Raw genomic sequence first — 72,089 nt, 5'->3', positions numbered from 1 at the left:
TTTCTAGTAATTTTTGACTTTGTGATATTGGACACTGTGGATATGTTTTAGAGACAGTGGATTATGTTGGCCTTTGCTACAGAGTGTTAAATTTTGTTCTGGGATGTAGTTAATTTATTAGCAGATTCCTTTGATCTTGCTAAGACCTTTGTTGTGATTCAGTTTTGCCCTTAGCACAAAGGCATAGTCTTTACTCTTAGTGTATGACTTTTCAGGGATCTCACTTAATGTCTGGTTTGCTGAACAAGGTCTCTCCATTTTCAGTAAGTCAGAATTCTAATTTTTATCAGGCGCTGTGGATCCTCTGTGATCTCTGTTCAGTTCTTAGACCCCCAGCAACTGTTGTCTCCTAAGCCAGTAGAATCTTGCCCTACACATATAAAATTTAGGATTCAGCCAAGAACTTAAGGGAGTCCTTTGTGTAGGTACCTAAGGATCCTTTTTTTTTTTTTTTTTTGCAATGTCTTTGAACTTTTTAGTGGTCTTAATCTGTAAGATGACGGCAAATAATAGTTCTGTGGATCTATCAGTTCCTGGCATTGGAAATGCTTGGGAAGATTTAAAAAACATAGCCACCATGTCCATATCTATGGAGATTCTGATTCCAAACATGTGACTGGAGCCCAGCATTTCCTTTTAATGAATATTCTAGGTAATTGTGATAACCAGCTAGGTTTGGGAAACACTGAATGAGATACTCTCTCAAGTCTTTTCAGGTCTAAAATTTTCTGAGTTTGTGGGTTTGACGTTAAAGAAAATAAATAAGTATCTTAGAGACAGAGACATAGGATAGACAATTTTAATCCAGGCAGAGGTTGGAGGTATGGAGTAAAAGAAAAAGACAAATGCAAACCAAAGAGGAAGAACAAATGTGGATGTATTCCTGCAGTGGGAACTGGGTCTACTAGGACTCAGTTTGAGGGCACTGAACAGATGGAAAGTCAGTTGGGAGAAGTGCTCAAAGAAAAGTGGGTGGAAGGCAGGGACAGCCAAAGGGAATTTTGACTAGTTATTAATTTAGAAAAAGGCTGGTCTTGGCAGACGTTGAGAGCAGTTACCTGATAGGGATTCTTGTTACCATTAAACATACACTCCATGAGAGGACAGGGGAGGGGAATGAGAGAAGTCTTTTCTTGTCTGAGCTGGGAGTAGAGTAGTGCAATTAATTCCTGAGATGAGTGGAATATGAATAAATTATTGAATATCCTATTCTAAATTACAATAGCCCTTTGTGTTAACCTTTCCAGGCTCTACCTGCTTCCTTTTAAAAATTAAATTCATTGAATATTTACTTGTTATTTGTCGAGAGACTGTCAGATCCAAGAAGGCAAGGGCTCTGCTTTATGGATTTCAGTAGCTGTCCTTGGAAGGTAGTTTAGTCTAGCAGCCACATAAGGGTTGTGGAGTCAGACAGACCTAAGCATACCTGTGGACTCTGGCACATCTTGTCTCTGTGAGCAACTTACCTGTAAAATAGGTATTGTGAGAAATTAATGAATATATGTTTGTATATGCATACATTGGATCTTGGCAGCCAGAATAAGGGTACTATGTCAGGTACTAAATTATTGGGTATTCAAGAAATGGTAATGATAATCATTTTTTTTCACAATGATTTTCTCTTAATAGTACTGGATACATGTTAGTAGAAAGCCAAATCAAGCAATTCCAAGAGATAAACAAACATTTCTTCTTCCCTAGGGAAAGTAATCGCTAAGGAAGTGGTCTTGAGGGAGTCTCTATCTTAATAGTCAGTCACTGAAGTCTGTAATCCAGAATAAAACTCTTTAGTCTTTTGTTATTCACTGGTCAGGAAAAAGCTTTGTGTCCTTCCTGGAAGCTGGAGAGGCCTTTGGGCAAATGAACAATTGGAAGTCATGTCCTTCAGTGCAGGAAGTGTTATGAGATACATTAGAGGTTCTGATCCTTTGACCTGTACTGAGAAGAGAGGGCTTTGAGCTTTCAAATCTGTCATCTTCTCTTCACTAGGGTCATCTTCCTCCCCAGAATGTGGAAAAGAGGCAGTAGAGTATAGCATTTACAGCTCTAAAGGGAAGGAAGGTGAGTGCCTGCCCTGATGCTGGTCACTTAGGTAACATGGTGATTTCAAGTGCAAACCATTTGAGCCATACCGCTGAAATTCACCTTCTGGCTGCAACTCGGTGGTTTGGGGACTTTTGTCTAGTTGTGCCACCTTACTTGTTTCATCTGTAAAATGAAGATAATAATATTGCTACATGGCTTTTCAAACAGAACCTCTTATAGTAACCACTCAATAAGCGTCACCTTTAAAAAGTTATTAAATGTACAGCCACTTGAGCTAAGAGATCTTGGAAAAGCATGAGCCCACCTACTTAATCTGACAGCGTGGACCAGAGGTGGAAGCTCTGAGCAGAGCCACTGCGGCTTCTGCATCTCAGGATTCCCTTCAGGGAAGAGGTCCAGGTTTTACCAAGTGAAGCAGAGACAGGAGAGGGAAAGTATAGAAAAGAGACTGACTTAAGGATCTAAAAGACATTTAGCTTATTTTTGGTACCCCTTTCTTCAGCAGAACCAGCTCTCATTCTGCAGTTACAGTTTAGTCTCATATTACACTTTGGGAGTTATAATCACTTGGACTGTGAAGACAGACCCTTAGTGAGTGGTGAAAACCTTCCTACCGAAGTTCAAATCTCTCTCCTTGGATTCCTTTTCCAAGAATGGGAGATAGAGACTAAGAATGTGGTGGTGATGTTTCTTTCTAAATGGTCCTCTTCTCTTGTCCCCTCAGACTTTCCTGCCTGACCAAAAAGAATGGCAGCCAAAAATTCTTCCGTGACAGAGTTTATCCTCGAAGGCTTAACCGACCAGCTGGGACTCCGGATCCCCCTCTTCTTCCTGTTTCTGGGTTTCTACATGGTCACTGTGGTGGGGAACCTGGGCTTGATAACCCTGATTGGGCTGAACTCTCACCTGCACATTCCCATGTACTTCTTCCTCTTTAACCTCTCTTTAATAGATTTTTGTTTCTCCACTACCATCACTCCCAAAATGCTGATAAATTTTGTCTCAAGGAAGAACATCATTTCCTTCACAGGGTGTATGACTCAGTTCTTTTTCTTCTGCTTCTTTGTCATCTCTGAGTCCTTCATCCTGTCAGCAATGGCATATGACCGCTACGTGGCCATCTGTAACCCACTGTTGTACACGGTCACCATGTCTCCCCAGGTGTGTTTACTCCTTTTGTTGGGTGCCTATGGGATGGGGTTTGCTGGGGCCATGGCCCACACAGTAAGCATAATGAACCTGACCTTCTGTGCTGACAATCTTGTCAATCATTTCATGTGTGACATCCTTCCTCTCCTTCAGCTCTCCTGCAACAGCTCTTACATGAATGAGCTGGTGCTCTTTATTCTTGTGGCTGTTGACATTGGATTGCCCATTGTCAGTGTCTTTATTTCTTATGCCCTCATCCTCTCCAGCATTCTTCACATCAGTTCTACAGAAGGCAGGTCCAAAGCTTTTAGTACTTGCAGTTCCCACATAATTGTAGTTTTGCTTTTCTTTGGTTCTGGTGCTTTCATGTATCTGAAACCCCCTTCCATCCTGCCCCTTGAGCAAGGAAAAGTGTCCTCCCTGTTCTATACCATCATAGTCCCCATGTTAAACCCATTAATCTATAGCTTGAGGAACAAGGATGTCAAAGTTGCCTTGAGGAGAACTTTGGGCAGAAAAATCTTTTCTTAAAGGAGTAGTATTGGAGGAAGGAAATACAATGCTTTGCTTATTAGCATGTGTTTTCAGTGAGATTCAAGTTCCATTTTTTTTTCCTGTCTTGTACAGAAAGAGAATTTTAAATCTTTACATTTGGATGAATGTTAAATGCAGACATATTCTCCCTGTCTGCTCCACTGCTCTACCTCAGTTATTCCAAGATTTCATTTTATGCAAATTTTTCTATAATCATAGGTCATTTAATTGTGAATTGGCCTTACACATTATTTAATCTAGCCTCCTCAATTAACACATGTTGGAGACTCAGAAATATATATGTTGCTCAAGGACACACAACTACTTGGTGGCACAACTGGGACTGGTATCCAGGTCCTTGAATTCCAAGCTGCTTTTTTTTTTTTTATGTTATTTTTTCATGCTTCGTTGATGCCCTTGCAGATTTCCTTTTAAAAGTATGAAAACTTAACACATTAAAACCTAATTCTATTCATAGTAATTTAATGTGACCTGTCAATAAATAATTTTTTAAATATTTCATTTTTTTTTCAAGAGGATAGATGGAACATTTTCTTGAGTTGGTCTTGGCCAAATGAGAAGAGAATTGTGTTAAGTTTGTAGTACGTGAGTGACCTTGAGTTAAGATTGAGGTTGTGTGGAACCCTAGGAACCCAGTCTAGGGAATTAGGACTTCCGTAGGATTAAGGGTTATAAAGATGCTGAGAAGAAAGTCGTACATTCATTTGAAGACTTAAAGAATCAGAATGTAGAGCTTTTTCAAGGGTTAGTTTGGGTGTTTGAGCTGTGATGGAGAAATCTGTGGCTTAGGATAATCAACCAAGGGTCTGCAAGTTTTAGAGGTGCAGTAAACAATGTTGAGAATCTAGGTAGCTATTAAAACACCACTAAGTAGCTGATTATCAGAAGAGGCAATTTCCATTGAATTTTAAGGTACTGCAGACAGCACTCATACAAGCATATGTGGTAAAAGATAATTCATCCAAGACTGGGTTGTAAACCCACAACATATAATGACAGCTATATAACACATCAGATCAATACACTTTGATCTAAATAATTTATTAGTAGCAAAGGGAGGTTCCTTTGGATTAGGATTAATATGTTAAGTGTTGGGGAGACACTTTGATTTCCGAGCTTTTCCTTGGGAGTATTCTCTTCTTTAGGAAAAAGAGAAGTTTAGATGAGGGTGTAGTTTTGTTCTTTGGTATGACATGAAGGGCTTGAAGTCATAAGACTGAGTATGTGTGTGTGTATGTGTGTGTGTGTGTGTGTGTGTGTGGTGGGAAAGATTTTTCTTTAGTCAGCATGGAATAGGAAAGAGAAGTGAGTTCAGGAGACTTGTGGGTGGGCGTCTGGTGGGTGAGGTGAATAGGCTATTTGAGGTAGGGAGCAGATGAAAACAGCGATTCGTGAGGCACATGATGGAGTTGGTTTTGTATCCTGGCTCAGTTGCTTAGTAATTGTGTGACTTTGGGCAAATTACTTAAGGTCTCTAAATATTAATTTTTTTATTTTTGAAAGTGAGATAATGTTTCTGACTTCGTGGGGTCTTTGAAGAATTAAATGCAAGGCACTTACTACATTTTAGTTATCACCCTGCAATAATTCTTTTATGTAATTATCAGCACTTCCTTGAGTTTTTCCATGAGCTGAGACAAGTCACTTCATCTTTCTGGAACTCTGCTTAGTCTTGAAAAAAATGAACTCTAAATATCGTTTAAAAAGTCACATATTTTGACTAATATTTGCATATAGTACAGCATTAAACAATATAAATGAGGGTTATACAGAGAAAACATGTCTTCCTCTTATCTTGTCATTCCATTCCTAAAATCTCCTTCCTAAAAACAACAGTTGTTGCTGATTTCTTGTGAGTCTTCTCATATTCAAGCATATCTAGCTATCTATGTATCTTTCTATCTATGCATGTATCTATGTATGTACATATCTATCTATCTAATTTATCTAATCTATCTATCTGCCTATCTATTCATCCACCTATCTTGTTTTAAAGTTGTATAAAAAGGCATTTTCCAATGGAAACAACTTAGAAGAGGATGGGATAAGAGAACAAGGCAGGGGTAAAAAGAAGAGCAGCCAATCATAGAAGAGATCTGGGAAGGGATGCGGCTGAGGAAGGAGAGAAAGAACAGAGGCACCCTTGACCCTTCACCCTTAACCCTGGATGCATCACTGTGGGCCCCAACCCTGCAGCCACAGGGTAACATTTTGGTTCCCTGATCTTCTGTCCTCACCTTGTGGTTGCACCACCCCCATCACTATTTGGTTGATGTTGTGGTGAGGTCAGAGCCTCTGATAGTTAAGAATATCAGGATGGCAAGTATTTTTAATCCATCACAAATTTCTCTACGTGCTTATCTATTTTAACTAACGAGGCACATGGTTTTTCTTTTTCTGATTCTTGGAGCAACTCGTATATTATTGTTGAAAGTTGGGAATGTGAAATATGTATGAAGAAAATGATTACCTATCTCAATGTGGTAGTTTGTGTTACTGGTCAAAATTCATCATTCATCTAGTAGTATTATAGTTCCATTCCCTTGCCATGGTCTCATAGAGGTAGGGTATATTTCCTTGCCCGTGACTGTTGGCTTGGCCAGGTGACCTATTTTGGCTAATAGGATATTAGTAGATGTGATGTTGGCAGGAGCTTGGAATATCTTTGCATGGTATTTGCCCTCTTTTGCTTCTGCCATTGCCTTGAGAAGTGTCCCTCCTGGGTAATTGCTGCCTCTCCCAACTAATTCTCAATATGAACACACGAGGAGCAGTGTTCACTGTGCAGAGCAAGCAGTGCAGCCCAGCTGAGCCCAGACAAAATGAACCAGCACAATCAATTTGTAGACATGTGAGAAACAAATGTTCCTTGTTGTATGCCAATGAGATTGTGTTTGGTTGTTATATAACAATAGCTGACTGGTCTACTCCACCATTCACAGAACAGGAAAGGAGAATATCATCTGGAATACGAAAGTCTCTTCCAGTAGGCTCATCCTCTATGTGCTGTGTTACAAAATGTTGTTTAACTCATCATTATAATGTGATCTTTAATCCTTATCAATATTTTTTTGAATTGTAATTTTCCATGGACTTAATCATGTAGCTATGTCATATTTTATTTCAGCTTTTTCCTGTTGCTAAACATTAACTTTGTGTCAGTCTCTCCAACATTTAATTGGTGTAAATAATACTATAACTATAACTTTTGTGTTAAAATTTTTTAAAAAATTAAGCAATCTCCTACTAAAAGAATGTGTTAAAATTTTTATCTAGGGCCAGGTGCGGTGGCTAACGCCTGTAATCCCAGCACTTTGGGAGGCTGAGGCGGGCAGATCACAAGGTCAGGAGATTGAGACCATCCTGGCTAACACAGTGAAACCTGTCTCTACTAAAACTACAAAAAATTAGCCGGGCATGGTGGCAGACACCTGTAGTCCCAGCTACTCGGGAGGCTGAGGCAGGAGAATGGTGTGAACCCAGGAGGTGGAGCTTGCAGTGAGCCAAGATCACACCACTGCACTCCAGCCTGGGTGACAGAGTGAAACTCCATCTAAAACAACAACAACAACAACAACAACAACAACAACGACAAAAAATTATCTAGATTTCTGATTATTTTCTCAGGAGAGATTCCTGTTGTGTCTTTCCTATTTTTCTGTTCAAAATATTTTTCAGTTTTTCCTGTGATTTCCTCTTCCTTGATCCATGTGTTGTTTAGTCATTCTTTTCTCAGATATATTTTTGCTAAGTTGACAGGTGAGTTAGAGCTTCAACCCTCTCTCTACTCTGTGTTTTGGTCACCCTAACTGGGTGAACACTGCCACACCTCCGTGTACCTTTATATCTTTAGCTTTTCCTTCATAGGTTTCTTCTATTCCTCTGTCATTTCTCCCCAAATGACGATAAGCTTTGTGACAGAAAAGAACATCATCACCTTGTGACATCAAACACTCAGCCTTTTTCTTTGGCTTCTTTGTCGTTAGTGATTACTCCACATTTATCCCACTGGCCTTGGATCACTATGAGGCCATGACCCTGCAGGTCTATTTCGTAAGTTTCATTTCTGTAGATGGTTCATAAGTTATAGAATTTGCTGATGTTGTGGTCCCTCAGGGGACAGGGACCAAATCCTCTTTTGTGATCACAATTGCATGAGCCTTAACTTGTAAACATAGGGCTGCTAAAGGATGCCGAATCAGTACCTATGTCAGAAGCAGGTGGATGTGTATTCATGAGAACCAGCATTGTACTATGCTGTGTTATCATTTTTCATATTTTATTTTCATTCCTTTCATCATTTTTCATTAACCTAGTGGTCCAAATCTTCAGCCAGATTCCATAAATCTGGATTTATGGAATTTTGGATTAGGAACATTCATTTACCTCAGATCTCCAGGAGCTATGGGTTAGTGTAAATTACACAGTCTCCTTCACCAAGATGGGGCCAGTGATGAACTGTCTGTTCAACATCTTGAGGAACAAGACTGTCTAACTTGCTGCAATGAAACCTTTGTCATTTTCTTCTTGATTTTGAGCAGTGATGGTTACTAGGACTCATTCTGAATGCTTCCCAAAGAGTATTTTTCCTCTTAATGTTTTCCTTGTAAGTGTAGGCCGTATTTAACCTTTCTACCAATGGCTAGAGTCATACATGGTCTTGGGATAGTCCAATTCTGTCACACTGGCAGCGGAATATCACATGCACCTCCACAGCTGGTGGCTGGGAGACACTGTCTTTGTCTTGCTTTTGTGAACTCCGTATGGCCCTGGTTTCTTCGTAACATTTGTTTTGGAAGCCAAGACCTACGCAGAGCATCTGATTAGCTGAAATGGGGTGGTGTAGTTGGGCTGTGGATTCCAGGAGTCTGGGAGCTAGTGTCTGGTCATACTAGTGGGGAGATTTCAACTAAGATTCACACAAGGGCCGATTCCCCAGTGAGAGCAGGGTTCTGATACTGAGAAGCCAAATATCTCCTGATCTTAGCCAAATAGCAGAGAAGCAATGAGAAGCCAGACAGTGACTGCACTTCCTTATCCTTCAGGTATCTGAATTTCTCTTCTTCAGAGAGGCTGTACCTTAACTTAGAAAGTCAGTTCAGTTTCCCCAGGTAATGAGTCCATAGGAGCCTCAACTTACCTTTGGAGCACTTAACCCACTTCTAATTAATTATAAACAGTGACATCTAGGACCTCTTTCTAATAGATGTTTGGCTTGGGATTTTACATGTCATGTAGAGGTAATGTAAATTCCAGGTCTATGCACATGTGTGTGCTGGCGTGGTAAGGAATTCTTAGAGCAGAGGCTTTTCCTTTCTCTCTGTTTTCCTTTTCCATCCAGAGTCAAAGTTAAGACCAGCCTGCACCCTCACCATCTCCCTGAGGGCACACTTCTTTTCTGGTTCATTCACTCAGGCTTTACGTACTTTGGGCGTGGGTTTATGCGGATGGTGGGGAGGTAAGGTGGCCTCTAATTCCACATCCATTCTGTCTGGGCTCCAGGTTTTATCTCTCGCCCTTCATGGGACAAAATCCAGGCTGCAGGCCTCCTAAGACTGGCAGATACTTCCAAGGGAAACAATGGCTCCAGCCTTATCTATACTGTTAGATGCTGTGATCCTGTCTTTATTTTTTACTTCTAAAATCTCTCTATTTTTAGACCAGCTAAGCCAATTAGTGGGTTAGTATGTTTGTTATTAACATTTTCGTTCAGCATTTTTCTCTGTTTTAGAGGGAGGACATTTTTTTTTCTTTTTTTTCTTTTTTCTTTTTTTTTTTTTTTGAGACGGAGTCTCGCTCTGTCGCCCAGGCTGGAGTGCAGTGGCCAGATCTCAGCTCACTGCAAGCTCCGCCTCCCGGGTTCCCGCCATTCTCCTGCCTCAGCCTCCAGAGTAGCTGGGACTACAGGCGCCGCCACCTCGCCCGGCTAATTTTTTGTGTTTTTAGTAGAGACGGGGTTTCGCCGTGTTAGCCAGGATGGTCTCGATTTCCTGACCTTGTGATCCGCCCGTCTCGGCCTCCCAAAGTGCTGGGATTACAGGCTTGAGCCACCGCGCCCGGCCGACATTTTTTTTTTTTCTGAACATTCAAACTGCTAAGTGGTTAGAAATAACAATTCAGAAAATTAATAAATAGACTTGTTTTTTGTTTTAATAAACACAAAATAATTCCTTCTGTCTTATGCTTTCTTTGAGTATTTCTTTGTATTGGGTGAAACTCATGGGAGAAGAAATAATGGGGGAAAAAGTCACATTTCCTAAAATAAAGTCAGAAATCAATTAAAGTTTAGAGCTGGAAGTTGGCTTACAGACTCTTGGACAGAGTTTGGGTCACTAGGCCCAGTCATCTCTCCTATGACAGTTTTACCCAGATTAAAGAAATATCTGTTTTACAGATTAATGAATGTTAGGTGGTAGTTGCTCTTTCACTTTGCTCAGTGAGGTGGCCTCTATGTGCTGTAATGTGGGAAGTCAGAGGGTGCCGTGTTTTGTCAGCCTGGCTCATCTTGGTTGCAGTGGCCAAGGCGAACCGACAGGAGCTGTCTGCGTAGGCAGCCTGCTTGGAGCGGATGTTGCAAGAGTAGATGCTGGGACAGCAATGTGGCTTTAACCCCGAGCTAGCACAGAGGAGGAGGAGGAGGACTTGGAGAGCCACCATCTAGGAGTCCTTAGAGGCCACTTCTTTATCTATTTTTCCACTCTTCCAGTTTTCTTCCCCTGCCTCCTGCCATGCTCCTGTTTTCTGGGTTGGTACCTGCTGGGCCACAGTAGTACAGAGTGTGACAGGGGACAGCACCTGCTGTTTGCCCCAGTTCAGCCAGATATTCTGACTCAGAATATAGGGGTTGTGGAGTTCAGTTCAGCCAGATATTCTGACTCAGAATATAGGGGTTGTGGAGTTGCTGAGTTGGAACCTAAAAAGACAGATATGTGTGTTTGCTTATATTTGTGTGTCTTGAGTTTGTAGAGAGAAACACAGGGAAGTAGAGAAAGAAGGGAAAGGAAGTGACGATTACTTACCACCTATCAAGTGGCAGGCATTTTGTCACTTAGGTGATGCAATCAGTCTCCTGGGAGGTGAGGATAAAGAGGTTTTGGAGAGGATACATAACTTGCTAAAGCATGACCTGATTCAGACCTTTAGAGGCCACCCACTGGAAATTCAAAATTAAAAAGTTTTAATTCAACTTTACATATTTGCAGAAATTAAAGCAGTTTCTCTTTAGAGTTTCGCTGTGGTTGCTGTTTTCATTATACAATTTTAGAAATGCTTTTCAAAGTCACTCGCTGTGCTGGTGTCCAAAGCATACAGTTGATCTGCCTGTTGGGTAACTCAACCCAGCCCAAGATTAAGAAATCTAGTCACTGAGGGATTCTTACTTGGAGCTGTGTTGCTCCAAAACCTATGGATAGAGTAGTAGAAGGTGGCGAGATGCTTTGCTGCTCTGAGACAATTCACCAGATAATTCCGGGTCAAATGTCAGGGACTTCAACAGGGGAAGGTTGCAGCTACAAACGACCATTTGGTGGTGGTGATGGGGGATATACCTATAAACTTGACCATTTGGTTGGGTTGTGTGGTCGGGGGAGGTGAATCCAAGCCTAGTCCCTTGAGGCAGGGTCACTAGTGAGGCAACAGGGCATCTGACAGCAGGTCCTCTGTAGCTGTGTGAGTAAATGACATGGTCCTGCTGAGCTTGGGGTGCAGAGGTGGCTAGATGGGATCCTAGGATAGGGTGACAACATGCTAACTGCAGGAAGCTGGCTCTGAGCAGACAGAGTCTGCAGCTGCAGTCTTGTATTTATTTGTGCTGGGAGCAGAGATGATTCTCTATATAAAATGCTAGGCGCTTGTCCAAGCATCCTGGTAATTAGAGAGAGGCATAACTTGAGTGGATCTTTTCTGGAGGAGGGTCAGACTTTATCCGGGGCTGCTGCAAGCTGCATCTCGGAACAGATAGAGCCCAGTGGCTTTCTATTGTCCTTTCATTAATGAAGTATTTTCATTGGGGTGGTATGAAGATTGAGGGCTTGAGAACATGTCCTCCAAGTAGCTGGTGTGGAATTTGGTTAGCATTTGTTTAAGTGCATTAAAGACCCCCATTTTGTGTTTTGGGATGAGAATGGAGCATTAAGACCTTGCCAGAGATTGCTGGCCTTGTGTTTTATTCTTTCTGCCATAATGGTTTTAGATCTGAGCTCTGACAGGTTTTTTTTATACCCTCTCTGCATTTAGTGATAAAATCCTCCGCCCCAAACTTTTTGAAGCTTTTTAAAGACCAGATTAGATCCTCCTGCAAAGCTGGGAGATGCATGGCAAGGCTGAGTAGTAGAATTTCGCATGAATTTTGAAATTTATAGTTTAAAAAGCCTGAATCTTTGAAAGCTATAGTTTAAAAAAGTATGAATTTTGAAATCTATAGTTAAAAGATATGGGGTCGGGATGTCAATTTCTCACTTGCGCCTTTGGGCAAGTTGCTTAACCTGTGTTCTTATCTGTAAAATGGGATAATGTTATGAGATCATAAGAATGTAAGATTAATTGATATTGAGTGTTAATGTGCTTTATAAATTGTAGTGTGAAGGACAAATGTTACTTTTAATTTCAATTGTGGGCTTAGCTAGTTTGGAGGTAGGAGGAGAGGTAGAGAAACAGTGATATGTCAAATACTAGCGGTAAGAGAGTGCATCTGTGGACCTTCTTAGCCTTGCTGAGAGGGCCTCTTTTCCTGGGCTCTGCTCTGGCCATCCACTGACCACATCTTCCAAATTAGTCTGCAGAACCAAAGGGAAAGCATCTAGCTGGAGCCTGTGCTCCCATTTCTAAGACAGACACAAACTGAAAGTGACAAGGAAGCCTTTATTCGCTTACTTATAGTGTAAGCAAGAGGCAAAAAGAGAAAGAAGGTGGTGCCCTCTCCCCCTGCCTAACCGCACAGCACTGGGAAGGGTCAGGTGGATCAGCCCAGATGGGGTGGGAGTGGGGAAAGGATTGGGGTCTGTGAGAGGGGGATGTTCTCTGTGTGGAAAAGTCTGAGTACTAAAGAAAGGTGTCTTCAAGTATCTTCTGTGGCAGACACCCTAGAGCAATGTTTCAGCAAAGGTTCCCCTTCATCCCCTCACTCCCTCCATCGAGGAGGTCTCTGAATGGAAGCATCTAGGGTAGGAATGCAGACATACACAAGGTTGGGGGCCAGGGTGGGAGGGGCCGGGGAAGGGTGTGCGTCCTTGATGGCAACTCTCTTAGAGGCTGCAATGCATTGGCTATGCACCAAGTTTGGTAAGGGGAGGGCAGATTTTCCTCGCGAGGCCTGCCACACAAAGACATTGCTTGTGTGTCTTGGTAATTGCTATAGTCAGGCCTGAAAGATCACACATAGATTCTAGTTTGGGGCTAGATTCCTCATCTTCCAGGGCCTGCGTAAGCTTCTTTCCCGGCTCTAACCCTAACCATAACCCAACACTAACCCTCACCCAGCTGGCAGTGGGAAGTGGAGGAGGGAAGCTTTGGGCCATGAGCAGGCACCTGGGAGCCAGGGCAGCTTTCCCTGGCCACCTTCTGACATAGAACTTTGAAGATTCTCAGGACTCTAATTTGAATCTGGCTTTGCAGGACTATAAAGGTAGCTTGTCAAAGCAAGAGGTAGAAACATATTTTATAATACTTTATTAGATTTATTTTTAATTTTTAAATTTTTAATTGTAAAAACAAAATGGAAAATATACCATTTTGACCATTTTATGTGTACAGTTCAGTAGCATTAAGTATATTCACATTGTTGTGTGACAGAGCTCCAGAAACTTTTCATATTGCAGCTCTGAGACTGTATACCCTTACACAACAACTCCCACTTTCCCACACACCCCCAGCCCCTGGTAACCATTCTACTTTCTGTTTCTACGAATTAGAACATTTTAAATATCTCATGTAAATGGAAACATACAGTATTTGTCTTTTTGTAACTCTCTTATTTCACTTAGCATAATGTCCCAAGTTTCATCCATGGTGTAGCATAGGACAGGATTTCTTTCTTTAAGACTGAATAATATTCCCATTGATGAATTTTCTTTATCTATTCATCTGTTGATGTACATTTGGTTGTTTCCATATCTTGGCTATTGTGAATAATGCTGCAATGAATATGGGAGTGCAGACATCTCTTCAAGATCCTAACGTCAGCTGGGTGCAGTGGCTCATGCCTGTAATCCCTGCACTTTGGGAGGCCGAGGCGGGTGGATCACCTGAGGTCAGGAGTTTGAGACCAGCCTGGCCAACATGGTGAAACACCATCTCTACTAAAAATACAATAATTAGCTGGACGTGGTGGTGCATGCCTATAATCCCAGCTACTCAGGAGGCTGAAACAGGAGAATCGCTTGGACCCAGGAGGCAGAGGTTGCAGTGAGCCAAGATCATACCATTGCACTCCAGCCTGGGCAATAAGAGTGAAACTCAGTCTCAAAAAAAAAAAAAAAAAAATCTTGATTTCAACATTTTTAGATATATCCCCAGAAGTGGGATTGCTGGATTATATGTAGTTTTATTTTTTATTTTTTGAGGAATCCCCATACTGTTTTCCACAGTGGCTATCCCATTTTATGTGCCTATCAACTGTGTACAAATTTCTCCACATCCTCACCAACAGTTGCTATATATATATATTTTTTCAAATAATAACTATCCTAACAGGTAGACAGTGGTTTCTCATTATAGCTTTGACTTACATTTCTTTGATGATTAGTGATGTTAAATATCATTTCATATACCTGCTGGCAATTTGTATGTCCTTGAAAAAATATCTCTTCAAGTCCTTTGCCCATTTTTAATTGGATTATTTTTGTATTTATTTTGCTATTGAGTTGTAGAAGTTTCTTATACATTTTGAATATTAGCCTCTCATCTGATACATGGTTTGCAAATATATTCCATGTATTACTTTGTCATTCTGTTGATTGTTTCTTTTCTTGTGCAGAAACTTTTTAGTTTGATGTAGTCCCACTTGTCTATTTTTGCTTTTGTTGCCTATGCTTTTGGTGTTATATCCAAGAAATCATAGTCAAGACCAATGTTAAAAATCTTTTCCTCCATGTTTTTCTCAAGGAGTTTTACAGTTTTAGGTCTTATGTTTGCCTTTCATCGCTTGGAGTTGACTTTTGTGTATGATGTAAGATAGAGGTCCAGTTTGATTCTTTTGCATGTTGATATGCAGTTTTCCTAACAAGATTTGTTGAAAAGATTATCCTTTCCTATTGTGTACTCTTGGCATACTTCTTGAAAATCCGTTGATTGTATATGCATGGATTTATTTCTGGGATCTTTATTCTATTCCATTGGTCTATGCGTCTGTTTTTATGCCAGTACCATACTATTTTGATTACTGTAGCTTTGTAATATATTTTGAAATCAAGACATGTAATGCCTCCAGTGTGATTCTGTTTTTCTTTCGGTTCCATATGAATTTCAGGATTTTTTTCCACATCTACAAAAAAAATCCCACTGGGATTTTGGTAGAGATTGCATTGAATTTGTAGATCACTTTGGGTAGTATGGACACTTTAACACTATTAAAATTTCCAATCCATAAACATAGATGTCTATCCATTTATTTGTGTCTTCTTTAACTTCATTTATCAATATTTTAGTTTTCAGTGTGTAAGTTTTTCACTTTCTCAGTTAAGTTTATTCCTAAGTATTTTATTATTTTTGATACTATTGTTAGTGGGATTGCTTTCTTAATTTCCTTTTTACATAGGCCACTGTTAGTGTATAGAAATGCTAATGCTTTTGTTTGTTGATTTTGTATCCTGCAACTTTACTAAATTTGTTTATTAGCTCTAACAGTTGTTTCATGTGTGGAGTTTTTAGGGTTTTCTAAATATAAGATTGTATCATCTGCAAACTAAGATAATTTTATTACTTTCTGATTTGGATGACGTTTACTTCCTTTTGCTGCCTAATTGCTCAAGTTAGCACTTCCAATACCATGGTGAATAGAAATGGTGAGGGTGGGCATTCTTGCCTTGTACCAGACCTTAAGGAGAAACCTTTCCATTTTTTACCATTATGATGTTTCCTGTGGGCTTGCCATATATGGTTTTATTATGTTGAGATACATTCCTTCTGTACTTAGTTTATTGGGTGTTTTTGTTATGAAAAAGTGTTGAATTTTGTTGAATGATTTTTTTGGATCCATTGAGATGATTATGTGATTGGTTTTTTTTTTTTTTTTTTTTTTTTTTTTTGAGATGGAGTGCCACCCAGGCTGGAGTGCAGTGGTGCAATCTCAGCTCACTGTAACTTCAGTCTCCTGTGTTCAAACGATTCTCCTGCTGCAGCCTCCCAAGTAACTGGGATTACAGGCATGTGCCACCACACTCGGCTAATTTTTGTATTTTTAGTAGAGATGGGGTTTCACCACGTTGCCCTGGCTGGTCTTGAACTTCTGACCTCAAGTGGTCTTCCTGCCTCGGCCTCCCAAAGTGTTGGGATTACAAGCATGAGCCACCACACCCAGCTGATTATGTGATTTTTAAAAATCCTTCATTCTTTTAATATGATGTGTTATATTCATTGATTTGTTTATACTGAACCATTCTTGCATCCCTGGGATAAATCCCACTTGATAATGGTATATGATCCTTTAAATGCACTGTTGAATTTAGTTTGCTAGTGTTTTGTTGAGGATGTTTTCATCTATTTTCATCAGAGATTGGTCTATACTTTTTTATTTTTCCTTATAGGGTCTTTGTCTGGCTTCGGTATTAGGGTAATAGTAGCTTCATAAAATGGGTTTGGAACTAGAAAAAAGCATATAATGCAAGAGCAACATGATTTGAGAGGGAAAGGGGCATTTTCCCTGATGCCCCTCGCTACATAGGAGATGATGTTTTTCTCTGACACAAAGGTCACCAGCATTTTAGGGGTAATGACAGAGGAGTAGCAGAGATCCATGAGTGACAGATTGCTGAAAAAGTAGTAGTGGGAGTGTAAAGCTGAGAGTTCAGCCAAATCAGGAGATCATGCCCAGGTTCCCCACCATGGTGACCAAGCAGATCCTGAGGAAGAGGAAAAAGAGAGGAAGTTGAAAGTCTGGTTGCTTTGTTAATTCCCTGAGAATGAACTCTGTCACTGTAGAGTGATTTTTTTTTTCTTTTATTTTCTTCGAGACAGAGTCTCACTCTGTCACCCAGGCTTGAGTGCAGTGACGTGATCCTGGCTCACTGCAATCTCCGCCTCATGGGTTCAAGCAATTCTCCCATCTCAGTCTCCCAGTTAGCTAGGATTACAGGCATGTGTCACCATGCCTGGCTAATTTTTGTATTTTTAGTAGACATGGGGTTTCACCATATTGGCCAGACTGGTCTCGAACTCCTGGCCTCAAGTGTTCCACCTGCCTCAGCCTCCCAAAGTGTGGAGTGATTTTCTGTAGTCAAGCAACTCACTCCTCCCCTGGGTGGGAGGTCTGCAGGGATGGGAGAGAAGAGACTAAGGAAGGCTATGTATGAGCCTTTCTAGTTAGGCTAGATATAAGCATCTGCCCCTGAGTGTGTTATCTTGAATTCTTTCCTTACTGTTTATCTCCTCACTCCTTCTAATATTTTCTAGGATTCAGGCAATTTTGGAGTGTTTTGGAGATCATGAAGGTGGGAAAAAACTCCATCTGGAGTTTTACTAACCTTATCTTCCTTAATTACCTTAGAGGCCACTACTAGTATATCTTATTTCTTGGAATTAAAGACGTATTTTGTCCTAGAGATGGTATTTCCCTTGTCATCTATGTAGTTCCAAAATATTACCCCCAAAATGAAAACATGAGCTCATCTCATCTCAAATCCTAGTAGCATGGGACAATGATCACAAGTTAAGTCTTATTTCCAAAAAATAGAGTTATAATATCAATTCTCAAGACTGTTTTAAAAATAAAAATCAATAATATACATGGAAATGTTTTCCAGATATTCAGTTGCTGTACAAGTATGAGTTTTCATTAGACATCTGGAATTTGTTCAAATTTTTCATTGAACCTGAGGTCCTAGGGTAGTTATCCTTAATTCTAGCTATACATTATGATCACCTAGGGAACCTTAAAAATAATTGTATCAGGTTCCAACCTATAGGAATTCTGTCTTAATTATTTGTGGCATTTTCTGGGCATTGAACTCTGTGTCTCTGGGTAGGCAGAGAAGTTCAACCATAGAAGAAAGTAAAGATTATGTTATTTGACAGTTTTGTGTATACTGAACTAGAATTAATTTGTACCTTGAAGAATTGGGCAAATTAGGCCTGGAATACAGTTTCTCTTCAGTAAAATAAAGCACTGAAGAAAGATCTGAGATTGTTTGCTGTCTACTGTGACTGGAGGATTCAGAAAAAGATTGAATCAGGATTAGGAGTAGGTAGAACTAGAAAAAGCATATAATGCAGCTCACTAACCAAGAACAAAATGATATGAGAGGAAAGTGGGCATTTTCCCTGATGCCTCTCTCTGCATGTTCTTAAATCCTGGGATTCTTAGTGATCAGAATCCTTAGCCACTTTCTCTCTTCACAGCAAATGTGTTCTATAGAATAATATCAAGATCTCTTATGCTTTATCATTTCTCTGTTTCTATTCTATTGATTTCAAAATGCTATTTATAGTTAGCCCATTTTTAGAGCAAACATCATCAATGCAGAGAAGACATTCAGTTGATGGTAATCATGTGTAGATGCCGAGATCTTGGTACATCTAAGTAAAAATGGCAGTTCACAGTTGATCTCAAGAAACAACTGCTGTCACTGGAGCATCTTCTTATGATAATTTTTTTTTCATTTCTCCTTTCTATCTAATGAGTAAAAACATAAGAAAACATAATTTATAAAAGCAGATGGTTTTTTTTCTCATAAGTTATTTGCTAGAGGTAGTTAGTTTGGTAGATTGTGTTGAATAATTTATACAGTGGTGAATGTAAGTTCCTTGAAGGTCAATTGCCTGACATTGGCTAAAGATTCCTACATTATAAACAAGAAGGGTCATTAGATGAAATTACATTAAGCTATTTTGATGCTTAGATTTTATGATTTACCTTATGGATGAGCAAAAAAAATTCCATGTGAGCGAAAATAATATTTTTTGAATTTGAATAATTTTTCAACATAGCGATTCAGCATAGTTAAAATTTAGTGAGTGAATTTCCACTGCCATCCATGAAAGATAAACTCCCATTGAAATTGTCTTTGAGCCATAAACAACTAGACAATCAGGCAAAATAAATGAAACGAAACTTTTCTGATGTTTGACAACAGACAATGTCAAACTGATTTCTGAAAAAAGGGAAAGGAAAAAACAAAACAAAACAAAACATGAGCCCTGTGATGATTGTCTTGGTTTTCTTGCCTATAGGTATTTTTCATGCCACAATCTAGAGTGGTCAAAAGAAAGAGATCAGCAATTTCTAAGTTGAAAAATCAGAAGTCAGTACTTGGAAAGATGTATGTGGCTAGATGATGCAGGGCAGAATACCCAAGAGTGGGGGAGCTATACATAGAAAATCAGAGATCTGCAGAGGAACGTCTATTTCTTGATCTGCATATGTGTGGGATAAAACTTGATCTGCATATGTGTGGGATAAAACTTCAGAGTGAAGGACTACATGAAACGAGTGGTCAAAAAACTTCAGAAACTTATAAAAAGCTTGAAATAGTTTGATTTCCTTCAAGCCACTGTGTAGACATCTCATAATACATACCGCATTAGGTAGAGAGTTTAAAAGAGTGAAACAGCTTTGAATCTTCCTAATAAAGCTTTAAAACAAGACTTGGGATAGTCAAACTTATATGTAGATAACTTAATTATGTGCCAGAAAAGTATCTGATCATCTTAAAAAGAATACAACAAAATCTTCCACTCGATAATGTAAAAAAATCACAATTTCTGGCATCCAATAAAATGTAACCAGTAAAGGAAGCAGGAAAATATAAGCATAACCAGAAGAAAGAGCAATCAATAGAAATAGACCCAGAAATGACAACAATGATGAAATTAATAGGCAGAGACCTTAAAAAAGTTGTTATATGTGTTAAAAACACGCTCAAGAATGAAAAGGAGAACATTAACACAACGCAGGGAAAAATGAAAAGTATAATGAAGACCTAAGTTGAAGTACTAGAGATGAAAATACAATATCTGGGCTGGATGTGGTAGGTCACGCCTATAACCCCAGCATTTTGGGAGGCCAAGAAGGGTGTATCACTTGAGGTCAGGAGTTTGAGACCAGCCTGACCAACAGGGAGAAACCCCAACTCTACTAAAATACAAAATTAGCCAGGTGTGGTGGCACATGCCTGTAATCCCAGCTACTTGGGAGGCTGAGGCAGGAGAATCGCTTGAACCTGGGAGGTGGACGTTGTGGTGAACTGAGATCATGCCATTGTACTCCAGCCTGGGCAACAAGAGCAAAACTGTATCTCAAAAAAAAAAAAAAAATCTGAAATAAAGCATACACTGAATAAGGTTAATAGATTAGACACTGCAGGAAAGAAAGATCTACAAACTTGAAAGTATAATAATAGAAATAATCCAAAATAAGGAACATTTTGGATAGTAAAAGGACTAAAAAAGTGTAGAAACTCATTAAATTTGGAACCATACCAAATGATATAACATAGTTTAATTGGACAATCCACAGAATGGGAAAAAATATTTGCAAACTATCCATCTGACAAGGTATTAATAATCAGAATATGTAAGGAGGTCAAACAACTCTATAAGAAAAAACTCTAATTATCTAATCAAAAATGGGCAAAAGATTTGAATAGACATTTCTTAAAAGAAGACATACAACTGGAATACAGGTATATGAAAAGGTGCTCAAAATCATTAATCATCAGAGAAAGGCAAATCCAAATTACAATCAGATATCATCTCACCCCAGTTAAAATGGCTTATATGCAGATTACAGGCAATAACGAATTCTGGTGAGGATGTGGAAAACGGGAACCCTCGCACAATGTTAGTGGGAATGAAAATTAATACAACCACTATGGAGATTCCTCAAAAAATTAGAAATAAAGCTATCATATGATCCATCAATCAATGAAAAGAAAGGAAATCAGCATATCAAAAAGACATCTGCAATCCCATGCTTGTTGCAGCACTGTTCACAGTAGCCAAGATTTGGAAGCAATCTAATTGTTCATCAATAGATGAATGGATAAAGAAAATGTGGTATGTATACACAATGGAGTACTATTTACCCATAAAAAAGAATGAGATCCTATCATTTGCAACAACATGGATGGAACTGGAGGTCATCATGTTAAATGAAATAAGCCAAGCACAGAAAGACAAACATCAATCACATGGTCTCACTTATTTGTGGGATCTAAAAATCAAAACAGTTGAATTCATGGACATAGAGAGTAGAAGGATGGTTACCAGAGTCTGGGAAGGTAATAGGGGGAAAAGGAAGATGGAGATGGTTAATGGATACAAAAAAATTTAGGAAGGATGAATAAGACCTACTATTTGATAGCACAACAGGGTGAATATAGTCAGTAATAATTTAACTGTACATTTTAAAATAAAGAATGCAGTTGGATTGTTTGTAACTCAAAAGATAAATGCTTGAGGGAATAGATACCCCATTCTTCACAACATGCTTATTTCACATTGCATGTCTATATGAAGCCATCTCATGTACTCCATAAATATATACACCTACTATTTACCTATCAAAATTGAAAATAAATAAATTTTAAAAAGGAAAACAAACAAAAATAATACAAGTTCTAAAGGAATACGTAGAAGAACAAAAAAGCTTTTACAACCTTGGGCTAGGCAAAGAATTTTAGACAGAACAAAAAACATCACTAACCACAATATAAATGGGACTTCATAAAAATTTAAAACTCTGTTTCTTGCAACTACTACCAAGAAAATGAAAAACAGTCCACTGACTGAGAGAAAATATTTTCAAAATGTATTTGACAAATGACTTATATCTAGAGGCAATAATAAGAAAACATAATAGCCACGTAAGAAATACATAAATAGCCAAATTGGTCTACAAGAACATGAAAATAGGATTAATATCACTAATGGTGAGAGAAATGTAAAGAAAATTGTGACACCATTTCATACCCAATAGAATGGCTAAGTTAAAAATACTGACAACACCAAGCGTTGGTGAGAACCTGAAACTCTCAGTATTGCTTATAGGAGTGTAAAATGGCACAACCACTTTGGAAAACATTTTGGCAGATTTTTACATAATTAAAAGTACACATTCTAGCTCACTTAGCAATTCCGCTGCTAAGATATTTATCTAAGTGACATGGAAGCATATGTCCACCAAATGACTTACATATGGATATTTGAGAAGCTTTTATTTACATTAGTCCCAAATTGGAAACGATCCAAATTTCTCTCAATGTGCAAAGGAGTAAACAAATTGTGATCTATTAATATGAATGACTATTATTCAACAATAAATGCATTCACCTTGTTGGGTATTGATACACCCAACAACATGAAGGCTTCAAAAATGTTTATGCTGAATGAAAGGAACTTGACAGAAAAGTGTATATACTGAATGATAACATTTTTACAAAATTTGATAACAGGCAAAACAATGCATAGTGACTGAAATCAGGCAATAGTTGGCTCAGACCAAGCTTGAAGGTCATTTATTATACCAGGGAACTTTTATGGCAATGACAATGACATATATCTTGACTGAGTGCTGGTTGCATGAATATATACATTTGTCAAAAATTACTGAATTGTATACATCAATTGAGTTTACTTTATTTTACTTCAGTTATACCTCAATAAAGTATTTATTTTATTTTTATTAATTACTTTTAAACTTACAGTTGGCATATAATAATTGTATATATTTATGGGGTACAGTGTGATGTTTCAATGCATGTATACATTTTATAATGACCAAATCAGGCTAATCACTATATTAATCGCTTTAAACATTTATCATTTCCCTGTGGTGATAACATCCCAAATCTTTTCTTCTAGCTATCTTGAAATATACATTACATTGTTATTTGCCATAGTCACCTTACATTTTTAGCTTCCACATTTGAGTGAGAGCATGCAGTATTTGTCTTTCTGTGCCTGGCTTATTTCACTTAACATAATGTCCTCCAGTTTCTTCCATGTTGCTGCAAAAGATAAGATTTCATTCTGCTTTATGGCTGAAAGGTATTCCATTCTGTATATATACCATATTTTTGTTATCCATTTTTTATTAGATGGGCATTTAGTTTGATTCCATATCTTGACTATTGTGAATAGTGCTACAATAAACGTGGAAGTGCAGACATGTCTTCAATATCCTGATTTCATTTCCTTTGGATATTTGCCCAGTAATGGGATTGCTAGATCATAAGGTAGTTCTATTTAAAAATTTTTGAGGAATCTCCAAACTGTTTTCCATAATGGCTATACAATAAAGTAGATTTAAATATTACTAGAATGTGTGTAAATGGGTAAGTTCAAGAAATATAAAAATAAATTCCTAAAGCCTAACATATAATCGAAGAAGTATGAATTAAAACAATGTGATGGCATTTTTAGCATGTATTGGATGTATTAGGAAATTGTTAGAAAAGACATGGAGAAAAAGATATACTCAGACATTGCTGGTAGGAGTGTTATTGCAAAAGCCTTTCTTGAGAACATTTCCGCAATCTTCTTAAAGAGCATATTTTTAGACTTAGCAATTTGACTTCTAGGAATTTATCCTCAGAAAATAAATGGTTAGGTTTCCAAAAATGCATATTCATCGCTGCTGTATCTATCATAGTGAAAACTGGACATAATAAAATGTCAAACAAAGAATTGACATGTGAAATGATAGTACTCCCATTGAAGGGATATCATAAAGCTATTGAAAATAATGTTTAAGTTTATTTATTGACATAAGAAGATGCCAATGATATATAGTTTAAAAAATATTTCAAGATACTATGTACAATATAATCTAACATCAAACATAATGCACCTAAATCTTAACAGTGGTTATTTATGGGTGGTGGAAATACGAATAGTTTTTATTTCCTGCTCTATTGTAAAATACTATGTATAAAATACTATAAAATACTTTGTATTTTATAATTTTTCTAATGCATACGTATAGTACTCGTAAGAAATAAGTTGTTAAAAGGAATAATGAAGTTTTGCAAATTGCTCATTGTTGAACTGGGTTTTGGTAAATTGTCCTGTTGGTAAGTTAACATTTCAGTGAACTGATTTTCAGGGCACTGGCCTGACTCTTAAAAGTTAGAATCAAATTGACTTTAGTATTGATGTAGGTGATTCAGCAGCTGGGAAAATGGTGTTGGTTATTAAGATGGAAGATATAGGGGAAGGAGAAGTTTTTGGAGGAAAGATTGTGATATCGATTTTTTAATGTGTTGAATTTTAGATGTCTGTTGAGTGTTCAGCTGTGGACAGACATACAGATCTGGAAGTCATCAGCAGAGGGTAATATGAGACAGGAGAGTAGACAATATTTTGGAGTGCCTAAGTAGAAAGCCAAGAGAAGAAGACTGAGGCTAGAACCCTGAGGAATATCCAACTTTTGCCCTTGAAGGAGACTGAGAAGTAGCTAGAAGTTGGAGGAAGACTAGAAGGATGATGTGCCTTGAAAGAAGGAAGATGAGTGTTTCAAGGAGTTAGCTGTCCTCTGTGTCACGTAAAAAGAGACTGAAAAATGTTCATCGAATTTAACAACTGCTGGTTTGATCTATTCAAGAATGTTGTGGCATATATAAGGCAGGTTTTTGTTGTTGTTGTTGTTGTTTTCCTGGGGAGCACACCTTTATTTATTTTCAAGTTAGAGTCCTCAGAGTAACCTTGGGATCCTCATAATTGTCAAAACATGAGATCACAACTCAAAAAATCAATTTAAAACTTCAAATTTGAATTGATTTTTTACCTAGTAAGGGAGGGGTCTTGTCCAGCAAAGCAAACCATTGACCTTACAGGGATTTTTGAAGAAGAGTTTGTTGTGTCAGTGAGAGAAGTGGGAGTGGAATTATCTCAGCTTTATTTCGGATGTTGTAGTTTTCATACCTAGATGTTCCATTTGACTCTTTCTCATGTCTTCTCTTTGTTCACGTTTTCCTTTAACTTCCTGGGAACAGTTATAACAGTCTTTTAATTTTTTTTTTTTTTTTTTTTTGAGACAGAGTCTAGCTCTGTTGCCAGGCTGGAGTGCAGTGGCACGACCTCGGCTTACTGCAACCTTGCCTCTTGGGCCTAAGCGAATCCTCTCCCTCAGCCTCCCGAGTAGCTGGGACCACAAGTGCGTGCCACCACACCTGGCTAATTTTTTGGATTTTAGTAGAGACGGGGTATCACCATGTTGTCCAGGATGGTCTCGATCTACTGACCTTGTGATCCACCTGCCTCAGCCTCCCAAAGTTCTGGGATTACAGGCTGGAGTGCAGTGGTGCGATCTGGGCCCACTGAAATCTCTGCCTTATGGGCTCAAGTGATCCTTCTACCTCAGCCTCCTGAGTAGCTGGGACTATAGCGATATGCCACCACGTCCAGCTGATTTTTGTAGTTTTTGTAGAGACAGGGTCTCACCACGTTGCCCAGGCTGGTCGCAAACTCCTGAGCTCAAGTGATCACCTGCCTTGGCCTCCCAAAGTGCTGGGATTACAGGCATGAGACACTGTCCAGTCCAACAGTTGTTTTACAGCTCTCTTTCATGAATACCATTTCTATCCTTTTAAAATCTCTTTTTAGTAATCAATTTTTCTTTGGGGTTATGGGCCACATTTTCCTGCTTCTTGGTTGGTCTAGTAATTCTTTCTTAAATAAAATAAAATAGAGACAAGGTCTCACCAAGTTGCCCAGGCTGATCTCAAACTCTTGGGCTCCAGCAATCTATAAGGCAGGTCTTAACTTTCCTTTTATAGGGGAGGAATTTCCAGGCAAGGACAACTCAGTGACTTCTCCAAGACTGCATGACCACAGCCAGATCTTTAGACTCCTAATCCTAGCATCTAGGATGCTACATTGCCTATTGATTTCTGTTGGTCACCAGGATAAAGTTCCTGAGCGAAAGATTTGCAAAATATTGGAATGCATCACTGAGAGAGCGTGTGGCTTTTCTTTTCGGAAGTCTTTAGAAATTGTAGACAGTCTCTTCAATCCTGCAATTAGGATTAGAGAGGAGTCTATCCAACAAGAAAACGTTGTTACCCTCCTTTCTTCATAAAACCGCTTAGTTTCTGTGCACATAAAAGACATTTAATTTAATTTTATTATTAGTCAATTAAGATGCCTCTGTTATGCTTGGAACAATTTCCCGGCTTCTACTCATCAAACCACGTACCTCACTTCCAGTAAATTGCTTGAAGGCTTTTTATAGGTTTGTCCTGATTAACCCCACCATATTGTACTTTCTAGCACAGTCTTGATTTCTTTTGTACTCTTTACACTCCTTGTAAATGATAGATTTTACAGTATCTTTGCATAAATTAGCACTTTTCCAGAATTTTAAGTCCCCTAGGAAAGAGAATTCAGTTTTGAGAAGTTTTAAGTGTCTTGGCAGCTCTCTAGCTAAAGCCTTCAGAGCAATTTCTGCCATTTAGCTGCTTTCTTTTGCCAGCACCTACAAGAAAGGGGGAGATATCTTCTACAAACACTTTGACCTTGACAGACAGAAATCTTCTGACATCATTGTCATTTCAGTGTCAATGAATGTCAGTATCAACGTTAACATAGTGAAGTTCTCCAACTTAGTTTCAGTAAATTTAATTATGTGTAGCTCATATTACATTTTTCATGAGAACAAAATGTTTATCAAAACCTGTGGTTAATTATTTCAGGTAGTTAAGAAAATCCCCAGAATTATGATTTTGCTATATGGATTTTTATTGCATTATAGTTACATGCAAGTTAATTACCTTCATCATTTTTTTGAAGATCATCTATAAAGTAGTCATCATCTGATAAATAATGATTATGTTACTGTACCCCCAAAGCTATAGGATTTAAAATTTTCCTTGAAGAAGTATTTAATCTCGTTGGGCCTTATGAAATATAGTCTTGAAATAATCAATGAATAGTATACAATTTTATTAGACTAAGCACAGTAAGAGTGATATGGAAAAATGAGTGAATAGATAGGTGAGAGAATGACTTAGTTTAAGCTTATTTTTCATTTTTTCTTCCCATGAAACTCTTGGTAACATATATTCCTCACTCTTGAAATTCTCTCCACGTTTGGCTTCTGTGACATTTTATAAATCCCACGAATATTTACTAAATGAATATTCATTGGGACACAATTTAATTCTCACAAACATCTGCAAATTCAATATTGTTATCCCTATTTTTTTTTAGATAGGGTCACTGAGTCTTAATTGGGTTAAGAACTTAGTCAAGTTCACCCAGGAAATGAGCAACACAGTTGGGGTTTAATTCCAGATATTTTTCTTCTCAAATGCTTGCTCTCGGTTGCTACATTTGCTTTTTTATTTTTATTTTTTGACATTTCCTTTGGTCAATTTCCTTCTTCCATTATCTATTTGTTGGTGTTTTTGAAAGAGTCAATCCTTGTCCTGATTATTCTGTCTTTAAACACTCCTCCTTGTGACTATTTCCCCAGTTTTCCATGACCACTTCTGCTCAGATGATTCCTCCATTTGTATCTGATCCCTTTACCCAAGTTCTGATGTTCAGTTTTATACTTATTTCTGGTCCTTGTCATTTGGAGGTCCTGTTAATATTTCATATTTTTGTCTAAAACTCGGCTCTTTACCCTTCTCCCTCCTTATTTCTCCATTCTTGTCATTCTGCTCCTGTTTCCCTGGGCTTGAAAATGTAATGAAACTTGATGTATGTCTCCTCGTGTCTGTTTTTCTCTTTCCGAGCACAGAGATGCCAAACCCTGTTCTGCATTTCATCATAATATCATAACATGTGGCACTGTTCATCCTCTGTGTTTCTACTCTCGTGTAAAGCCTCTGAGCTGATTTCCTTCCTCTCAGTCTCTTCCTGTTCTAGCCCATTCTGCAATTACTTTTATCCAAGGAGATAGTAATTGTTATTATTCTAATAAATGATAAGTAAATTTTATTTATTTAATAAAATTAAATAAAAGTAATACACTTAAAAGAATTATTTACGAAATAATAATAAATAATAATAGGTAATTTTTTGTGTGTCTTCGTGCCAGAAGGTGCATTATTTATTCATTATAACAATCCTTTGAATTACCAGTATTTTTCTCATTTTAAGATTACAACACTAGAAACTCACAGAAGAGTTAAACAAACTTCCCAAGATCACAAGTTTGTAAGTGTCAGAGATTTGAGCTGAGTTCTGCCAGATTCCAAAGTTCATGCTCTGAATGCTTATTCAACTAGGACATATTTCAGAATGAAAGGGGAGATGCTAGTAACTTTTCTGAGATAACAGGCATAAACTGGGATGGTTCTAGAAAAGGCAGGACTTAGATTAACTTTATAAGTTCTACATTCTACTTTCTCTTCATTAATTACAGCCAAATAAATAAAGGGAATGGTTGAGCGGACATTTGCTTTTGGGGTAAAGAGCCATATACTTATCTTTGTACTCAAGTTCAGGGATGATTGGAGAACAGCCTCTTAGAAATATCCAAAATAAATGTGGGATACACAGGAAAGGAGCTTAACAGGAAACTGAGAACTAAAGACACAAATTTGGCAGTCATCCATATAGACGGTTTGTTGAAGCCATGAAACAAAGTAACTCACTGAGAATTTAAGGAAGCAGAAAAACCACGGAAAAAAGGCACAGAATTGAATTCTGGTAAATGTGAAATATGAAGGGACAGAAGTAGAAAGATGAGCCAATATGGGAGGTGTTTCTATTAGACTATGCATTTCTTTCTGGCACAAACCATGCCTTTTGTATCCCTGACCTTGCATATTACTATACATGCTAAATACACTTATTAAATCAATTTAACGTTAAGGACATTGCAGACCCATATGACTGGTGTTAGATGAATTTAATTCTGTCTTCTTTCTCAGGAGTTAATTAAGGCTATTTAAAGTCTATTGAAATGACTATTTCAAGTGCTGTCTCTGCTCTCTGTCCAGGTTTGGGCTTCTTATTGTGGTTGGGAAACTAGTAAGTTTAGTGATTGACCCCCGTGCCATACTGTCACCACTTGATGATCTACCAGGAGTCTGAGCGCTAACACACATGCATGAGACATATATGTAAAGATATTTTATTGTATGTAAATGTTCACATGCTTTGTAATGTAACATGTATAATATATAGTTTAAGTAAGAAATAGATACGAGAAGAAAAAAAATTTTCAGATAGTTTTTTCTTTCTTTTTTTTTTACTTGCTGCTTGTACAGAAGTGAGTCATCAGGTAACACAGCTTTAGAGAAGCCTTGCCAAAGATGCATTTGGAAATGCAGTTGTCATGGCAACTGTCTCTGAAGTAACAGACAAAATCCCCCATAGAGCTTCCAGAGAACCTCCAATGTCTTCTTTGCACTTGGATCTCAAGGAAAGCCTGCTTTATGGATTTACGTACATTTTGTTTAATGGATTGTTTTTCTCACTTTGTAACTTTTGTGCAGTGGGACTGAGACTGGGATAGGGATCCATTAGGGTCACTCCGGGGTGTGGACAATTCTACATGTATAGTGACAGATGAGGCAACCTCATTGCTAAGAGTGAGCAAGTCTTCACTGAGATGTGTGCACTTCCTCACAAACACACGGGCTTGCGTGTGGTGGTTTCACTGCAACTTGCCTAAAGATGAACTTCTGCTTTTGTGTTAAGATTTTATAACTTCTCCAAGAATATTTCTGCCATCGAAGCAGGATCAAAAGCATATCTAACCTGTGGGCATACTGAAGCTCTAATTTCCCCCAAATAGAGATGTATTTCTTGGCTATGAAATCTATCATCCTTAATACACAAAAGCCCCTGGTTAGGGGTGTGAAAGGCTAGTTGCCACGGGAAACTATATTAGTTCCTGTATTAATGAGATCCCCTCCTGAAAATGGTTTTGACAATGTTTAGAGGAGCCAACTCTGGTGTCTGGAGACAAAATTGGGTGTTTTCAGTTATGCACACTAAGTGTCTTGTGATTGCTTAAGAAGCTCAGCAGCGTCCCTTGCCCCTGTGGCATTTGGAGCTGGACAGACCAGAGTGTGACTCAAGATTCTAGAATCTCTTAGCTGTGTGTGCTTCTCACTTTTAAAGTGGAGATTAACATGTCTAATTTATGAAGGTACTGTGAGAAATAAATGAGGTAAAATTGTCTGGACATTGTTGTTGGATCCTTGGTGTCTGTATGAAGGTGCTGGGTCAGATACAGTATTTGCTACACAGTAAGTTCTCAATACAAGGTAGCAAGAAAAATTGTGCTCAGAACCATGTGACCTGCATGAAAGATTAGGTCATTAAAATCCCAATGGAGCATTATCAAGTGTGAAAACAAACATTTCCTTTTCCTTAGGGAACTTGGTCTCTGGCAATGGCCCTGCGGGAGCCTGTAACTACTCTGAGGTCTCTACTCCAGAATAAAGTTCTCCAGACGCTTGTTATCCACCGTGTTAGGAAAGACTGCTGTCTCATCTCTGGAAGCTGGGCAGAAGCCTGGGGGCAAAGCCACAATCAGAGATAGTGTTCTTCATCTCAGCAAAAGAACCAAGATAAATTGGAGGCTTTGATCCTCAAAGTGGAGAAGCAGAAGCAGTCGGGGTCTGGACTCCAAGCTGCCACGTTTTTTTCAGCAAGGCCAGTTGGATTTCTGCAAAAGAGATGGGAGAGAGGCAGTAGACAGCAGCCTTGTGGCTCCAAGCTGAAGGGAGTGAGTGCCTGTCTGAGCCACTGGGTGCCACAGCAGAGTGGTTAAAAGCTCAGACTAGGGGAGCCAGACCACGGAGTTTTCCTGCTGCTGCAACTCAGTTGCACTGCGGCTTTGTGCAAGTGGCTTAGGTTTGCTATCCTCATTTCTGCAATGGTGATGGTCCTAATGCCACACAGCATTCAGATACATTTGGTAAATGTTTCTCTTCTTTTTTCTTAGCCTTTAATGCATAACATTCCATAATTACTCCTTCATTATTATCCTATACTAATTCCACAGCCATGCCAGTAAAGACTGCGGACAATACAACCTCATCTTACCGCTCCGGCTAGTACAGACCCCAAAGTAGAAGGTCTGGAAAGGTCAAGTGGTTCCCACCTCTCCGGAGAAGGGCCGCCGGTTTTACCTACTTGATCAGGGGCTGTAGAGGGAATGAAGTACACAGCGAGAGGGCCACGGCGAGGGTTGGAGGGTTGCCCCAGCACAACTCTGCTGACTGTCTCCTTAGTCACATCAGCCTTCACTCTGCAAATGTCACCCTCAGACAGTTACTAGGATGGCTAAAGGCACTTGGGGAAGGTGAAAACAGAGACAAGGGAATGAGGAAATACCTTCTTGAAGTTCAATAATCTCTCTGCTCCGATGTCATTCTTAAGAAGGGGAGGATTCTCTCTTTCTTGTTCTCTCAGTGACTTTTTCCTTCACAGCTCTTCCTAGAAGAGAATGGCTGCCGAGAACTCCTCCTCCGTGACAGAGTTTATCCTCTCAGGCTTAACCGACCAGCCGGGACTCCAGATCCCCCTTTTCCTCCTGTTTCTAGGTTTCTACATGGTCACGGTGGTGGGGAACCTGGGCTTGATAACCCTGATAGGGCTCAACTCTCACCTGCATATTCCCATGTACTTTTTCCTCTTCAACTTGTCCCTCATAGATTTTAGTTTCTCTACTGCCATCATTCCCAAAATGCTGATGAGTTTTGTCTCAAGGAAGAATATTATTTCCTTCACAGGGTGTATGACTCAGCTCTTCTTCTTCTGTTTCTTTGTCTTTTCTGAGTCCTTCATCCTGTCAACGATGGCGTATGACCGCCACGTGGCCATCTGTAACCCACTGTTGTACACGGTCACCATGTCTCCTCAGGCGTGTTTGCTCCTTTTGTTGGGTGTCTACGGGATGGGGGTTTTTGGGGCTGTGGCTCATACAGGAAATATAGTGTTTCTTACCTTTTGTGCAGACAACCTGTCAATCACTACATGTGTGACATCCTTCCCCTTCTTGAGCTCTCCTGTAACGGCTCTTACATAAATGTCCTGGTCATCTTTATTGTTGTGACCATTGGCATTGGGGTGCCCATTGTTGCCATTTTTATCTCTTACGGTTTTATTCTTTCCAGCATTCTCTGCATTAGTTCTGCTGAGGGCAGGTCTAAAGCCTTCAGTACCTGCAGCTCCCACATCATTGCAGTTTCTCTTTTCTTTGGGTCAGGAGCTTTTATGTACCTCAACCCCCCTTCCATTTTGCCCCTGGACCAGGGGAAAGTGTCCTTCCTGTTCTATACCATTGTGGTACCCATGTTTAACCCATTAATCTATAGCCTGAGGAATAGGGATGTCAAACTTGCCCTGAAGAGACCCTTTTCCGGAATAAGCTTTTCTTGAAAAAAAATTTTAGAAACTGAGAAAAGAGATACTAGGATTTTTAAAAATCAGATTGTTTTGTGACGATTTTTTTTTCAATGAAGAATCTAAGATTCCAGTGCTTTCCATCCTGTATACAGAGAAAATTTTAACTCTCTTTTCCGAGTGGATTTATTCTTCCCCACCCTCACCCCCATCTCTTCCCTGTTTTATGAAGAAACTTCTACACCTATGGAATATTCAGTGTTGAATGGAGCTTAGGAATAATTTTATCTTTCCCCTTTATATAATACACCACACATTGGAGACTCAGAAGTATTTGTATATTTGTCCAGGAACATAAAATTACCTAGTGCCAGACCTGGGACTGGAATCCCAGCTTGAATCCCAATCCACATTGTTTTCCTTTATGCTATTCTTTATTGTCTCATCTCTTTTTGGAAGATTTCATTTCACATGCTAGTTGACCTAACCAATTTAAGTTCTAAATATATTCACAGTAATTTCATGCTATTTTTCACAGGATAATTTTAATGTATCACTTTTTGCAAGAACGTAGGAGGTGAAACGTTTTGTTGAGGTGGTCTTGGCAAAATGACAAGATCAGTGTTTGATGAATTTTATAATGTGTAAGTGGGAAGTATGTTAGGTTTCATATAGAAGTAAGCGTGGGGCCCACTGACTTGGTGAGTGGAACCCTAGGGTTTAGAACTAGTTTAATGGTTTAGAACTTCCAAGGGAGAGATTTAAAATTCAAAAGGATGTAAAGATGCTAGGTGGAGGTGTCATATGTTATTTTAAGACCAACAGAGACAGCATTTGGAGTTTCATTTCAAGGGTTAACTTGGGTGTTAGAGGTCTTCTGGAGAAATACGTAGTTCAAGATGGTTGGGAGCTGCACTATCCAATATGGTAGTGACTAGCCATGCATGGCTATTGAACACTTGAAAAGTGATCATCCATATTGATACATACTGTAAGTGCGCACTGTAAGTATAAAATACACATTAGATCTTTAAAGAATTATTATAAAAAATATAAAACATCCCATTGATAATCTTCTTCTTTTTTTTTTTTTGTATTTTAGTAGAGACAGGGTTTCACCATGTTGCTCAGGCTGGTCTTAACTCCTGAGCTCAGGCAATCCACCCGCCTCGGCCTCCCAAAGTGCTAGGATTACAGACTTGAGCCACTGAGCCCAGCCCCCATTGATAATTGTTATATTAATTATATGTTGAAATAACATTTTGGATATATTATGTTAAATAAAATATATCATTAAAATAATTTTTCTTCAGTTTTTTAATATATGTACCAGAAAATTTAAAATTGCATGCATGGCTTGCATTATTTTCTACTGGATGACACTGGTCTAGAGGAAGTAACAGAGCAGAAAATAGTTTGGGGCACATATCAGGGAATCACCAAGCAGTTGCTTATTTATTTATTTATATTGAGTCAGAATCTCTCTCTGTTGCCTAGGTTGGAGTGCAGTGGCGCAATTATTGGCTCACAGCAACCTCCGCCTCCTGGGTTCAAGCAATTCTCCTTCCTCAGCCTCCCGAGTAGCTGGGATTAAAGGCGCCCATCACCACACCCGGCTAATTTTTATATTTTTAGTAGAGATGGAGTTTCACCATATTGTCCAGGCTGGTCTCTTGGTGAGGCTGGTCTCAAACTCCTGACCTCATGATCCACCTGCTTCAGCCTCCCAAAGTGCTGGAATTACAGGCGTGAGTCACTGTGCCCGGCCGTAGTTGCTTATTAGAAGAGGCAGTTGATATTAAATTTTCAGGCCTTGCAGAAAGCCATTATATTTCAATCATGGGACATGTGGTGAAGCAATGGTGCTCTCTAGATAAGCTAATAAATCCCTAATATCATGTAAAGGGAAATATAGCTGTATATAAAGAATCTAAACCCCCTAGGAGTGGTAAACTTTCTTTGAGAAGCAATGATAAGTGAAATGCTAGGGAAATATTTTTACTTAGGAACTTTTCTGTAGGGAAGTCCCCTTCTACTGGTAAATAAGGGAAGTTTGCAGAAATGTTTAGTTTGCACTACAATGATTCTGTTCAATGTTGGTGAAATGAAACGAATTAGTGTACAGTGGCGGGATTGTGGTTTAGATGGGATTGAATAGACCACTGAATCCAAGGGACCTATAATTTGGGAGTGGGGTGGGTGTGGTGGGTATGCAGTCCAATATCAGTAATAAAATAAAATAGACACTACCTTTATAAAATGTTGTAGGCTAACATACAGTAAAGTGTACAAATTTTAAGTGTATTGCTCATTGAAATTTTTCATATGTATGTGCCTGTGTAACCACAACCTGGATTAAGATGTAAAATGCTTTCAACCACCTTAGGAGGTTTTCTCTTGTTCATTTCCAGTGAACACTACCCTCTCTCAATGCCCACTCCCAGAGCTAGCCACTATTCATATCAACATGCACTGTACTGTTTCTGGTTTCTTTTCCCCAACATAAAGGCTGTGATACTCATCTGTATTGTTGCATGTATGCAGAGATTAACATTATTATTTTGTCTTTGTGTAGTATCCCATTATGTGAATATGCAGTTATTTATCCTGTTAATGAACAGTTAGTTTTGAGTTTTTGCTTATTATTAATAAAGCTTCTATGAACATTTGTGAACATGTATTTTGGTTGAACTATGGAAACATTTCTTTTGGGTATATAACTAGATGTGGACTTGCCCGAAAATAGGGTAGACATGATATTTAGTTTTTATAAATATTGCCAAATGGCTTTCAAAAAGGTTTGAGTCAAAAAAGGATTCAAGTACTTTATCAAGTTTTATTTTATTTTTATTTCAAATTTTATTTTATTTACAGGTTTGTTACATGGGTAAATCATGTGTCACTGGGTTTTGGTGTTGGATTATTTTGTCATGCAGGTAATAAGCCTAATACCTATTTATCAAATTTTAAATTTTCAAATACTTCATGGCTCATCTTTTAATTCTATTAACAGAAGTTCTTAATTTTAGTGAAGTCCAATTTATCACTTTTTAAATTCATGAATTGTAGATTTGTTGTTATATCCAAAACTTTTTGTTTAAGAAATGTTACAAAGATTTTCTCCTACACCTTATTGCAGGAGTTTTGTATTTTTTTTTCACATTTGTATCTGTAACCCATTTTGAGTTTATCTTTGTACGTATTGTGAGGCATGGATTATTAATTATTATCTATAATAATAATAATTTTTTTGCACATAGCTTTCCTGTGGTTGTTCATCTTAGTTAAAATTCAACTGATCTTATTTGTGTGTGTCTGTTTCTGTTCTCTCTCTTCTGTTCCTTTCATTTATCTATCTTGAGAGCAATACCATACAGTTTTGATTACTGTAGCTTTAGATTAATTATTGAAATCAGTTAGTGTAAGTCCTCCATCATCATTTGCCATTTAAAGAGTTGTGTTGGATATATTAGGTCCTTCAAATTTCCATATTAGTTTATAGAATAAACTTATAAAGTCCAACAAAAATAACCTTCTGAAATTTTAATGGAATTGTCTCGAATCTGTGTATCATTTTGGGGAGAACAGGCATTTGTATTCCCTGTAGCAGTGAATGACAGTACCTACTTTCCTATAGTCTCTCCAACCTAGCATCTTCTCGGAATTTTCAAATTTTCCCACCTGATAGGTGAGAAACAGTTTTTGTGTTGTTTATTTTTGCATTTCTCTTATTATGAGAAAGATTGGGGATGTTTTCATGTTTTTAATGGCTATTGGTATTCCTATATGGTCTATTTTTTTTTACCTTTTCCCCACTTAACTATTGGGATTTTGATCTTTTCAAGTTTTAAGAGAGCAGTATATTAGGAATAATCGTTTTTACCTGAGGTGTAAGTTGCATGTATTTTTTTTTTCCAATTTGTGATTTGGTTTTTTACTTCTCTCATGATATAATTTTTTTTAACTTAAATGTATTAATCTTTTATTGTTTCAGGTATTTTAATCAAAGTTAGAAGTGTTTTGTCGCTTCTTAGGTTATGAAGAAAATTCATTTTTTAATGATATTTTTATGATGTCATTCTTTTACATTGGAGTGTCTCATCTATTTAGAAATTATACCAGTGTATCATGTAAGGAATAGATCCAACTTTGTCTTTTCTCTTATGGTTATCCAGTTATTTTATTGTCATTTATTAAATAGTCCCTCTTTTTTCTACCTTTGAGTTCCTGCCTTTATCTCGTACTAAATTTCAAAGGCAGTTGGGCTATTTCTGTGCTTTTCCATTCTGTTCCATTGGTCTATTTATCTATCTACCCATAAGCCAATATCACACTACTTTAACTGTAGAAGCTTCATTATGTTTTCATATCTTGAGGGTAACCTCCCACATATTGTTCCTCTTTTTTAGGATTTTGCTGACTATTCATGTTTAACCATCATCTTTATAATGAATCTGTCTAGCTCCAGAAAAAACTTGATGGCATATTTGCTGCACAGATGCATTTAAGATTGCATCTTAAATTTAGAAGTAAATTTAAGGAGAATCAAAATCTTTGGATCTTGAGGCTTCCAATCATAAACTGTGATATGCCTTTCCATGTCTTGGGGGTCTACTTTAACATCTTTTAAGAGTGTTTCATAATTTTCCTCATCTATGTTTTGCATATTTCTTATTATAATTGTGCTTGGGAATTTTGTTTTATTTTGTCTTATCTTTCATTAGATATGATTATTACTTATATATATATGCATTTTATGTATTACTCTGTTAATTATTTACTTTGTAATGTAACTGTTATTATCTGTAGAGATTTTTCCATAGATTCTCTCAGGCTTTCCAAATACATAATAAATTTTCTCTGTATAAAGACAGCTGTAATTTTTCCCTTCTGATTCCTTTTTTTTTTTTTTTTTTTTTTTGAGACGGAGTCTCGCTCAGTCGCCCAGGCTGGAGTGCAGTGGCGTGATCTCAGCTCACTGCAAGCTCTGCTTCCTGGGTTCAAGCGATTCTCCTGCCTCAGCCTCCCGAGTAGCTGAGACTACAGGTGCCCACCACCACGCCCGGCTAATTTTTTGCATTTTTAGTAGAGACGGGGTTTCACTGTGTTAGCCAGGATGGTCTCGATCTCCTGACCTCATGATCCACCTGCCTCGGCCTCCCAAAGTGCTGGGATTACAGGCGTGAGCCACCACACCTGGCCCCTTCTGATTCTTACGCTTCTTATTTCTTTCCCATTTACAACTGTATTTTCTAATAACTTTAATACAATGTTAAATAATTGCTTACAGTGAAGGCTGTAAGCATCCTGGTTTTGACGCTAGTGTTTTCAAACTAAGTTGCTGTATTTGGGCTGAAATTTATATATTTTGCCATCTTAAAGAAGTATCCATCATTCCTTGATTTAATGAATATTTTAAAAACATGAATGGAAACAAGAGGGCAAGATGGCTGACTAGACGCAGCCAGGTGGAGCACCTTTTACTGAGGAACTGAGATGACTGATCTTCAGAGGGAAGGCACTGAGGGTGGATAGAGGGAAGACACAGAAGCTGGGCTGAAGGGGAAGAAAACTGGGAATGCGCATGAGGCTGCCATGCACGAGGACTCATTCCTGGCCCCCAACAGCTCTAGGGGAATGAGTGAGTTGAACTGGCAAGAAACAACCTGCTCTCACCACAGGGCTCTGGAACCCCAGCAGGAGGAGGCCCTTCGGCCACCATGGACACTCTAGTTGGCAGGGAGGGCTGCTTAGAGAAGTGGTGGGGGCAGTAAGCCAGATGATGAGCCCAGAGGGTTTGGTGTGGGAGTATCCGTAGCTGAGCATGGGCAGGGACAGCCATTCCTCTAGGCTCAACTTACTCCCATGGGAGACTTTAACCCAAGAAGGACTACTCAACTCTGCAGGGCAGTCTTGCCCATCAGACAGGGCTGGTTTGACCTGAGCAACCCTTGGGCTGCAGGCCTCTCCTGGGTCCTCAGCCTGGCTGTGCCTGCCCGTGAGGCAGTCTCAGGTGCCATGGGGGCTGCACCATAGCTTCTGCACTGGCAGATTGTGTTTGACTGGTGGAGAGCTCCCACAGGGCAGCCTCTGTGGCCACACACCAGTCCACATGCTCCCTCTCTCCTCATATGGTAGCTTCCGTCAGGCCCATGACAACTCCCCACATTACTTTGCTGGTGAGTGCCTGCATGGGCAGGTTTTGCTTTCCTTGCCCTGCCAGTGTGCAGAAATGCAGTCTGCCCTGCCGTCCCCTGACTGCCTTTGCAGACAGAGCCTTGGAAGCAAAGACCCAACCAACCCTACTCCCGCCAGTGCCCCACCATTGTGCTAACAGTGGATCCTCCCTTGTCCTGAGTGATCACTACTGCTTGTGGGTCACAGAGGAAGCACCCAGACTTGTGCCTACAAGTTCCCCACCCCCAAAGCAATACCACCTCCAGTGTGACTGTGCACACAGTTGCCAGCAAGGCCTACCCCCTGCACCCCCTGGCTATGTTGCCTCTGCCACTGTGGTGAACACCTGCAAAGGTGAACAAGGACAGATCACACTGTCACTGCACTATGAAATGCTTTGGCTGACACCACCCATCAGAGTGTAGTGACCAGCAGTCCAGGAACACCTCACCAGCAACCAGTGCAATGGATTACTAACCATAAGGAGCCAGAAAACAAAGTTGGGGCACAATATAAGTCCCCCAGAGTTAGAGCACACAGGAGTTGGCCCCCTAAAATCTTTCAGGTAGAAAACCTGTCAGCTGAATCTACCTTATACCACAATCAAACCCTCAAGGTCATCAAATAGGATAAAAGGAAAAAAAATCCATCTAAAGTCAGCAACCTCAAAGACCAAAGGTAGATAAGCCCACAAAGATGCAAAAGAATCAGTGCAAGAACCCTGACAACTCAAAAAGCCAGACTGCCTTCCTTCCTCCAACCAACCACATCACCTATCCAGCAAGGGGTCAGAACTGGGCTGAGATGCTTCAAATGACAGAAATAGAATTCAGAATGTGGATAGGAATGAAGGTCATTGTGCTATAGAAGTACATTGAAACGCAATCCAAGGAAGCTAAATATCATGATAAAACAATGCAGGAGCTGACATACAAAATAACTAGTACAGAAAAGAACATAACTGACCTGATAGAGCTGAAAAACACACTACAAGAATTTCATAATGCAATCAATCACAACTATTAATAGCAGAATAGACCAAGTGGAGGAAAAAATCTCAGAGCTTGAAGCCAAGCTTTCTGAAATAAGATGGTTAGACAAGAATAGAGCAAAAAGAATGAAAAAGGATGAATAAAACCTCTGAGAAATATGAGATTATGTAAAGAGATCAAATCTATGACTCATTGGTGACCCCAAAAGAGATGAGGAGAATAGAACCAACTTGAAAAACATATTTCAGGATATCATTCATGAGAACTTCCCCAATCTAGCTCTTTCCCAATCTTCCTCTAGAGAGGACAACATTCAAATTCAGGAAATGCAGAGAATCCCAGTAAGATACTTCACAAGAAGATCATCCCCAAGACACATAATCGTCAGATTCTCTAAGTTAAAACGAAAGAAAAAAATATTAAAGGCAGCTAGAGAGAAAGGTCACATCACCTACAAAGGGAAGCCCATTAGGCTATCAGTGGACCTTTCATCAGAAGCCCTGACTAGCCAGAAGATATTGGGGGCCAATATTCAACATTCTTAAAGAAAAGAAATTCTAATCCAGAATTTCATATCTGACAAAATTAAGCTTCGTAAGCGAAGGAGAAATAAGATCTTTTTCAGACAAGCAGATACTGAGGAAATTTGTAACCACCAGATCTACCTTAACAAGAGTGCCTGAAGGAGGCACCAAATATGGAAATGAAAGACCACTACTGGCCACTAAAAAACACACTGAAGCACACAGACCAGTGACACTATAAGGCAACTACATAAACAACTTTGCAAACTAATCAGCTAACATCATGATGACACAATTAAATCCATACATATCAATACTACCTTAAATGTAAATGCCCCAATTAAAAGACACAGAGTGGCAAGCTGGATAAGGAACCAAGACCCATTGGCATGCTGTCTACAAGAGACCCATCTCACATGCATTGAAGGTCAAAATGAAGAGATGGAGAAAAGTCTACCAAGCAAATGGAAAACAGAAGAAAGCAGGAGTTACAATCCCAGTTTCAGACAAAACAGACTTTAAAAAGCCAAGGACCAGATGGATTAACAGCTGAATTGTACCAGATATACAAAGAAAAGTTGGTAGTCTTCCTGCTGGAACTATTCCAAAAAATTGAAGAGGAGGGTCTTCTACCTAACTCATTCGATGAAGCCAGTATCATCCTAATGGCAAAACCTAGCACAGACACAACAAAAAAAGAAAACTTTGGGCCAATATCCTTGATGACCATCAATGCAAAAAATCTCAACAAATTACTGGCAAACACAGTAGCATTTCAGAAAGCTTATCCACTATTATTAAGTAGGTTTTATCCTTGAGATGCAAGGTTGGTTCAACATATGCAAATCAATAAATGTAATTCATCACACAAACAGAACTGAAGACAAAAACCACATGATGATATCAATAGATGCAGAAAAGGCTTTGTATAAAATTCAACACTGCTTCATGTTAAAAACTCTTGATACACTAGGTATTGAAGGAACAAACCTCATAATAATAAGATCCATCTGTGACAAACCACAGCCAATATCATACTGAATGGGCACAAGCTGGAAGCATTCCACTTGAAAATTTGCACAAGACAAGGATGCCCTCTTTCCCCACTCCTTTTCAAAATTGTATTGGAGTCCTGGCCGAGGCAATCAAGGAAGAGAAAGAAATTAAGGACATCCAAATATGAACCAGTCAAGCCAATGGCCAAATCAGCAATGCAATCCCATTCACAACACCCCCTGCACCCACCTCCACACTACCTAGAAATACAGATAACCAGGGAGGTGAAAGATCTTTACAAGGAGAACTACAAAACACTGCTCAAACAAATCAGAGATGATACAAGCAAATGGAAAAATATTCCATGCTCATGGATAGAAATAATCGATATTATTAAAATGGCCATACTTCCCAAAGCAATTTATAGATTCAATCCTATTCCTATGAAAATACTACCATTGGCATTCTTCACAGAACTAGAAGAAACTAGTTTAAAATTCATATGAAGCAAAAAAGAGCCTGAATAGCCAAGGCAATTCTAAGCAAAAAGAACAAAGCTGGAGGCATCATGTTGACTTCAAACTATACTACAGTGTTACAGTAACCAAAACAGCATGGTACTTATAAAAAACAGACATATAGGCCAATAGAACAGAATAGAGAACCCAGAAATAGGCTGCACACCTACGACTATCTGATATTCAACAAACCTGAAAAAAAACAAGCACTGGGGAAAAGATTCCCTATTCAATAAATGGTGCTGGGATAACTGGCTAACCATATGCAGAAGATTGAAACTGGACTCCTTCCTTACACCATATACAAAAATTAACTCAATATGGATTAAAGATTTAAATGTAAAACCTCAAACTATAAAAATCCTGGAAGACAACCTAGGCAATACCATCCTGGACATTGGAATGGGCAAAGATTTCATGACAAAGATACCAAGAGCAATTGCAACAAAGCAAAAATTGACAAACAGGATCTAATTAAACTACAGAGCTTCTGCACAGCAAAGGAAACCATCAACAGAGTGAACAGAAAACCTACAGAATGAGTTGCAAGCTGTGCATCTGACAAATGTCTAGTATCCAGCATGTATAAGGAACTTAAATCAATTTATAAGAAAAAAACCCATCCCACTAAAAAGTGGGCAAAGGACATGAACAAACACTTCTCCAAAGAAGACATACATGCAACCAACAATCATATAAAAAAGAAACTCAACATCACTGATCATTAGAGAAATGCAAATTAAAACCACAATGAGGTACTATCTTATACCAGTCAGAAAGGCTATTATTTAAAAAGCCAAAAAATAACAGATGCTGGTGAAGTTGTGAAGAAAAAGGAACACTTATACACTGTTGGTGGGAGTGCAAATTAGTTCAAGCAATGTGAAGGACAATGTGGCGATTCCTCAAAGACCTAAAAACAAAGATACTGTTTTACCTATCAATCCCATTACTGGGTATATACCCAAGGGAATATAAACTATTCTTTTATAAAAAGACACATGCACTTGTAGGTTCATTGAAGCAGTATTCACAATAGCAAAGACATGAAATCAACCTAAATGTTCATCAATGGTAGGTTGGATAAAGAAAATATGGTACATATACACCATGGAATACCATGCAGTCATACAAAAGAATGAGATCATGTCCTTTGCAGGAATGTGGATGGAGCTGGAGGCCATTATCTTTAGCAAACTAATGCAGCAACAGAAAACCAAATACTGCATGTTCTCACGTATAAGTTGGAGTGAAATGATGAGAACACATGGACACATATGTGGGAACAACACACACTGGGGCCTATTGGAGGGTGGATGGTGGGAGGAGAGAGAGTATCAAGAAAAATAACTAATGGGTGCTAGGCTTAATCCGTGGGTGATGAAATAATCTGTACAATAAACTCCCATGACACAAGTTTACCTATGTAACAAACCTGCACTTGTACCCCTGAACTGCCTGTTGTGGGGTTGGGAGGGGGGAGGGATAGCATTAGGAGATATACCTAATGTAAATGACGAGTTAATGGGTGCAGCACACCAACATGGCACATGTATACATATGTAACAAACCTGCACGTTGTGCACATGTACCCTAGAACATAAAGTCTAATAAAAAATAAATAAAAAATAAAAAATAAACAAATAAAAGTTAAATTTTAAAAAATTAATAGATGTTAAATTTTGTCAAATTCTCTTCTTCTTTGGGATTTTATTTTCTCAAAATCTCCCCGTGTTTCTTAGACCATCAATCTCTTCATCTTCACTGAATCTTTTACCTCTAAACTTATGCAAACCTGATTTATCCTTAAAAGTTTCGCTTGATACTTCTTCTGTCTTTCTCCTTTACCGCCCCAGATTAAGAAAAGTGACCAATGCTTCTTTCCTCTCCACATTCACATTCTCATGGCTATTTTTGTTTGTTTGTTACATATACAGTTTATTCCCCACATTTCCTTTTGTACCCTAGTGCAGGGTATAACACCCCTGTACTTGTATTTAAAAATCTGATTTTTCTATGCTGTTGAGGACTTTTTGTTCAGTTTTCAGGGCATCTTGAGCCACAGGTTTAGCTTCTGTTTATGTGCCTTGATTACCGTCCTGACATTTAGGCATGAAGTCAAGAGGTGGAAGGGGCCACTCTGTCTGATCTAAATTTATTTATTTATTTAAATTAAATGTTTGATTTTGATATAATTGAAGATTCACATGTAGTTGTAAAAAACACTGCAGAGATTCTATGTACCTTTTACCCAGTTTCTCCCAATGGTAATATCTTGCAAAACTGTGGTGCGATATCACAACTGAGATACATTGGCACGGTCAAAATACAGAAAGGTTTCATCCCCATAAGGATCCCTCACATTTCCTGTTGCCTTCTTATAGCCATACCTCCCTCCTCCAAAATGGAATAAATTGTTTATATGCACAACAACTTGGGTAAATCACAAGAGAATTATGCTGCATGGAAAAAGCCAATTTCAAATATTAAAGTCTCTATGATTCCACTTATGTAATATTCTTGAGATGGCAAAATTGCAGAAATAGAGAATAGATTAGCGGTTATCTGGCCTCTGGCCTAAACTTGAAAGTGTTATGTCCGCTCCAGTTTTTCAAAACTATCTTTTATTTCAAATATATGAGGAAAATAAATAGTATTATTTAAGAAGGTAAATTCTAGAAAATAATTTTACCATCATTTGATGAACACCATGTTTTGAAGGGAACTTTTTATAGCAGTTGGGTATAATTTAATTTTGTATTCTTTTCCAAATGTAGAAATTATGGAATTATGGAATCGTTATTGAATAAAGATATGAATCATTCATATAGTGAACTTCTGCCTTAGCCAAAATAATAGAGAATATGTACTGATTCCTGCCTCAAAAGAGAAGTATCTTTAGAAAAATGTCACCATGGTTATGTGTGATTCTTCCCTGCTGTCTCTGCAAATCTCATCACTGCTCCCGTACAGCCAATGGTAATATGACATTTACTTCTCTCTCTCCTTCATGAACAAGTTTCAAGCCCTCGTGGGGCAGCTTCCATTGTTATTTGAATCCCAATTTTTTTGGTAACTTTGAAAGTTTCTAGATAATTTTTCCGAAAAAGATAATATGATGCTGGACTTTGCTATGTTGGACATGTTAGGAGCCTAATCAATTGCCAGGCTCACAAGTTGTGTTCTTGAATATTTGTCATTATTGCAGGGAGTCAGTCTAGGGATTCCCACTTGGAGTTAATCCTGCACTCTATCCAGGGCTCTGGAAAGAGGGGCTCCTGATTCTACTCTGGAGATTAGAAGTCTTTGTGGGAAGTCGAATTCTTTTGTTGTTGTTGTTGTTGTTCTTTTGAGATAGGATCTCTCTCCATTGTCCAGGCTGGAGTGCAGTGGTGTGATCACAGTTCACTGCAACCTCAACCTTCTGGGCTCAAGTGATACTCCTTCCTCAGCCTCCTGGGTAGCTAGGACTACAGGTGCAAGCCACCATGCCCAGCAGATTCTAAATTTTTTTGTAGAGATGGGGTCTCACTATGTTGCCTAGACTAGCCTCAAACTCGTGGACCCAAGAGATCCTCAGCCTCCCAAAATGCTGGGATTAGGTGTGAGCCACTGCACCTGGCCATAGGAAGTAAAATTCTGGGCAGACGTCAAAATGTGCTCTATTTGTAAAAACTATGCATTTTCTTGTTTATTACAGAAACCCTTCCCAGGAGAGTATCTGAGGGAAGTTTCTTTGGGGTTCCAGTCAGATCTCTGATCTATACACATGTAAAAGAAAACTCCTTTTAAATATCATCTTATGGCCCTAATGCCATAGATGGATATTTTTTTTTTCTTCAATTGGAGAGGAGTATTTAGACATAGACTTGATTTGAAACCATGGTTTTTAGACAAGAACTGATTCCAGGATAATGGAGGCTTTAGTTTTCTTACCATTACAGAAAAAGAAAAGAATATATGCTAAGGATTTCCCCACCCAAATACCATCCAAGCCACCTCCCTTCCTAGGAAGTGGGAGCGCAGGGGCTGAAAGACTGTACTGCGGACCCTAAGCTGAATAAGGGAGTGTGGCTGCATGGTGGCATTGTGTCTCTTTATATTCTTCCTAATATGGAGGCCTGAAAACTGAGTATTTTGGAAATTGCCTCCTGGCCTAATTTGATTCTGGTGTGGGGGCGACTGAAGCAATGAAGACGGAGATCATGATGTCTCTAGGTCTCTTGCCAGTTCTCGTTTCTGATTCAAAATGTGGTTCCTGAGCAACCTGGGCAGCTACTGAAGCTCTCTGAGACACTGCCTCCCCGTATTTTCTGTGAGTACTATGTTTCCTGTGTGCACTGTTAGTATAGCCCAGCCTGAGGAGCTGGTTGTATCAGGACGTTTCAAACCTGGGAGTGCACTGACATGGGAAGGGCTCAGGAAGGTTCAGAAAGACACAGGAAGAGACGGGCATTCCTACATTACTCATCTGTCCTGTGCTAAGGCTAGTCATTCTCTTGTTAAAGCAACAGAAATTCTCATTTCAGAGTCATGGAATCTGTTTGGTCCAAAAAGAGGTTCTTCTGTCCTACCTGCAGAGATGACTCTCCAGAAGTGAGTAACTGTGGGAAATATCTCAACAGAGACTCCTTTTATTTTTGTTTGTTTCACAAACAGACAACAATTCCAGCCTGTATGTATCTCCTCATTCTTGGTGCTTGGCCACTTAAACTGGGCTAAGTTCTCTCCTCAACATCCTGGTGAACTTGTCTTCAGCTTGTTTTTTTTGTTTGTTTGTTTTCGTTTTTTAGATGTCCTACTCCTTTGTCATTTTAATTAAAATGATAACGAACTCTGTCTGAGAGGTACATCACCACTAATTTGCAGTGCAAGATTCTGCCCTTGTCTTCAGCTGCTTTGCTATCAGTGAGCACTCTAATACTTTTGGCCTGAGGTCACTGTGGGATCTGTGTGCCTTAGGTCTGTTCTCTGCCAGTGCTTGCCTTGCACTGGGGTAGATATTGATGGCATTATGGCTCACACAGAGGCAATGGTCAGTCTGTCTTTCTGTGACCACAGCATCATCAACCACTGTGTGTGGCACACTTCTTTTCATCACACTCCCCTTAGAGCACCTGCTTCACAAGCTGGTGATTTTATAGTCGTAGCATAATGATTGATCATCTTCATCTCTGACATACTGTGCTTTCTGCCATCCTCCCTTGTCTCTTTCCTGAGGCAAATTCAAAAGCTTTTCTTTCTCTTTGGATTAGGTACATGTACGTATCTTAGTTCACTTTCTGGGACCAGGGACTACACTAGTGGTCTCTTGAAGGCTTGTGAAAATGTGGATTCTGGGCTCTGTTCACAGTTTCTGCTTCAGTAGGTTTAAAGTAGCACTCAGGAATTTTTATTCCCAGGAAGTTCCCGGGTGATACTGTTGCTGTTGCTCTGGGAACCAACCTCTGAAAACCACTGGGTTACCCTGTTATCTTCTATAGTCAGTGGCAGCCATGCTGGACTCAACAGCCAGTTTCCTGAGATGAGAACTCTGAGATTTTTCCTGTGATTTGAAGATATAGTGATATAAAAAGTGCAGTTTGCTTTTGAATTCTTTCATGGTATATTCTGAATTCTAAACGCTTTCCTTCTAAAAAGTGATGGTTTAACATTTTTTCCTCAAATGGTTTTTTTTCATCTTCTTTCCTCTCGGTGCAATCTTTATCTGGTTTTCTTCTTCTCAGTTATGGATTGAGTTTATCAGAAGACCCTAAGATGAAGATTCATATTAAAGTGATTTCTTTGAAGGCATTTCAGGCAAATCTAGTGGAGGGATGCACATATGAGTCTGAGGAAGACTGAGAAAGTGTGCAATGGCCAGCAAATTCTGACAATAGGCAGCTTTGGCTCAAACCTGCATGGAGTCTTTGAAGACACGTGACTCAGAATTATCCTGGGCAGGGGCCAGGCTTCGGGAATATTTTTGCCCTGACACACGTCAGTCATGGGTTCAAGGATGTTCCAGAGAACATACATTTCCTGGCTCTCCAGAGCAGGAGATGTGGGCTCTGGCACCTGGAGTAGGACTCTCTGGCAAATAAAAGTAAGTGCTGGCTGTTGAGAGTTTGTGAAAGCTTACTTGAAATTGGTGTGCATCAAAATGAGAACAGGATCTGAGCTCATGGGGGTGGAGCACTGACAAGTATCTGGTACACCTACAACTGGCAGAGGTGTTTCTTTGTTACTGATGTAACATTAAGGAGAGAAGAATTGCATCTGAATTGGTCATTTATCATTCATCTCCTGAGCTTCCCTCATTCTGGATACATTTTCTGCTCTTGATATGTGAACGTAAGCAAAACTCATAATAGAACATATCTATCTTTATCCTGATGCTCTACCTATTGAGGAAAATTTTGATTTTGCTAATTGTGAGTGAATTACTCCCCCTTGGAATGGAAGAGAAGTCCGTTTTGCTGTTAGTGGTATCTTGGCTTCCTATGCTGTTGCTCTTCCCAACATTTAGAACTGGAACCGCTGACTCCATGCCATTTATCCTGGCCCTATTTCATTAGAACAAAAAGCCTGGCAGTTTTCCAGAGACCTTACCCTCTTGGAGGGCTCGGATGACTTCTTGCTGCTCCCAGCACTCCTGTCTAATAAACTCAAGATATTTGGGTGGCCTACGTTTTATCATCTTACTCTTCCTATCCATTTGGGCCTCATTTGTAAGGTTGTGTTTCTGACTATGATGATTGTCCTCTTATTTTGCCTTTTTTTTTTTTTTTGAGACGGAGTCTGGCTCTGTCACCCAGGCAGGAGCGCAGTGGCGTGATCTCGGCTCACTGCAACCTCCGCCTCCCAAGTTCAAGGGATTCTCCTGCCTCGGCTTCCTGAGTAGCTGGGACTACAGGTGCATGCCACCATGCCCGGCTAATTTTTTGTATTTTTAGTAGAGACAGGGTTTCGCCCTGTTAGCCAAGATGGTCTTGATTTCCCAACCTCGTGATCCGCCCACCTCGGCCTCACAAAGTGCTGGGATTACAGCATGAGCCACCGTGCCTGGCCCTTCTGTTTGCCTCTTAAATGAATTCTCTGCACTTATCCATCCTGCTCCGTCCTCTGGGAGTCTGGTGAATATGGACTGCATTAGCAGACTCTTTTGCCCTTTGTCTTAGCAAGAAATGCAGGGAAAGAAGAGAGCATGGCAGTGCATTCATTCCTCTGGCCTCTCACTATGGGAGCGCTGTGAACTGCATCCATCAGCCAGGAGTCACACTCATGCCAAGTGCCTCTCCCACACAGCTCTCCTTACCACTTCAGCCTGCACGTCGTGATGGTGCCTCTTTTACTAGTCCTGGGATGCTGAACAGTCTCTCGTGATTTTCCTACATCCTACACATACTTTGAAATTAGTTTCTATTCTCTGCCTAACCACATCATATAACATCATGTGCACCAGAGGGCCTAGCTGGTGGCCAGTGGGATTAGTTTTCTAGAATCTCTTCTGACCATCTCTGTCTGTCTTTACTCACACAAATAATGGCAGAATGGAGTGCCCTGTTACTGCTCTGAATTCAAGAATGTTATCACAAGTGGGAAGTGCTGGTGAGTTGTTGCAGAATAACGTCTACCCTTTTTCTTCTTGAAGTTGCATATGGTGTGGGAAAGCAGGCTTCTAAAACAGCTCACATTTTGCTTATGTGTCCAAAGATTGCATAGAATAATCTGGTTCCCCAGAAGTAGGTCAGGTCACCAACCAGCGTAGGGAAACGTCTGGGCTGGAGAGGAAATAGTTTTTGAGAGGTTGCCCTCTTTACATTTGCTAGTTACTTTTTCAGGATAATTTGAAAAATAAATATATCAGCAGTGAAACAGTTCTTAGCTATATTTATGGGGTGTTGGAAGCAATAATTTAACATGCAACTATGTACTTATATGAGATAAGCAATTACGTGTTTTTCACAAGAGGAAACCTGGTTTTGGCAAATGGTTTCCCTTCTTTCTAAATGGGCCGATTATTTCTGGCCCAAAGCAGATGATTCCTTTTAAATGGGCACCTATTTTTCATGTCCTAGCAGTGTAAAGAATGAGAGGAATCCTTGTATTTTACCCATATTTCCCTCTTCCCTGCTGAAGTTGGGTGACTGAACTGGAGATGAATGGCCTGGTTTCCATAGGCTTTTCTTTTTAGGACCGGCCTGTCCTCTAGACAAGCATTTGTACCCTCTTTTATGTACCCCATACCCCTTGGTAGGGGAGGCCTGATATTGTTTGTTTCTTTTATGCCTGGGTTCATTAGGCCTATCTGGGAAAAGCAATGAGGAAATCAGAAAATCCCAGTGTGGTTGTAGATTTAAGCTGTGTCCTCCAGTTAACTTTATCAGTGTTAAAGCTGAAATTTTGGGCCGGGTGTGGTGGCTCACACCTGTAATCCCAGCACTTTGGGAGCCTGAGGCCGGCAGATCGCCTAAGGTCAGGAGTTCGAGATCAGTCTAGACAGCATGATGAAACCCCATCTCTACTAAAAATACAAAAATTATCCAGGCATGGTGGCAAGCACCTGTAATGCCAGCTACTCCGGAGGCTGAAGCAGGAGAATCGCTTGAATCTGGGAGGCAGAAGTTGCAGTGAGCCCAGATTACGCCATTACACTCTAGCCTGGGTGACAGAGAGAGACTCCATCTCAAAAAAAAGCTGAAATTTTGATCTCCTTCTGTGATTATCCTATGTCTTATTTCTCAATTTGTCTTCTAGCAAGGGTGTAAAGAATAGGATAAATGATCATCATCTTTAACAACCTCAACTACTGTCTTCTTACCCTTCCATCCATTCAGCGTTGCAGCCCACAGTATCACGCGCCTTTGCCCAAATATGCAGGGCTTTACTGGGCTTCCATTTCCAATTTTTGTTTTTTGTGTTTTGTTTTTTTTTGAGTTCCTCTTCCTGCAATGCCCCCCTTCACCCTCTGCTGTTAACCTGCTTATCATTCATGACTCATAGTAATACGCTTCTACTATGTTATAAATCTGACAATATATTTTCTTAGAAACAATGTAATAGTAATGTATAATGAGACATGGTTTCTGAGTAGAATTTAAAGTAAAATTGGCCAGGCACGGTGACGCATGCCTGTAATCCCAGCACTTTGGGAGGCCAAGGCAGGTGGATCATGAGGTCAAGAGATCAAGACCATCCTGGCCAACATGGTGAAACTCCATCTCTACTAAAAATACAAAAATTAGCTGGGTATGTTGGTGTATGCCTGTAATCCCAGCTACTCGGGAGGCTGAGGTAGGAAAATCGCTTGAACCCGGGAGGAGGAGGTTGTAGTGAGCCGAGATCGCGCCACTGCACTCCAGCCCGGGTGACAGAGTGAGACTCCATCTCAAAAAAAAAAAAAAAAAAAAAAAGTAAAATAAATGAAAGTTATGATCAGCAATATGTTATCAAAGCAAAAATTAACTATATTAAAACATGTAATTGTGTTTCATTGAAGTCTCTAATTTTATAAAATGGGGCATGAGCTACTTTCTGAATTGATTATCTAGGGAAACTCAATAGACAATAAAACAAAGTTACACTGCCCATGAAAAATAGACCTTTATTATGATTTTGACTACTTAAAACATAAACGTATGTTAAACAAATATTTAACAATAATATAGTTAACTTTAATGAACATTAACATGAATTTAGAGATATGTTGATGACTTTTGCTATTTTATAAACCTGTCCAGAAACTTTTGAAGTGGCACACATATTCAGTATCTCTCTGTGTAGTATGTAAGCCATGTGTAATATTTTCTATTACCATCAGAGCTGCATCATCCAACATTATTTTAAGAAATAATTATTGTCATAAAATGAAATGGAGAAACAAACTGTATATTAATACAATGGTGTAATGCACAGAAAAAAACCTCCAAAGTACTGTTGCGTATAACAACATAGACACATTGATCTCACAGACATAATTATCAAAAAAACCAGGGAACAAAATATGTCAAGTTCAAGAACAGGTAAAGTTGGTCTATAAAGGTAGAATACAGAATATGGGAACTTCTTGGGAGAGTGGTGTTGCTGTTGACTAAAGAGGGGCACGAAGGAAACTTCTGGGTGTTGGAAATGTTCTGTACCTTGATCTAAGTGGTGACTGCAGAGTGTGTTGCTCTCTGAAGATTTTTGCACTTTAAGTATGCTATCCATAGTGTAGGGTGAAGAAACGCGGGCATATTATAAACGGATAAGAAAAGAAATTCTGGGTATGATCGAGCAAAACGCTACCAGATGACACCCCACATGAAAAATTAAATGCAGACATAATTAAAGAAAAGCAAAAATCCCTGAAGGTGCTGTAGAACGAACAGAAGCAGACTGATTCTGGTAGGGAATGAAGAATCACTTGGAGCAGGGGAGATGGGGAGCAATACTAAGTAAGCGGCCATCTTGATAGCTCTTTCCTTGGCACCAAGTGCAGCCTATACAGTGCCCATGTGGAAAAATTCACAGCCTCTCTAGCTCAGGAAACCAGAAAAGCAAAGTCAAGAAATTCCAAATACTGAAGAGAGTTGGGGAAGTTCTGGAAACAAATGAACCAGAGAGGAGATCCCCAAACTAGATTCACTCACATCTTTGACCTAAATCATGCATGTGCAGCACAGACTCAGCAGCTCAGGCAAACATGAAATATCTGGACTGGTATCAGACATGCTCAAGAAAGAAAAACTTGCATTTTAAGCCCAGCCCAGAAAGTTCTGTGTTAAGGGAAGGCAAACAAAACTCACTGGAGAAAAAAAAAAAAAAATACAAACCCCAGACTCTCCACTTAACATTTACGATGTCCAGGATACAATCTCAAGTTACCTGACATACAAATAAGTATGAAAATGAAAAAAATTTCTCAAGAAAAAAATCAATTCATTGGCACACAAGAGGAACCAGATGTTGAAATTAACAGATAAGAATGTATAAGCAGTTATTATATATTGCTTCAATAAAGTAAAACAAAACTTTTGTTTACCAAATGAAAGTCTCAGGTGAGGAGTGATAAATCTCAACATATAAATACCAACACTAAAAGAAGGAAGTTCTAGAATGGAAACATACAATTTTGGAAATAACACAGGCAATGTACTTAATAGCCATGACAGAATAAAAGGTAGGCAAATTTGAAGACTGACCGATGGAAATCGCGTAAGGTGAAACACAGAGAAAAAGGTTGAAGATCATGAACAGAACCTCAGAGATCTGTCAGATGGTATCAAATGGTCAAACATGTTTAATCATAATGCCAAAAGGAGAGAAAAGAAAGAACAAGGTACAAATAATATCTGAAGAAATAACCCATCTGAATTTACTAAATTTCATAAACGCTAGATATTTTTCTATCTTTCATGAAATTTAGGCAATTCAGAGGGGTTATAATGAATCACCAAGCCGAATTAATTTAAAGAAGCCCTATGAAAGAAGAATATGAAGAACAAATTTTAAAAATCAGCAAGAAAAAATATTACATATGGAGTACCATGATTTCTCCAAAAAACCAATGAAATTCTGAAGAGTGTAGAGAGATATCTTTAAAGTGGTAAAACATACAAACAAACCAAACACCACTGTCAACCCAGAACTCTATATTTAGCAAACGTATTCGAGAACAAAAGCAAAATAAATACACTTTGAGATAGAAGAAAAATAAGATAATACATTGCCAGCAGACTTAAACATAAGAAATGATAAAGGAAGTTCTTCAAGATGAAGAAAAATTATTCAGATTAAAAATTTGGGTCCTAAAACTATAATAAAATAAAAACAAAGAAGGGCACCAGGAATGGAAGGTATCTGGATAATAAAAAATATTATCTTTTCCACTTCTGGATATATGCCAAAAAATTGAAAACAAGATCTGGAAGAGATATTAGCGCCACCAACTTCACTGCGGCATTATTTACAATAGCCAAGAGGTGGAAGTAACCTAAATGTCCTTTGGCAAGAAATGGATAAAGAAATGTGGATACCTATGATGTTGTGGTTTTCTCTCAACTTATATAGAAATGATATAAAAGTTTAAATAAAAATTACATGTTATTGTGGAATTTGTAGTGTATGTTGACGTATAATATGATATGTAACTATAACATAAAAAATGAGTGATATAGACCCATGTATTGCAAGATTTCCATATTTTACATGGAATGGTACATTATTAACTGCAATGACTGTGGAAAGTTAAGGATGTATATCGCAATAGAACAATTCTTAATAGGGCAATCACTAATAAATTAATGCAAAGAGCATAGCTAAAATAATGAACAGAAAAGTTAAAATCTAATTATAAAAAATATTTGAATTAAATTCAGCCCAGGAGCAAAGAATTGTATCTGAAGGATAGGAGTTACCTAATAATACAGGCCACATGAAGCACTGATTAGTGGAATCCTCTTTTTGACCAGTCTGGCCAAAGCACACTGTGTCCTATCAGTTTAATACATTTTAAGTTTGAAGAAAAGAGCCAAGGATCACTAGGCAGTGAAAAGAGATTATAACATAAAGAAAGATTCAGATGAAACTGAGAATGTTATGAGGCAGTTACTTTACCACATGGCTCTGTTTCTGTTGTGGGTACCTCTATCTAACATACATGCTGGAAAAAAAGCTTGTTTCCAGGTTTTCATTGAAAAATTCTGGAAGCAACAATAAGTTAGGCTGAATCTTCTCACATTTTTCTTTTGCCTCTTCTTTGTTGGTCTCCAAAGTAAATGCTTCATATGGGGTTTTCAACTGTTGGCTGCAATTCAAAAGTGGACAATGGCAGCAGCTCTCTCAAGAAGAGTTTGGGAAAATGCCCGAGACATCAGCAACAGGGGGAAGCCTGTAGCTAGAAACTTGACCATCCCATCCAGGGGCCACTCCAGGCTCAGCCTCCTGAGGTGACGCCTGCGTGATGAGGCAGCAGGGCACCTGAGAGCATGTGCTCTGCAATTGCATGTGTAAGGGATATGATACTACTGAGTGTGGGGTGTGCAGATTCATCGGGATGGAATCCCAGGATAGGCAGAATGAGGATGCAACAGCTTCAGGCAGCTGGTTCTGAGCAGAGGGTGCCTATAGTTTCTGTCTTTAGGAGGATCAGTACTAAGAGCAGGAGATGATTCTCTAAATAACTCATGAGGCTATGTGCCAGTATCTTGGTAATTATAGGGAGGCTTGCCCTTGATTGTGGATGGGACTTCAACTGGTGATGGTGCCAGGCTACTCTCCTGAAGTAGGTGGAGTCCTGTGGCTTTACATTGCCCACTTATTAATGAGTCTGGGTGGCAAGAGGGAGTCCTGTGAGGCCAGGCCACCCATTAAATTGGTGTTGAATTTAGTTTGAGTTTGCTTACATGTGTTGAAGGTTTTCATTTTGTTGTTTGGAGTGGGATTAGAGATCCAAGTCTTGACAAGGATTGCTACATCAGCATAATAGTCTTTTATCACCATGACAGATTTAGCGTTCATTCCTGGTTCATTACCCTAACTGCTCTGCATTTGGTGTTAAATTTTTCTCCCTGTCATATATCATTTTCCAAAATATCTCAATCACATTATTACAATTCCTTTTGAGACTCGCAAAGTCCTCTAGAATAGTTGGAAAATGCATACAGTAGTAGAGTAGTATTATATCTTTGAAATTTGAAGGTAAAAGACTTCCATAGGAGGCAAGTTATGCTAATTTCTTGCTATGTTGCTTTGGGCAAGTCATATGTGCTCTGACTTTATTATCTGTAAAATGGGAAAATGAAAACAGTTTTGGGAGCTTTGTGACTTCAACTACTTGACCTCGGCCTACTACTCAGGTTGAAGATAAGAATTTCTTTGTAACTTGTCAAAAAGGTACTGGGCTTAATTCCTGGGTGATAGATTGATCTGTGCAGCAAATCACCATGGCACAAGTTTACCTAGGTAACAAACCTACACATCCTGCACATATACCCCGGAACTTAAAGTAAAAGTTGAAAAAAAAGTACATACAACTTTATTAACTGGCATGAAAACAAAAACAAAAGGTGCTCTAACTCTAATACTTAGCTATTAACTATTCTTTAATGACCAATGGTTAGTAGTCTTTCATTATGTGTCTGCCAGGCAACTTAGCACTAACCAGCCAATTCTTTTGCCTCCGAAGGTGTTATTTTCAATGGTTTAATCAATCCACCGACAACTGTGTTACTATCTACAGGGACATATTCTTAGGTGGTCCCCAGTGAAATCTTTAGCAATTAAGCAGTCACTGTGTGCCAGATACTATCCATGCCAGACCTATCAGCTAGGATTGCAATCTCTTCACCCACAAGACAATCAGTGGAGTCAGTCTCCAGTTCTTATTTTATGGCACTTTTGATTGGATCACATTTGTTATCACTTGCATTGGTCAAAGTCCTCTGAAAAGCAGATATTAAGACAAGATTAGATATTTAACACCTGTCAGGGAAAATAGGGAGGGAGCTGAAAGAAGCTGAAAGAGTTAGCAAACTGGTCAGGCTGATGGAAAGAATTTTTGAGCCAAATTTTATGGGAGAAATCTCATGTCTAGCAGAAATAGACCTGCTTTAATATCTCTGTTCCTTTTAGTCATTGGCTGGGTGTAGCCTTTGGGAAGCATGGCCTCAGTGCAAATATGTTAACTGATTTTAGAGTGCAGCAGCCGGAGTGATTAGTTATTCACACTTCCTGAAGGGGTATATCTGAGAAATGATTTCCATGATCACCTTAAAAAACCTAAATATAATCTACCAATGTTTATTTCATTAAAAAATTCCTTAGTATGTAATTTACTGTTTATAGCAAAGATTAGAACCACCTATTATGGGGTTCACAGCATGATAAAATAAAATGTATAACAATGATGGCATAAAGGATAGAAGGAGCAATGGAAATATACTCTTTTGAGGTTCTTTATACCATGCATAAAGTATTAAAATATTAATTGAAGGTATTTTGATAAAGTTGCATATTGTCTATGCTACTAGAAACCACTAATAAAATGAGATATAGTTAATAAGACAACAGAAGAGATGAAAAAGAATACTAAAAGGTACTCAAATAAACCAAAAGAAGGCAAGAAAAGAGAAGAAAAAAGTAACAAAGACCAGACCAGATGGACGGGTAGAAAACAAACGGCAAGAGTGTAGGCTTAACTCAATAATTACATTGAATATAAATAGTCTAAACATGCCAATTAAGAGACAGAAAAAGCCACACTGGATTTAAAAAACCCCAAAACTCAACTAAATGCAATTTAAATAAACCACACTTTATATATAAAGACAGATATTTTCTTTCAAAAAAGGTTGGGAAAAGATAACACTGTATAAGAACTAACAAAACCTGGAATATCTATATTAATTTCTGACACAGTAGACTTGAGAATTTGGAATATTAACAAAGATCGTCACAGATATTTCATAATAATTCAAGTATCAAGTTAGCAAAGATACACAATTTTAAATGTGTACCCAACTAATAACAGAACTTCAAATACATAAAGCAAATATTGACAGAACTGAAAAAAGACAGAAAAATTCATCATTCAAGTTGAAGATTTCAACATTCTTCTTTTAGTGCAAGGGGACAGAAAAGTATTATGGACATAGAAGACTTAAATAACACTATCAACTTACAGGAACAAAATGACATTTATAGAACCTCTCACTCAACAACAATAGAATACAGACTTTTTTCAAGTACCAATGGAAAATTCACCAAGATAGACCATATGCTGAGAGATTAAACAAGTTTCAATAAATTTAGAAGTACTGAAAACACACAGAATATGTTCTCTGACTACTGTGGAATTAAATTAGAAACTAGGAACAGATCTCTGTAAAATCTCTAAATATTTGGAAATTGAACTACACATTTCTAAATAACCCAATTATTGAAAAAGAAGCCATGATGGAAATTAGAAAATATTTTCTAAATGAATAAAAATGAAGAAAATGCTAGGCCTTGTATGATTCAGCTAAAGCAGGTTTTGAAGATAAATTTATAATTTAAAATTTTCATAGTAGAGAGGAAAAGTTTAAAATCAATAACCATGACCCTCATTGTAAAAACCTAGAAATAGAATAGCAAATTGAACCCAAAGTAAGTAAAAGGAAAGAAATGATAAAGGTGAAGTATAAATTAATGAAATAGAAGATTAATAATTAGTAGAGAAAAATAAATGAAAACAGAATTAGCTCTTGTAAAAAGTCAACAAAATTTTAATTTTTTAATTAATGAAATTTTAGGTCAATCAAGAAAAAGATCTAAAACTAAAATTAATAATATCAAGAATGAAAGGGTCAATCGTTACAGATCCTACAGATTTTATATATATATATATAAATATTATAAAAAATTTTATGCCAATAAAGTTGACAATTTAGAAGAACTAGAAAATTCATTGAAAGATGCTAATTATTAAGATTTACAAAAGAGGAAACAGAAACTCCGAACAGCTCTTAATGGATTAAAAAATAAAATTTGTTCTTAAAGTGCTTTACAAAAGAAATTTCAAGCCAAGATGGCTTCAATGATGAATTCTTCCAAACACTTAAGGTCGAAATGTAGATAAATAGTGATATGGAAGAAGAAAACTGGAGTGCAAGGGTACAAGTTACTTAGTCATTTTCAGTTCTTTTTTATCCTCTTGAATGTACAGAAATATTAATTATCCTCACTCTTGAAATTCTCTTTTTTTGGGTCTCTGTGAATTCCATAAATTCAAGAACTACTAAATGGATATTCACCAAAGTCAAATTTTATACCTTATGTACATCTGCAAGTGTGTTATTACTATATCTGGTTTTCAGATAGAAACACTATGTCTTCATGATGTTAAATGACTTTTCCAAATTCACACAGCTATGGAGTGGAATTTGATTCCAGGTCTGTTTGTTTCTAAATCTTGCTCTCAGTTGTTCCCCTTGGCTTTTCTGACATTTCCGTTGGTCAATTTCCTTCTCCCATTTTCTAACTGTGGGTATTTTTGGAAGGGCTTAGTTCTTAATCCTTGACTATTCTGTCTTTAAAAATTTCTGCTTGGAACAATTCATCACTCTTTTGGGTTCACCTATGTTTAGCTGATTACGTAATTTGTATTTTGATTCCTTTTCTCCCTCCTTCATTGTTGTTTTTTAAAGCTTATTATTCCTTTTGAAGGGTTTGAGCAGCATTTCGTCATGTAGACTGAAATTCAGCTTTTTATCTTCCTCATTCCTTATTTGTTCATTTTATGCCATCCTACTCAAACTTCCCTCGTCTTAAAATTTTGGTCAGGTTTCACTTGTGCTTTTTTTCCTTTCTGTCCTTCTCCAAACCTGAGATATTAAATCCTATTTCTTCATGATGTCATCGCTTGATTCTGTTTTTGCTTGACTATTTCTACTGCTTGTGAAACCACCTTAACTGATCTTCCTGCCTTAAGTCTCTCTCTGTTTTAGCTGATCCTGTATACCGCTGCAGTTTAAAATACTTCTTTCATCCACGGGCATAGATTTGAATATAATACTTTTTAATAACTTCTGTGTTGTGTTCTACATACTAGAAACTGCACCATTTATGACTATTATCCCCATTTTAAGATAAGTAATTTGAAGCTCAGGAGAGGTTAAACATTTTCAAGGTCACACAACTAGTAAGTGGCAGAGCAAGTAATCATAGAGGTTGGTTAGATCCTAAAGTTTATGCTCTGAACACATACAGAGATAATGCAATTTGTGACCTAGGTGGAATATATTTCATAGCAAAAAGGATTGTTACTAATAATTTTCTGGGACAGTAGATCTAAAAGTGGAGGATCCCAAACAAACCAGGACTAGTAATACCATATTAATACTACCCTCTACTTCCTCTCCAGTAAAACTGGGAAGGTTAGACAGATGTCTATTTTGGGGACAAAGATGATATGTTAATCTTTGTACTTGTTGAGTTCAGGGTGACAACAGAGCATGATACTGAAACATTTTACTAGAGAGGCCATATACACAGGACAGGGAATTAACAGAAAGGTAAGAGCAAATTTAGGTATTAACAATGTAGAGAATGTTTTCAAAGTCATGAGATGAGATGCCCAAACATTTAAGAAAGAAGAGGCACAGATGATTGAGAACTGGTCACTGGGAATTTTGAAACATTGAGTGGGTAAAGAGGATAAAGAGACAGAATGGGAGATGACTCTATTAGACTGCAAATCTCTTTAGGAAATCAAAAATTTCTTTTGCATCCTTTATTAGCATTTTCATATGCCACACACACATATTGAAAACCAATATACCATTAAGTATAATTGCAAACCATATGACTTCTGGTAGATAAGACTAATTTTGTGCCCATCCTTAGATCCTAACTGAAATTATTTCATATGCAAACATTTCAGCTGCCATCTTTTCTCTCTGGACAGGTTTTCATATGGTTTTTGTTGAAACCGTGGCTTATTCCTATATGTCTTTTGTGTGGAGTGAAGGATACCGCCTTTACCACCACCCTTGTGCTGTTGTACGGTCTATGAGACACTTGAAGGTTAATGCATGTGCCATATATACAAAGCGCATTGTACATATGCTTACCACATAAGTATGTTATAATCCATGTCTCATATATATTTTAATAATGTTAATGTTAGCAATAAATAGAATGAAGAATCCATTATAGAGAGATTCAAGTTTTGGAAAAATGGACAGTTCTGCATCAAAAGTAAATTAAGCAAGAATATTTATTTCTATGCTTCTCTGTGCTTATATTGGAGCAAATCAACAGTGAAAATGATTTAAAGAAACCTTGGTTCATTTGAAATAAAACGCTGATGCATTTGAAATGAAGTTCCCATGGAAACCATCTCTGAAGTGACAAAAACCTCAGAAGAACTTTCCTGGTGTGGCATCAGGAATGCAAGAACCCTCTAAATCTTCTAGAGGAAAGTAAATGTTAAATGAACCCCTAAGGTCCTCTTTGCCCTTTGGGTCTCAAGACCCTATATCTTAAGCCAAATTACTGGCTCTAAGGAAGAAAATTATGAAAATAGTAAGAAGATAAAGGGGCAAGAGACCTGTTGAGGATTCAGATAATCACAAGTCACACAATGTTGGTTAATGACTGAGGCTGGTATGAAGGCTAAAAAAGGTTTGTGTAGCAACTTGCACTATTTTAATTTTTATTTTTATTATTTTAAAAATTTTTTGATAATGAATTGTTTTTCTCTATTTCTTCAGTGTGTATAATGGGATTGAGAACAAGGATTGGGGTTCATTGGAACTACTCTGGGACGTGGACAGTTCCAAGTGTACATTGACCAATGAGACACTATCATTGCTGAGACTGAGCTGAGGGTGAGCAAGTCTTCACTGATATAGTGCACATCTGGCCTGTATGCAGTGGACTTGCCTGGAAGAAGACTTCTCCCTTTGTGTTATGATTTCATAACTTCTCCAAGAGGACTGCAGCCTTTAACTCTGGCTAAAAGCGTGTATAATCCGTCTGCTAACTGAAGCTTGAATTTCCCCAAATAGAGACTTATTTCTTGGCCATGGAATCTGTCATCTTTAATATATAAAAGTCCATAGTAAGGGCTATAAAATGCAAGTTGCTACACAAAGCTTTTTTAGCTTTCATACCAGTCTCAGTCATTAACCAACATTGTGTGACTTATGATTATCTGAATCCTCAACAAGGTCTCTTGCCCCTTTATCTTCTTACTATTTTCATAATTTTCTTCCTTAGAGCCAGTAATTTGGCTTAAGATATTGCATTTAAAGTGAAGGATGAAAATGTGATGCCTTGGAGGGCTGCTGGTTAAGCCACGAGTGCCTAATGTTTTAGAAGAGTAACCGATCTTATCAAGCAAACACTTTTCAAATCTCTTCTGAGTCATTGCTGAAATGTCAGATTACTCTATTTAAAATTAAATCTGTGCCCCTTCCTTTTCTACCCCTCTCCCTGGCTTTTTTTTTAATAGCATTTTTCATTTTACATGTTTTTTCTTTCATTTTTTTTGTCTTCTCCCACTTGAATGAAAACTTCATGAGGGCAAGAATTTGCCTGTTTTTTTCCCCCAACTAAGAACTTAGAAGAGTTTCTGGGACACAGTGGATGCTAAATATGTATTCACTGAAGGAATATTATTTATTTTTGTTTACGTCTTTCTTCAAGTCCCCATCATCTGACATATTAGCTGTGGGATTCCTTCCCTGGCTTTCACATCTTGACAAAAATTGATATTAGTTATCTAATTAGTATTTGTTTTTAATTATCAAGCTTAATTTGCATGAACAGGTAGTGCAGGAAAACCAGGGAAGATTTCTTTATTTTTTGAGCTTGGAAAAGTTCATGTTGGATGTGAGTGGAATAATGACTCTTCTCCTCTGAAGTCCAGTACTCCCTAATTTGACCTTTCCTGGCTCTAATATGTTCTACCCTTGTCTCATTCCACATACGCTGCTGTGAAAGAATACCTGAGACTGGGTAATTTATTAAGAAAAGATTTTACTTGGCTCACTATTCTGCAGGTTGTTCAAAAACACATGGTGCCAGAATCTGCTTCTGGTGAGGACCTCAGGGAGTTTCCACCCATGGCGAAAAGCCAGGGGAACTGGCACGTAGAGATCACATGGCAATAAAGGGGAAGCGAGAGGAAAGAGAGGTGCCAGGCTCTCTTGAGAACTAATAGAGTCAGGATTCATTCATTACCACTAGGATGGCACTGCCCCTGTATCTCAAACACCTCCTCTTAGACTCCACCTCCATCACTGGGGATCAAATTTCAACATGAGGTTTGAAGGTCAAGTATCCAAACTTTAGCAGCCATCCTTTAAGACTGCTTGTTTTTATCTATTAAGAATCTCATGAAACCCTTGTAAGTAAAAATACTTCAGAGAATTCATTATCACAGGGAGGTAGTACAGCCAGTGGAAAAGACCATGAAAATTGGAGTTAGACAGATCAGCGTTTGACTTAAGATTCTGGAATCTGTTCGCTGTGTGTGTTTCTCACTTTTAAAGCGGAGATTAACATGTCTAATTCATGAGGTTGTTATGAGAAATAAATGAGGTAAAATCATTCGTACATTGGTGTTGGATTCTTGGTGTCTGTATGAAGGTGCTGGGTTGGATACAGTGTTTGGTATACAGTAAGTGCTTAATACAAGGTAGCAAGCATTGGTTTTTCCCATAGTGCCTTGTCCTTAATTGTGCTTAAAAAGATGTAACCTGAATGAAAGAATAGGTCATTAAAAGTAGGATCAAGAGTGTAAACAAACATTTTATTTTCCTTAGGGAAGGTGGTCTCTGGCGATGGCTCTGATGGAGCCTCTGTTAACTACTCTGAGGTCTCTACTCCAGAATAAAACTCTCCAGATGCCTGTTATCCACGGTGTTAGGAAAGACTGCTGTCTCTTTCCTGGCAGCTGGGCAGAAGCCTTGGGACAAAGTCACAATCAGAGATCGTTTTCTTCAGTTCTGCAAGAGAACCAAGATTCTCAAAGAGAATAAAGATTCTCAAAGTGGAGAAGCAGAAGCAGATGGGCCTGGGCTCCAAGTTGTCACGTTCTTTTCAGCAGGGCCACTGGATTTCTGTGAAAGAGATGGGCGACAGGCAGTAGAGAGCAGCACCGTGGCTCCAAGCTGAAGGGGGTGAGTGCCTGTCTGAGCCACTGGGTGCCACAACAGAGTGGTTAAAAGAAAGCTCAGACCACTCAGCTGTCAGAGCCCTGGCTTGTCACTTGAAGGCTCAGTGTCAACTGTTAGAAGTAAGAGGAGTAATTTCGATGTTCCTGTGAAGCTCACACTAACTCATATTATTGTTCCTACCTTCAATCTGCATTTATTTACTGATGAGTCATGTTGATAATATTTCCTGTGCCCCTTGGTGTTTTTTTTTCTATAGCACTGTGGATGTTTTCCTCTGTAATTGAGTATCATTTAATTACAAGTTTTAAATTGTTAATTTGTGTTAAAAAAAAAAACTAAACTAAAAACCAAGTAAGCATTGAGAATATACAGTGGAAAATAAAACCTTTATCCCTGCCCCGCTCCCCATCCCCCGCCAAAAAAAACTCAGACCGGGAAGCCAGACCACAGAGCTCTCCGGCTGCTGCAACTCTGTAGCCCTGGGACTTTGTGCAGGTAGCCCAGGCTGGGTGTCCTCATCTGTGGAACGGGGATGAGTGTAATGCCACACAGCATTTAGAACAGCACCTATTCCATAGTTAGTGCTCAGTAAATGTTTCTTTTCTTCTCCCTCCCACTCCCTTAATTTCCATTAACTTCCCAATGTGTGTAGCCTTTCTCTCTTTCTGAGTGACTCCTTCTTTTTCTCTCACAGACAGTCCTAGAGGAGAATGCCTGCCAAGAACTCCTCCTCCGTGACAGAGTTTATCCTCTCAGGCTTAACCGACCAGCCGGGACTACAGATCTCCCTCTTCCTCCTGTTTCTAGGTTACTACGTGGTCACGGTGGTGGGGAACCTGGGTTTGATAACCCTGACAGGGCTCAACTCTCACCTGCATATTCCCATGTACTTTTTCCTCTTCAACTTGTCCTTCATAGATTTTAGTCATTCCACTACCCTCACCCCTAAAATGCGGATGAGTTTTGTCTCAAAGAAGAACATCATTTCCTATGCAAGGTGTATGCCTCAGTATTTTTTCTTCTGTTTCTTTGTCTTTTCTGAATCCTATATTCTATCGGCGATGGCGTATGACCGCCTCGTGGCCGTCTGTAACCCACTGTTGTACACGGTCACCATGTCTCCCCAGATGTGTTTGCTCCTTTTGCTGGGTGTCTATGGGATGGGGGTTTTTGGGGCTGTGACTCATATGGGAAACATAACGTTTATGTCCTTTTGTGGAGACAACCTTGTCAATCACTACATGTGTGACCTCCTTCCTCTCCTTGAGCTCTCTTGCAACAGCACTTACATAAATTTGCTGGTGGTTTTTAATATTGTGACCATTGGCATTGGGGTGCCAATTGTCACCATTTTTATCTCTTATGGTTTTATTCTTTCCAGCATTCTCCACATTAGCTCCACAGAGGGCAGGTCTAAAGCCTTCAGTACCTGCAGTTCCCACATAATTGTGGTATCGCTTTTCTTTGGGTCAGGTGCTTTCATGTACCTCAAACCACCTTCTAGTCTACCCCTGGACCAGGGGAACGTGTCCTCCATTTTTTATACTGCTGTAATGCCCATGTAGATTAACCCATTAATCTACAGTCTGAGGAATAAAGATGTCAAAGTTGCCCTGAGGGGAACTTTTGCAGAAAATTAGTCTCTTAAAAATGAATGAGAAAGGGAATCCAAACCTTTGTTATTCAGGGGGTTTCTTTTCTTGTTTCAGGGAGGGAACAAATGCCAGTTCTTTCTCTCCCATACTTAGAGAAAAATTTTAACTTTTATTCTTAAGTGTACTTACTCCCTGCACTGCTTATCCACCCCAACTATTCCAACTGTTATTTTATGAGAATAGTTTCTACTGTTATACAGGGTTTAATCTTGAATAGGCTTATGAAATCATTTACTCCAGTCTCCTCATGTAATACATCACACTCATAAATATGCTGTAGGCTGCCAAAGGACACACATGTACCTGGTGCCAGAGCTGAAACTGGAGTCCGGGCTCTTGAATTTTAATACAATCTGCTGTGCTTTTCTTCAGCTACATTTCCTTGTTCCATCGTTTCCCTGACAGATTTCATTTTAAATTGTTTTTTCTTTTTTTTGCATTTAAAGAAATCTAATTATATTCATAGCGATGTCATGCAACTTTTCAAGGGTTAAGTTTTGGAATAACATTTTTGCAAGAGTGTTGGAAGTGAAAAATGTGGTTGATGTGGTCTTGACAAAAAGATAAGCGAAATTTTTAAAGAATTTTGGGTTGTGTGAGTGAGAAGTAGGTTAGGTTTCTTATAGAATCAAGGATGGTGCCCACAGAGATGGTATAGAACCTTGAGTCAAGACTTAACAATAGAAGGCCTTCTAAGGGACAGATAAACAGATTTGAGGGAGTTAAGTTTGTTAGATACAAGCTTCATTCTTTATCTGAAGATTAATGGAGGCAGAATTTGGAGCCCCACCTCAAGGGTCTGAATAATGTAAATTAGTAATAGACAGCTCTGGATAAGTGAGCCATTAGCACCACAGCAACCAACTAGTTGTTAGGGGAGGCAATTGTCATTATATATTTAATAAGGCATAAAGGGAAGGGATGGTGGTCTTAGAAGAGGTCATATATTCACAGCATTGGGTAAGTGGAAGTACAACTTTGTATAAAGAATGAGAAGAATAATTTTTTTGATCTGAATACATTAGTAATGGTAACAATTCTTTCAGAAGTCATGGCATGTGAACTGTCTGGAAGATAGTTTAATTTACAAACTTTGGAAAGTTATCTTCTATTAGAAAAAGGGAAAGTTTGGATTAATGTTTAGCTTTTTTCATTTGGAATCTTTTAGTTTAATTAGGATATGATTAAGGAAATGAAAGTGTAGGGTAGGATTGCATTTTGATGCTAAAGGAGAGGAATGATTATTAAATTCAAGACACATGGATTGACGGTGCAGTGGGAGTGGTGGAGAATCAGTACAGTGAAAAAACCCTACTCCTTCTTAATTGAAATATAAATTTTACACTGAGGTGCGCGAACATTAACTGCTCGATGAATTTTTTTTCACATTTATAAGGCTATGATTACATACCTCCACCCAGACAAAAATATAGAAGATTTTTATCATTTTAGGGTATTCCTGCCCGCCCTTTCCCAGCAATTACTACTCCCCATGCTCTTCCTGGAAATATCCACATTCTTACTTTATCATCACAGTTTCATTTTTCTCATGCTTGAACTTCATATAAATGTTAAATAGTACATTTACTTTTTTGTGTTTCACTTAACATAGAGAGTCATGTGAGATTCATCCATAACAATTTTCTTTGTTATTGCTGTTTATTTTAGTATTTCATTGTATGAATGTAGAGCAATTTACTTACCAATATCTTCTTTATGGACATTTGCCTTGTTTTCAATTTCTACATATTATTAATAAAGCTGTTATAAACTTTTTTTTTTTTTGAGATGTAATCTCGCACTGTTGTCCAGGCTGCAGTGCAATGGCACGATCTCGGCTCACTGCAACCTCCACCTCCCGGGTTCAAATGATTCTCCTGCCTCAGCCTCCTGAGTAGATGGGATTACAGGCACCTGCCACCACACCCAGCTAATTTTTGTATTTTTAGTAGAGACAGGGTTGCACCATGTTGCCCAGGCTGGTCTCGAACTCTGACCTTGTGATCCTCCCACCTCGGCCTCCCAAAGTGCTGGGATTACAGGCATGAGCCACCATGCCCAGCCTATAAACATTCTTGAACATGTATTTTGCTGGAAATATACACTTCTTTTGTTTGGGTATATACGTAGATGTAGATTTTATGGGTCACAAGGTAGGCATATGTTTAGGCTTCTAAATGCTATCAAATTGTCTTCCAAAATATTTGGACTGATTTGCACTCCCATCAACAAATTTCAGAAAAGGATACTCTTCATCTTTATTTTCAGTATTTTTCATTTTAATTACTCCATTGGGTGTGTATTACAATACTGCTTTAGTCTTTGAAATATTCCCTTGATAAACAGTGATTTTTTTTTTTTTTTAGATGGAGTCTTGCTCTATTGCCCAGGCTGGAGTGCAGTGGCGTGATCTTGGCTCATTGCAACCTCCAACTTCCAGATTCAAGCAATTCTCCTGCCTTAGCCTCCCGAGTAGCTGGGATAACAGGAGCCTGCCACCACGCCTGGCTAATTTTTGTATTTTTAGTAGAGACGGGGTTTCACTATGTTGGCCAGGCTGGCCTCGAACTCCTGACCTTTTCTTAAGAGGCAAAGTCTTGCTCTGTTGCCAGGCTGGAGTGCAGTGGTGTGATCATGGCTCACTGAAGCTTTGAACTCCTGGGCTCAAGCTATCTTCCTGTCTCAGCCTCCTGAGCAAGGACAACTACAGGTACATGCCACCACACCTGACCACTTTTTCTACTTTTTGTAGAGATGAGGGCTCACTGGGTTATCCAGGCTGTTCTCAAATACCTGGGCTCAAGTGATCCTCTCATCCTGGCCTCCCAAAGTGTTGGGATTACAGGTGTGAGCCACCACACCCAGCCTTGTTGGGCACTTTTTATATGTTCATTAGCTATTTGGACATCACCATTTGTGAAATGCCTGTTCAAATCACTTGGCCACTTAAAAATAGTGCTGTGGCTGGGTGCAGTGGCTCATGCCTGTAATCCCAGCACTCTGGGAGGCTGAGGTGGGCAGATCAAGAGGTCAGGAGATTGAGACCCTCCTGGCTAACACGGTGAAACCCTGTCTCTACTAAAAATACAAAAAAATTAGCCAGGCGTGGTGGCGGGCGCCGGTAGTCCCAGCTACTCGGGAGGCTGAGGCAGGAGAATGGCGTGAACCTGGGAGGCGGAGGTTGCAGTGAGACAAGATCGCACCCCTGCACTCCAGCCTGGGCGACAGAGCGAGACTCCACCTCAAAAAAAAAAAAAAAAAAAAGTGTTGTTAGTCTTTTTTCTTATTGATTAGAGTTTTTTAAAAAGTATATTCTGGATATGAGTGCTTTTTCAGACACACACATTGCAGTTATCTTTACTCAGTCTCTGGCTTTCCCCATGACCACTCACTAATTATGTCCTTTGATAATGATATTTTAATTTTAATAAAGTTCATTTGTCCACTTTTACTGTTCATGCTTTGTTCTGTTTAATTTTTTCCTACTACATAGTCACAAATTCATTCTCAGGTTTTCCTTTGAAAGCTTCATGATTTTTCCTTTAATATTTAGATTTTAGATCAATTTTAAATCAGTTATCATGTTATGGTATGCGGTAGTAAGTTTTACTGCTTTCATAAAGGTGTTAAGTTGCATCAGCATCATTTATTGACAGACCTTTTCTCCTCCCTGAATTGTATTGGCTATATTTGTATGTGTGTATTTGAAGATCAAGTGACAATAATTTAGTGGGACTAATTTGAGAGAAGTTGATTTGCAGCCAAAGTGCTGTATTCTCCCATTACAATGGTGAATAGTGATGAGAAAAACAGACATGCTTGCCTTGTTTCGAAGTGGAATTTCATACCTTTCTTACCTTTCACTTTATTTTAAATAACTTTTTAAAATTTAATGTTCTATTGTTTATTAGTAGTATGTAATAACACAGTTGTTTTTTGTAAATTGAATTTGTATCTAGCAACTTTGTGAATTGTTAACTAAACTTGACGAAAGAGAAAATAAAAATTTGTACTTTATTTTTTCTGCATATACTCATGTAATCTGCAAATAAAGACAGGTTTGATTCTTCCTTAATGGTCTTTATACCTTTTATTTAATGTTTTTCCTTGTCCTGTCTAAGACTTCCAACACAATAATGAATAGAGATGAGAATGGATATCCCTGTCTTGTTTCTGAACTTAGGATAAAGGCATTAAGGCTTTCACTGTTGAATAAGACGTTTGCTGTAGCATTTGTTTTCTTCTGCAGAAGGCAGTAATTAGATTATGGGTGGGTGGGCCGGCACAGTGGCTCATCCCTGTAATCCCAGAACTTTGGGAGGCCAAGGAGGGTGGATCACAAAGTCAGGAAATCGAGACTATCCTGGCTAACACTGTGAAACCCTGTCTCTACTAAAAATACAAAAAAATTAGCCAGGCGTGGTGGCGGGCACTTGTAGTCCCAGTTACTCAGGCGGCTGGGGCAGGAGAATGGTGTGAACCGGGAGGCAGAGCTTGCAGTGAGCAGAGATCGTGCCACTGCACTCCAGCCTGGGTGACAGAGCAAGACTCGTCTCAAAATAAAATAAAATAAAATAAAATAAATAAAAAAATAAAAAAGATTATGGGTGGGTGATTAACAGCTTCCATTTAAGAAGGAATATATTTTTCCTGAGAATACATGTCATGGTAAAAAATTAAACAGTACAAAAAATTATACAGTAGAAATAAGGTTTCCTTTCATGTCAGTTCTCCCATGCTTATGTTCTTCCTCCTGGATGCAACTATTCCCAGAAATAGAATAGGCATATACAAGCATATCTCTGTACCTTCTATCTATCTACCTACATATTTATATATTTAGAGACATTTTTTGTTTTGAAATTTAGTAAAAGGGGATTTAGGGTTGTATCTTCCAATGGAAATGACTTAAAGAGGAGGGAGCACAGGACATTATTAGGCAACAAGAAGAGAAAACCATACTTCAGTCTACGCAATATTGGGAAAGTAAAATTCTCAACTTCAGTCCCCTCCTGTTCCCTCTAGTCTTTCTGTCTCACATAATGGGTAGAAAAAGCTGAGAGGCACTTGTGAAGGTCACAGCCCCAGGGAATAGGCCAACTAAAAGGCCGAGACATAATCATAGCAATAGAGAATGTTTTGCCTCCCACCCACACTTTACTATCACATCCATTAATCTCCTTTATAAAAACAGGGGGTTAGAGCACGGCTCAGACTCTATTTAAGAGAGTTTCTAGGGAAATCCTGAGACAACAGGAGGAGTCAAGAAGGTACTAGAGAAAGTTGAAGCTTTAGACACCTACAGCTACCGCAAACAGTAAACAGACAAAACAAGCAACCATGCTAAGATATAGGGGAGGATGTTGGAATTATCAGACTGGGAATTTAAAACAGCTATGATTAATACACTCAGGACTTTAATAAAAATAGCAGACATCTGGCAAGAACAGATGAGCAATGTAAGCAGAGAGATGGAAACTCTAAGAAAGAATCAAAAGGAAATGCTTAAAAAAACAAAAACCACTGCAAGAGAAATGAAAAATGCCTTTGATGGACTCATAAGTAGACTGAGTATGGTACAGGAAAGCATCAGTGGTCCTAAAGATATGTTAACTGACATCTCCCAAACAGAAATGTCAAGAGAAAATAGAATGAAAAAAAATGGAACAGAATACGCAAGAATTGTGGGACAATTATAAAAGGCATGACATATGCATAATAAAAATACTAGAAGAGAGAAAAAAATAAGAAATCTGGAAGAAATATTTTAAATAATAATGGCTAAGAATTTTCTAAAATTAATGACAGACATCAAAACTCTAGATCTAAGAACCTCACTGAACAGTGAGAAGGATAAATATTAAAAAGTCTACACCTAGCCATATCATATTCAAATGGCAGAAAACCAGACAATGTAAAAAATATTGAAAGAAGCCAGAGGAAAAATACCCATCTTACTTATCTTATCTATAAAAGAATAAGAGTTACATTAGACTTCTATTCAGAAGCCATGCAAGCAAGAAGAGAGTGAGGTAATATATTTAAAGTGCTGGAAGAACAACAGCAACAACAACAATTCACCAATCTAGAGTTTTGTATCTGGTGAAATTATCCTTCAAAAGTAATGGAGAGTTAGGTGAAAACTTTTTTGGACAAACAAAAGCAGAGAGAATTTGTTGCCAGTACAGCTGTCATGCAAGAAAGGAGTTCTTCAGAAAGGAGATGTAGATCATACACTAAGATCTACATAAAAAAAGGAAAGTCATTAGAGGAGGAATGAGTGAAAGTTAAATAAATTCCTTTGTTTTTCTTAACCTTAATTAATCTAACAGAGAAATGATTGCTAAAATGATAATAGCACCAACATATTGGGTAACCATAGCTTATGAACAGGTGAAATAAATGACAGCAATGTTATAAGGGATGGAAGGGAGGGATTGGGAATACTCTGTTATAAAGTACCTGTACTACCTAGGATGTGATATGGTGTTATTTGAAAGCAGACTTATATCAGTTGTAAATGCACACTGCAAACTTTAGAGTACTCACTAATATTTTTTTAAATATAATTGATCTGCTAACAAAGGAGAAAAAGATAGAATCAATATAAAATGCTTCCTTAAGACCAGAGAAGTTTAAAGAAGAAAAAAAAAAAAGACAGGATCTTATCAATAGATGCACAAAAAGCACTTGACAAAATCCCACACCCATTCATGAAAGAACTTCCTGAAAAACTATGAATAAAGGGGAATTTTTGTATCTGATAAAGAACCTCTACAAAAAACCCTACTGATAGCATCATAGGTATTGGTGAGAAACTAGGTGCTTTCCTCCTACAATCAGAACAAAGACAGGATGCTGCTTCTACCACTCCCATGTAACATGGTATTGGAAGTCCTGGCTAATGCAATAGTAAAAGAAAATGATATAAACGGTATACAGATTGGGAAGGAAGAAATAAAACTTTGTTTGCAGCTGACATAAATGTCTGTTGAAAATCACAAAGAATGAACATAAAAAACCCCAAAGAACTGATAAGCAATTACGAGTTTCAGGAGACAAGGTTAATATAAAAATAGAAAAAAATATAAAAAGTTAATTGCTTTCATGTATGCCAGCAAATGGAGAAGTGGAATTTGAAATTAAAAACACAAAACCATTCACATTAACACTCGAAGTTTTTGGAATAAACATAACAAAATATGTACAAAATCTATATGAGGAAAACTACGAAACTCTGATGAAACAAATGAAAGATCTACATAAATAAAGAGCTATTCCATGTTCATGAATAGAAAGACACAACATTGCTAAGATTTAAGTTCCTTCCAACTGATTTATATATTCAATGCAATCACAATCAAAATCCCAGCAAGTTATTTTATTT

General features: G+C 38.5%; 2 protein-coding genes and 1 pseudogene across 2 annotated transcripts; all 3 read left to right on the top strand.

Annotated features, from left to right (window-relative positions):
• Positions 1 to 2,793: 2,793 nt before the first annotated feature.
• On the top strand, positions 2,794 to 3,726 carry LOC105476291 (olfactory receptor family 8 subfamily B member 12). Its single transcript, XM_011732075.2, has one exon. It carries the CDS (start codon positions 2,794 to 2,796, stop codon positions 3,724 to 3,726), a length of 933 nt encoding a protein of 310 aa, XP_011730377.2.
• A 27,586-nt stretch (positions 3,727 to 31,312) lies between these two features.
• LOC105476292 (olfactory receptor 8B12-like) lies at positions 31,313 to 32,247 on the top strand (annotated as a pseudogene).
• A 31,251-nt stretch (positions 32,248 to 63,498) lies between these two features.
• On the top strand, positions 63,499 to 65,511 carry LOC105476293 (olfactory receptor 8B12-like). The gene has a single exon (XM_071073976.1). It carries the CDS (start codon positions 63,758 to 63,760, stop codon positions 64,610 to 64,612), a length of 855 nt encoding a protein of 284 aa, XP_070930077.1. The 5' UTR covers positions 63,499 to 63,757; the 3' UTR covers positions 64,613 to 65,511.
• The last annotated feature ends 6,578 nt before the right edge of the window (positions 65,512 to 72,089 follow it).

The sequence above is a fragment of the Macaca nemestrina genome, chromosome 12 (assembly GCF_043159975.1).
Source record: "Macaca nemestrina isolate mMacNem1 chromosome 12, mMacNem.hap1, whole genome shotgun sequence".
Classification (NCBI taxonomy): domain Eukaryota; kingdom Metazoa; phylum Chordata; class Mammalia; order Primates; family Cercopithecidae; genus Macaca; species Macaca nemestrina.
Note: the sequence above shows the minus strand (reverse complement) of the source record. Positions and strands in the feature narration are given on the sequence as shown.

Bases quoted from the DNA above. Each gene is read 5' to 3' on its own strand.
- LOC105476291 (XM_011732075.2), top strand. From the start codon at position 2,794: ATGGCAGCCAAAAATTCTTCCGTGACAGAGTTTATCCTCGAAGGCTTA.
- LOC105476293 (XM_071073976.1), top strand. From the start codon at position 63,758: ATGCCTGCCAAGAACTCCTCCTCCGTGACAGAGTTTATCCTCTCAGGC.